The sequence below is a fragment of the Prionailurus viverrinus genome, chromosome B1 (genome assembly GCF_022837055.1).
Source record: "Prionailurus viverrinus isolate Anna chromosome B1, UM_Priviv_1.0, whole genome shotgun sequence".
NCBI lineage: Eukaryota > Metazoa > Chordata > Mammalia > Carnivora > Felidae > Prionailurus > Prionailurus viverrinus.
The window spans coordinates 90,220,596-90,292,684 of NC_062564.1; the positions used below are offsets into that span (position 1 = coordinate 90,220,596).

A 72,089-nucleotide genomic window follows, 5' to 3' on the forward strand; every position below is an offset into this window, starting at 1 on the left:
GCATGCACACACACTCACACACACACACACACACACACACACTCACACAGGTATGCACAAGCACTCACACACTTGATGTGCTCCATAGAAGGCTTAGGAGTCAGAGCATGAAAGACAAATGAAGAACTCTGTTTCTTGATTTCTGGGAGAACTTTAAAATCTATTAAACTACATTCACCCTTGAAGATGCTGTCCATTACATATTCTTCAAGATTTGAAAGAGAAGGTGACGGCATTTATTAAATCAGTTCACTGAGCAATGGCTTAAGGGAAGGTGAGCTTGACCTGAAAGACTATAATAAAGTTATGACCACTTTGTTTTCTGGATCAACCCTTCTTTGTGCTATGACTGGTTTGTGTTATTTCACAATGTGAAGGATTACTAAAAAGAGCCTTAATATCGAGAAATTTTCTATGTCCACACCTGATGCAAGAAATAGAGAATTCAGTATATATTTATGTCTTTTGTAGTAGAAAATCACAGTTACAACCTATGCATATGATGTAATGCAAAATCACTCATGTGTGTAGCGTGACTGAAAACATCTAGTGTGTGAAATTCAGTCATCACCTGCCATCCTATATATATGCCTAATCTATCTGGTGGCTAACCATTATTTTCAGACTCTAAACTTCTATCAGAGACACTATCTTCTGCCAAAAGGGTAAAACCACTTGCACGTAAGATGAATATGACACCTCTGGTTATTACATGGATATTTTACCTCACTGTTGCTACTACCAAATTGTCAATATGCTACTACAAATATTGTCAGTTATTGACTTTTACTGATTTTGGTTTAGGAGAAAAATATATGTTTTTTTTATTTATCTTTAGTTAAGAAATAACTTTGAACTTCTTATTTTTGTAAGCTTCATATTAAATCCAACCACATTTATTATGCACCGTTTTGTATTTGTGAAATGATTGTGTATAATCTCCATAATAAATTCCAACATAGATGTTATGTCAAAGACAAGACTACTATGAAGTCTAATGAGTCTTTAAGACCAGGCCATAGTATAAGGAGAAATTCTGGGACCAGGAAGACAAAACTAAAGTAGTAAATAGCTATCACCCACAAGAATTTCCCATTTTAATACGTATGGGTGTGGCATACTTAGGCCTGAGCCTACAACCCAATTTCCTAAACAAATACATTTCTTCTAGTGAATGAGACATGGCCATAACCTTCCTTAAACATGCAGGTATATGATGGGACACTTTTTAAAAAGTTTTTGCTTGTTTGTTTATTCCTTTATGTCTTTATTTTGGCACGGGGAGCACTTTTAATTTGGTTAGGATTAAGTAAAAAATACAAAGAGTTGATGAGGGCTCTAGACAGGACTTCCAGTTTGGGATGAAATCCAAGGGAAAGGACTGGAAACAAAATGACAAATAACTACATAAATTAGATAAGAAAAACAAGAGAGTAAGAGAAAAGTTACAGTTTTCTGAGCTGATAGATACACAGGACTCAACAGAGATGCCCTAACCACTAAATTTAATACAGAAAAAGAATTCCAAACACATAAATCCATGACTCTGAGCCTATCCATACACATCTTGCTTTTTTAAAAAAATAAGATTGTTTTAGAGTTAGGTAAACTAAATTGGAAATAGTTTCTGATTATGTCTGGGAAGGGGTAAAGATTCTCATTTAAAACAAATATTATTGAGTTGATGGAATTGAATTCATTCATTTATCATACCAAAACATATTTCTGGTAGATCCCCAATTTTAAAATTCTGATATATTACTTGATCGTACACTCCCTCTGGTTTTGTGTGTGTGTGTGTGTGTGTGTGTGTGTGTGTGAGATTTCAGTAAAATAGGACATTACTGATTTTTTGATGTCCCACCCCCTCTGCATTTTCTGAATTTTGTAATTTTAATTAACTATATATATATATATATAGTTTTTTTACCATATTGATGTCATTTCAAAGAACTATAAAAGCTATGGCCATTTTTTGGTAGCTTGTACAAATATCAAAAAGAGATTAAATTGATGAATGATTAGTCATCTTGTCACTTGATCCAGAGCACTCATTTTAAACTAAATTCTGCTAGAACAATGGAACTAGAACTTGATGAAAGGCAACCTCTGTATATTGGTACATGAGGCATGCTGGGAGTGGTAAATGGGCTCCCTAAATTTGGGTATCTGAATAAGCAAGCACTCATATGAGTAAAGTGTTCTGTAGTCAAAAATGCTTTAGAACTACCTCAAGACTACATGAAATGATAATTGGATGTCTTAATATAATATTCTCTTTTTTATCTGTATGTGACAGGATATCTATAATTTATGAGATAAGTCAGCCGTGTTATGCCAAATATATATATATATATATATATATATATATATATATATATAGTTTTTTGAGTGAAGGAAAAAGAATTCTAATTCACAGACAATTAGAACTAAAGAACATCAGATTACCAGAGTTTTGATATTTGTTTTGTTTTTGTTGTTTTATTTTATTTATAATTATTATTTTTTTGAGAGAGAGACAGAGCATAAGCAGGGGAGGAGCAGAGAAAGGGGGAGACAGAGAATCCCAAGCAGGCATAGCACAGTCAGCTCACAGAGGCCAATACAAGGCTTGAACTCATGAATCTGTGAGATATTGACCTGAACTGTAATCAAGAGTTGGACGTTTAACCAGCCACCCAGGCACCCGTTGCTTTTGTTGTTTTAATGGAGAGGAAAGCATTTCAGACATAGACATTAGGATCTGGTAGTTACCTGCAAAGTAGAAACTAGAATACAAATCCACAAAATCCCAACTCAGGGCACCACACTGCCCCTTCTATGCATATTGACTCATTGAGCCCTTCCAAATACCAATGAGGAAGTTGCTACTTCCTCATTTTAGAGATGAGGAAGCTGAGCCATAAAGAGTTGAAGTAATTTGTTCAAGGTCATGAAGCCAACTAATTATTGTAATTAGGACTCTAAGGTAGTGTGGCTACAGATTTTCTGATTTTATTGCAATGCTGTGTGTGATCTGAAATTAGAAATTTAAAAAAAATCATCAACATCAGTGACTGACTTAAAGATCCAAGGACATAGTGATAATTAAGGTCTCAAATATGTTATCTTGTGTAAAGCAATGAAATACTACACAGAAATAACTGAGGTTATCACGGGGACATTGATTTTACTATTAACATACACACATGAGTTTTGCATATATATGTATATAAACAAACATTAATGTTAGCTACACAAATACACATATAAGTGAAGAAATCGGAGTCTTAAAGTACAACTGATGTAGGACTTCTTAAACAGATGATGAGGGAGGTAGGTGGGAGATGGGCTAGATGGGTGATGGATATTAAGGACAGCATTTGTGATGAGCACTGGGCGTTGTATGTAAGTGATAAATCACCGAATTCTACTCCTGAAACCAATATTTCACTGTATGTTAAATAACGGAAATTTAAATAAAATAATAAAATAAAAATTTCTTTAGAAAAAAAAAACAGTTGTCCTATTTCTACATGTTTCATCAAAATCTAAACTTTTTAGTACATGATGAATTCAACTTTATTATGATACAGGAAGTTTATATCACAAAGGCCTCAACTTTTCAAAGTAATTTAGTTACAAATTTAAAAACAAGTAAATAATCACCTTAAAAATAGTGTGAATATCTATAATGTTTGGACTTAATATTTCAAGCTCAGGGCAACTCTCATTCTTCCTTTCTAGAAAATGAAGGAGGAGGCACTGAATTTCATTCATGAGTGCTGAATGCATATGCATACATACATACATAAACAAACTGCAAGGTGGCAAAAGAGATAATAGGGAAATGAAATCCTCTAGATAACATAATAGGCTAAAATATGGTCTTTAAGGAAGAGTCTCAGAGGAAAGCGTATGATTTAATGCGAAAAGAGCAGATTCCTTGTGATGCTTTCGTTTGCCTGTTGATATTGAATGTAAAATCACTGATACTGTTGATGCCTCCTCCTTGTCCCCATCACCCCATCAAGTTTTGAATAGTTGTTAGACTTACTAGCAGTTACTAATAACAAATAGTAATTAATAGCAAAAGTAAATTATGTATTGCTGAGAACAAAATCTAGCCTGTCAGAAATACGGTGTAACAATGAGCTTTTCACCAAATGGCATTATTTAATAGAAAAACGTGTTGAAAGCCCAACCCCTCTCTGCGTACATAACCCACACGAAGTGTAAAGGCAAATACAACTAAAAAACTAAAGGCTTAAATCTCACTGCTGAAAATACTGGAAGGGACTTCCCTTCTTCCTTTCCTTAGAGCGTTTACTTTAAAAAACTTGTAATTGTTTTCTTTCTGTTTGAAATGTAAGAATATATTTTTAAAAGCTAAATAGCCTCTTGCTAACTTTAACATTCAAGAATGTCTTCTCCAGGACCTGGGAACTATCTCTTTGAAATAGGACCTTCAGAAAAGATAGTGTACCGATCTCTCAGTCTCTTTGCGGTGGGAGAGGGTTGGGTGGGTAAGAGCCTAACTTCATTGGGTGCCTTGCTCCGAGATACAGAATTATCTCCTATGGTAGAGATGTGAGAAGTTTATCTCCCTTTGGATTAAGCCAATTAACAAACACAGATGGCCACGACAAAGGCCAGGCGAAATTAAGGTGATGATCTGCATGTGACAAATGTTGCTATCAAGTTCTCTTTCTTGAGTACTAGTTACTGTTTATTTTGAGAATGCATATGTAATGGGTCATGTCAGCTTGCCTAGACAAAAGAATGAGACTTCTGCCTATCATTGCAGTCTCTTATTGGATTGTCTCTGATGTATATAACATGCTGCTTTAATGCCTATTTAATAATAAAAAAATGTTTTATTTCTCTTCTACCTTTGTGGAGAGGTTTTCTGGTTTGGAAAGAGATTTTGTTTTTATTTTCTCAACAGGACCCACCCCCTACAAAGAGAAAATTCATTGCTCCTTATTTGATACAGAGATCTTCAGTGTAAATTCAGGGAAATATAGTAAATTTAAATGCAAAACTATAACTTATTCATATTTCATTTCTCAACTGTATTTTCAACCAAAGCATTTTGCTGAGGAACACCAACTTTTTATGGCACAAAATTCTGGGCCTGATGCTTTTTTAAATAATTAATTGGAAAAAATACTTGTTTTGCACTGAACGTATGGGTTGATATTGCTAAAATGTTTCTTCATTTACAAATATAGGAATTAGATTTCTGGAACAAAATGACAATAGCTTCCTTTCTTCCTCAACTTATTAGTGATATAACTTGTATTGTTTGAGAGGTTAGCTGTGATGTTAAAATGCTGTTATATCTTTCCTGGGTCAAGACAGGGAGCACTGAAGCAGAGAAAAGGGAGAGAAGTTTCCACAAGCCAGCTATGCTCTACTGCTCATTGCATTTGACATGCTTCATGATGAGTGAGGGACACAGTAAGTACTATGTGCAGCCTTACTGCAGCCAGTTATAATTATATCAGTGAGTATCTGAAAGTATGGCTATTTCCAAATGTGGAGTCTATGAAACTGGAGAATACAATTTTAAAAACCAAGATCAAAGTTTACTTTGCACTATAGTGCTATTTATAAATTTTCAATGAAAATATAGGGATTTTGAAGAAAACTACATCTTTAATCTGACCTAAAATTAACATTAAAACACAACTCTGACACTGTTATTTACTAAAATTATCAGAGTAAGTCTAGCTAGGTTTAATCTTTCTTCTGGGTTCAGACATAGGGAATTGGTAAAATAATTAGCAACTTAATTATGAAACTTGAGTGAGGCAATCTGAACTCTCACCTAGTACGGTGTCGTTAACTAACATCAAACTTATCTGACCTTCAAATTCCACAATGGTGAAATCAGAAAGCTGCTTTTCTTTCTTCCTAGTGGTTCTTTGCTTATTACTTCATTTTTATTATTATTCTCTTTTCCGTTAAAATCAAATGAGATGTTCCATGTAGAAGCAACTTGTAAAATTCCAAGTACTAAACAGATAACATTATTTATATTTCCCCCTTTCTCAAGCCGATTGTATACAAATGCTAGCACATATCCTTTGTTTCCTGAGCAAGTATTTGAAATTCCTGGTGCTCAGTAGTTCTAGGCTCTTTTCAGAATTCCATTGGCTCTAAGACTGTGACTGGATACTGACCTAAGAGACATATACTCAGTATACTCTGCTATTTTATTACTACTGTTAAAAGAACTTGCTTAAAAGTAGTTCACATGCCCCTTTTTTGGCTTTACAATCATATGCCTTTCCTAGCTTTCCTCATTTCTCTATTCCTTTTATGTTTTAAAATCCTTGGATGTATTTTCTGATTAAATCCAAGGGTGTGCTCATATACATTCATTTACACATTAATGAAAGATAGGACATCCTAGACATGAAACAGTACAATTATAATTAGAGACAGCCTTCTGATCCACTCCAGGAAATTGCTTAAGTCCCTTTTATGCAAGTAGAGTCATATGGAGATGAAAGTTGTATATGTCATGTAAATCCTCAATAAGCTTGAATGGCAATAGGTAGGTGGTGGTGTTGCCCCTGCATATGGAGTGATGAGAAACCCGAGCGGTGCAGCTGAACAATAACCTTTAACAAGTGCTTCAGTGAATCTTTAGAAGATGTATGATTTTTATTTGTACAGATAATTTTCTCATTTTTTCCCAAAAAAGCATTGAGAAAGGTAACAATAACAAAACTAAAAAAAAAAAAAGTGAAATAGATATCAAAACAAAGTATCAGTGGGAGATATTTATAAGCAAGAAAGTCATAAGGAAAGGAAGTCCACTCTTATGGGCCATAAAAGAGTTTCTAATTGTTTGCTCAACTTTGAAGCAGTCGAGAGAAAAGGGTGAAACATGGTTACTTACAGAGCTGTCATCATCTGAAAGGAAAGCACATTAGTCCCTTAGGGCAAGAAAGCTATGCCTTGCATACTTCTACCAAAATGAAACAAAACAAACTTAAAACTTCACCTACGGTTCTATCTAAGGACTACAAAATGATAGTTTTTGTTTGTTTGTTTATTTGTTTGCTTGTTTGTTTTTCTTTTTCATACAGTTTTCCTAAAGATAATAAAGTCATAGATTTCAAATAGCAAGATAGTGTTCCTTCTTTAGAGAACTGAGGGCTTAATATTAACATAAAGCTCAGTAAGCTTATGTCTGTGGAGTCTGGCTTTTAGGGATAGACAAAGTACCTCGAGGAGTAGCTAGGTTGGATACCATCCAAACCATTGACACAGATAAGTTCTCTAATCCAGTATATTTATTTGAACTGAAGAACAATACAGAATAATGTATTCTCAGATGAGAACCTAGGGCACTGACTTTCTGAAATGCTGATGGAAGGTTAATTTATATGCATTAAAAACCAGACAATGAATAAATATAATCAAGAATTGTTCAAGAATTGATGGCTCGTTCAATTTAGACTCATAGGTGGTACAGAGTAGTTGCTGAAGATTGTCAAGCTTTATTTTAAGTACACATGTCTTTTGTACATGCAAATTTAATCAGGTTAGCATCAAAAACTCCAGGGAAGTCATTTCAGTGTATCAGTATTTCTTCTTGATAACTCAGATTTCAAGATGCACATTGTTATAATTTCTGAACAAAAATAACCGTATCTCTATACAGAGCTTGTAATTCCCTTTTTATCGCCAAAAGTATAGTACTTATGTAGTTATCAGATAAGAAATATTTAAAATGGTGCTTTTTTAAAATAACAATATAAATTATAAGTATCAACGAAGAACAGCTCACATCTCAAAAAGCATACTACGCATCCTGCATATTCCCAAAATGAGGAAGATATCTCTGATATATGTAAGAGTGGCGTGACCCCAAAATTTAGAAATTTAGGAATGTGGCAGAGTCCTTAATCATAAAAAAAAGGAATAAAATCTTACCGTTTACAACAACATGGGTGGACCTAGAAGGTATTGGTTCTAAGTTAAATAAGTCATACAGGGAAAGCTAAAGTTACTCTTATTTCATTTATATGTGGAACCTAAAAAACAAAGCAAACAAAACAGAAAGAGACTCAGAGATACAGGAAATAAACTGCTACCGAAGGGGAGAGTGGGATGGGGGTTGGGTGAAATAGGTGAAGGGGATGAAGAGGAGTAAACTTCCAGTTGTAAAATAAACAAGTCATGGGGATGTAATGTACTACACAGGATATATAGTCACGAATACTGTAATAACTTTGCTTGCTGACAGATGGTAACTAGACTTATCGTGGGGATCATTTCGTAATGTATAGTAATATCAAATCACTATGATGTACACCTGAAACTAACAGAATATTGTATATCAATATAGACTTCAATAAAAAAATCATTATCTCCACTTCTTTCTGGATTATATTTCTCTTCCTCCCTTCATTTAGATGTGGTCAGGTGATTGACATCTCTCCCTCCCCAACCCATAAAAAAAACATATTCCCCTCATGGTCCTCCATGCACTTTGCCCTCTGCCAAGTAGCTAAGGGCCAACTTGGAAGATGCATGTTGAAGGTGCAGTGTCTCTGATGTGTTATTATTGAATTATTATGTAAGAAATTAGCACTTCTCCAACCTGTAACTGCCTTGCTTTCGATACCTGAATGAGGAACAAAAGTCTATGGTTTGGAAGCATGACACATTTAAGGGTATATTTATACTATTGTTAGCTTCTTCAAGTCATTCAATGTCCTTCACAAGAGAGATCTTACTTTTATTTGAGAGGCATTTCACTTCTTTATGTTTCTATGTATCTATGAAAGGTGGTCTTTACATTTGTGTTCACATTTGGATTAGTTTGGTGGCAACTTGTATTCTCTAGATTCTTTGAACTCATCTCTTATCCTTTCTTATGCTCCAGCCACTCTTGTCTTCTTTCTGTTTCTCCCAGATGACATGCTTATATCCTTTTAGGCCTCCTGCACTTAATTTCCCCTCTTCAATGTTCTTTCTTTCCTTTCCTCTTTGCATGGCCTACTTCTAATCTCTCATGTGTTAACTTACATGGCATCATATCTGAGAGATTTTTTGCTAACATTAAGGTAGAAGACCTATCACTTGACTTCCCATACCCCATTATTGTGCTTTACCATGATCAGAATTTAGCTTCTTTATTTTCTTTTTGAAAGTCATGTGTGTGCATGTGTGTGTTTGTCTCGCCTCTAAATTTGGCCTCCAAGATGACAAAGTCTTTGTCTTTTTTATTCCCCAACTTATCTTCAGTGCTTCAGATAGATAATTTTTGGTACATAATAGGAGTTTGAGAAATATATTTTTCAATGTAATGTGAACACTGCCTGTTCAAAGATAGACCAATAGATAAAGAGTCGGATTGTTAAAACCAGTAGATTTATTTTCTAATATTTGGCAGCTTATCTTCAAATATTACTAAGCAAACTAATTTATTTACCATAGAGCTGCATTATATGGGGTGATACGTAAATATTGACGCTGGTTGAAATTCCATAAAAGTTTTATGGGTACCTATTTAACATTACATAAAAATTGAAATGAATCTATATAGTGCTTTACATACACCATAACCTCACAGTTAATGAAGAGTTACTGCCTCTGAAGAAAGTAATTAAAAGGTGACTTATGCATTGATTTTCTCACAAGATTCAATGAACTTTTAAACATAGTATTATTGTAGTCTGAAATTAGTAGAAATATAAAACCATGTTTAACTTCTTTAAAAATCAAACTGATGTCTTTTATTTAAATACAGAGTTGCATTTAATGGATATTAGCTACTATTCATAAATGGCTTATGGAATAAGCACTGCAGTTGTTGAACATAAAGACATTTTATATCTGACTAAGTTATAATTAATGTCTTCACATTCACTACAGTTTGATTAAAGTTATATTATTTATAAGACATACATTTTTAATTAGAATATATGTATTTAGAAAATCAATTAATTTTCTTTTATTTAAGGAATATGTGTGTTAAGGATAAGAATATTTTTAATGTTTATTTATTTATTTTGAGAGAGAGAGAAAGGGAGAGAGAACGTGTGGGAGAGGGGCAGAGGAAGAGGGAAGAGAGATCCTCTTCAGAAGGCTCCCTGCTGGCAATGCAGATCCCAACATGGGGCTCTAACTCATGAACCTTGAGATCATGACCTGAGCCAAAATCAAGAGTTGGCGCTTAAACAACTGAGTCACCAAGATGCCCCAAATATAAACATATTTTAAAGGGATAAAAAAATTATGAAGATAATTTCTTTTAAGAAGTGGAGAAAGTCATTGAATGTTTTCATTTGAGATAGGTTTTATCCCTGTTGTTTGCAATAATGCAGAAATCAAGAGCTAAGTACTTCAATCACATGACGTTTGTGGGAAGATATGATTTACCAAGTTCCATAATTCTATTTACTCATAAATACATACTTCTCTTTATTGAAATTTAAAAAATAATATGCTACATATTTTATCTCTTCACAAATTCAAATAATACTGAAAAGTAAAAAAAAACAAAAGACCTTATTCTCTCCTAAAGGAAATTATAGTTTATTTAATAAAACCAACGAATAGGCAGATGACTCACAGAGCAACATACAGAATTAATGAATAATTTGGTATTTATATGTTATTGAAGATGGTAATAATATGGAACAATAGATTCACTTTGGGTAATTGAGGAATATTATGTAGAGGAACTGGCATGATCCTGTCAATAAAAACCTTTGAAGTCACAGTTTGAGAAAGGAAAATGTATTAGAGTTATGTCCCCCTTGTAGAAGAGACAATACTTTAATTAAGGAAAGCTACTATGAAGTACTCTTTTTGAACTTAGATCTTTGTATTCAAGAAAATTATTCAGCTTCCTTCTGTGAGCTGACAAAGGAATTTATTATGTCATAAAAAAAAAACAGATTGGGGCGCCTGGGTGGCTCAGTCGGTTGAACAGCCGACTTCGGCTCAGGTCATGATCTCGCGGTTGGTGGGTTCAAGCCCCCCGTTGGGCTCTGTGCTGACAGCTCCGAGCCTGGAGCCTGTTTTGGATTCTGTGTCTCCCTCTCTCTGACCCTCCCCCGTTCATGCTCTGTTTCTCTCTGTCTCAAAAATAAATAAACGTTAAAAAAAAATTAAAAAAAAAAAAGATTCACTAATCAGCTTAAGCAAATTTTGTCCATGAGATTGTTTTATTAAACTCTTTCCTCGGGGCGCTTGGGTGGCTCAGTTGGTTAAATGCTCAACTTCGGCTCAGGTTGTGATCTTACAGTTCGTGGGTTCAAGCCCCAAGTCAGGCTCTGTGCCAACAGCTCAGAGCCTGGAGCCTGCTTCAGGTTCTGTGTCTGCCTCTCCTCTGCTGGTGCTCTCTCTCGCTCTCTTGCTCTCTCGCTCTCTCAAAAATAAATAAATAAACATTAAAAAATTTAAGCTCTTTTAACCTAAAGGATATATTTGCTATTTCCATTACTGTCTTTACTTTCCATTCAATAGAAATGAATAAAAACTCCTGTTGTTCACTAGTTTCATTATAGAGATTGCCTTCTCTAGATTGTAAACATTTACATTTTTATGAATGTGAGAGCTTGTAAAATAATTTTTAATAGTTGTGGAATGTCATAAACCATGAAAAATGCAGTAAATACTGACAGTTTATAAATGTAAGCATTGTTACTCACTTCAAGTATAAATGAACTTGAAATGATTTTTTTTTAAATGTTAGCACCTTAAATGGAATTATTTTCTTACAGACACTATTAAAAACCCCTAAGTGATTTATGGCATTTAAAACAGCTGCCCTTTCCTATATTCCTCCTACACTGTTAAAAATAAATGGTGGTTGGGAAGGGTCAAAATCCAATTATGGATTTATGTTTAAGTGCTTACTCATTTTCCAATAACCTCTTTCTACAAAAATTTCATAGCATAGACTAAGGGGGAAATAGATATAAGATTAAGGATAATCCAATCTTAGGAGTTTTAAAAGTAGTATGTTTAGCATGCAATGGTTGTATATTAAGGAGGTATCTAATTCTGCCTTAATATTTTTTTTCTGAATTTATTGTCATATTCATCTATTTACTCATTAAAAACATCTTTAGTGAGGAGAGCTGGCTACTCTCTATAAGCTTGCAAATGGAGATATTAATGAATATGAAAAGAACTGTCACAGTTTAGCCCCTCAACTCCCTGTCTTTCCAGAGCTGAGTAACTCAACTGCATGAGTAGATATATATTGTCCCTAGTTTAGATAATGACCAAAAGAATTTAGCTTTAGCCTCATTTTTTAAAAAACTAATATTAGCTCATTTCTGTTTCATCTGGCCACGGCTGGGCAAAACGATATTCGTGACTCTTCTAGTTTTTCCTCTACCCCTGTCACCCATGATGTCTTTATTTTTATAATTGAAATTGATTTGCATTCACTCATTTACATGACTAAAATGTATAATAGCAACTAAGTCTCAGGATTGTGCCTTGTACATATTTTTTACTTTATACTTTAGCAACCTTCCTATTTTGCACAGTTCACTAGATATACTGCTTTAATATCATCTTGATTTATACCAAGAACCATCATCTTACACCCAAGGGTAGCACTCCTGTCTAGGTTTCCAAGGTCTTGAATGTGAGAACTATATACCTTCCTCAACGGAAGACTGCAGTACTTTTATAGAAGCTAGTGACTTATGGACCCTTTAGTTCATACTATCTACTTAGCTTGGGATCATATTCATACATTGTATGTCTAGGAAGCCTTATTATAATGTGCTGTTAACTCTTTGAGGTATCTTATTGCTTTATGTTCAACTTCCATCAGAGATGATGTGTGTGAAAATTAACTAGAGCTCATGACAACCATTAGACAATGTGCTTATCTACCACACTAAATATAAAAAATTATATATATATATATATATATATATATATATATATATAATTTAATATGGGACAAAATCAAACATAAAACCTAAAACATTTTTTTTTAAATATTTACTCTCAGTAGTGTTTGAATCTAATCTACCATTCCTATTATTAGGATTTGTGTAAAGTTCACATATCCCCAAAAGTAACATGTCCCTAAATAAGTAACTGGTTAACATGTCAAATCAGAAGACATAATGATAGGATTTGGACTGAAAACAAACAAACAGAAAAAACACATTGAAAATAAACATGTAATTTTTATATAAAAATTTTATTTCACACACACACACACACAAAATTTTATTTCATAAGTTGTTCTAGGCTCTAAACCTAACAAAGACTTTATTTATGTACCCTAATTATTCTCTTAAAATATATATAAAATTTTAAAGTGGAATTATTAAAACAAAAAAAAACAACCTGTCTCTGAGAGATACAATTAGTAAATGTTAATATAATGCACTAAGCTAGTAGCCCATAAAAGCAAGAATTATAATGATGTCATAAATTATTTTCAAGAGCCAAGTAAATTTTTATAGGTTATGTACAAGACACTGGCTATTGGGAAACAGATGGAAAATTTTTATGTGTTGAAATAGAATTGATTGTTCTTTTATGAATCTTATAGCTGGATACCATCCCAAACTTTCTTATTTTTTTCTAACAATGTGCCTTTTGAGTTTTCTACAATAGCTCATCATATTTTCTTGGAAAAAAATATATTCCTTTTGTGTCCTTTCCAGTCTTTATGCCATTAATTTATTTTGTTTGGATTATTAAGCTAATTAGTGATACCAGTGCAATGATGTAAGCTGTGATTGTGAGGATCTTTGTCTTATTTCTTATTTTAAAATAATTTTCCCCAAATTTCCCAATTTTCCAAAATTGATGTTATAACATGAGTTTAATCTTCAACATATTACAGAAATTCTTTGTTCTCTAGTTTTATATATATATATATATATATATATATATATATATAATTGTATTTTTAAATTATATTTAAATTTTTTAAATTAAAAATATATATATTTTTTAATTATGAAGATATCAGATTTTGATGATACTTAAAACTGATTCTCTCATGTGTGCTCTTTCTACTTTGTTGATGTATTGAATGGTAGTTATAGATTTGATTTGTGCACCTACTCTTGCCTATTCCTAGGATAAAATCAACTACTCATGTTGAATTAACTATGACTAATACTGCCAGAATTGAGAGCATGAATACCTTGTTAAAGATATTAAGGGCTTTGCTGAGGAAGAGATTGACTGTAATATTCCTATCTGATAATATGTCTGTCTCTTTTCTGTATGAAGGCGGTCTGGCTCTATTCAATGAGATGAAGAGTATTTCCTCTTTACATTATCTTAAAAACTTTGGATACCATTGGAATGATGTGTTCCAAAAAACATCTTGCAGCCTTAGACTTTAACAATCACCTGGGCCTTTTGTTTTCTTTGTGATTTCATAATGAGTGCTTCAATATTCCAATTTACTTAGAATTTATAGGAGTATTCAGGTGTTCTGTAATTCAGATATCTTGGTATTTCATCAAAATCTAGAACTTTTTCTAGAAATTTTGGTATTTCGGGGTGCCTGGGTGGCTCAGTCTGTTGAGTGACTTTGGCTCAGGTCATGATCTCAGTGTTGGTTTGAATCCCACGCTGGACTCTGTGCTGAGAGCTCAGAACCTGGAGTCTCCTTCGGATTCTGTGTCTCTCTCTCTCTTGGCTCCTCTCATACTCTCTCTCTCTCTCTCTCTCAAAACTAAATAAACATTAAAAAAATTAAATAAAAATAAAAAAAAGAAATTTGGTATCTCATCAAAATCTCTAAGATATTACTATAATAGTCACTTCCATATGCAACTGTCTCTGCTCTATGATTACTAATATTTACACATCTGTTCCTCTTTCTTTCTTTCTCAATTTAGTCAGATATTTTTCTCTTATTTTAATTTTTCAGAGAATGAGGATTGCATTTATTCTTTCTCTCTATATTGTGTTTGTTTTCTATGTCTTTGCTTTCTAATTATATCTGTACCATCTCCTTTGTTCTTTGTCTTTCTAGAAAAAAATCTTTTCAGTGTCTGCAAATACATCACCCAGGATATAAATTTGACAAAATAAATAGAATAAAATTAAAATACTTTCTGTTACTGGAAATTCTATTTTTAGCTTAAATTAGTCTTTTTATACCTAAGAATCAGTATCAGTTAGTGAAGTTTATGATTACATTACATATTTTGTTTACATTTGTTTAAATTAATTATATATTTTATTTAAATTATGGCTTTCCTGGATGTTTTTTGATCTTATCAATTAGCTTTCATTAGCAAGGGTATATATTTATTCCCTTTAAACATAACCATATCATATTAGGCATATGCTTCAGTCTATCAAGATCGCTAGGGATTATGGGTCTCTCATCCAGATTGCTAAAACCTTTGATATCTCGATTTTGATTAAATTGTCCTTTAATTTATTGATAGCTATTTGAGAAATATAAACGTGAAGGAAAGGCCTTTATCAATGTTAAAGACATCTGTGGAATAACATCAATTTTTTGTCTTATTTTTTTATATATGGCCACTCACCTCATAAACATTACATATAACTCATGTTTCTCTTCGTAAGTTACCTCAAAAACATTCAAAGTTGATACCAAAGCACTATTGTTCTAAGGAAAGTCAGCATGAGTTGAGTATTTATGCCTGCGTGGGGTAGGGAGAGAGTTAATACATTACCAGAGTTATTATGGAAAACTATAGGAACTATTAAGCACCCACTTTGCTTTTTACAGTTACATATTAAAAAATCAGTAATTCACAATTTTTAATTTCATCTGGTCATTTTACAATGTTTCGTAAAGAAAAAATAAATAGTATACTTCTTTACATTTATCATATTAATCCTAGTATTTCAATTCTATTTGATTATTTATGTACATCAGTTTACATTTCTTCAAATTCTGGTGTATACTGCTTATGAAGGTGAAGTTCATATCCCAGTGAAGAAATACAGAGAAAAATGAATTGTCCACCTGGCTCTGTGACTGTGAAGTTGTGACTTCCACCTACTAATTCGAATAGGCATTTGTGATATTCCTGCAACTAGAATGACTGGGTGAATTATCAAAAGGAACATATTACTTCAGGTCAAAGAGAGGAAGAAAAAAGATTCAAATGAAAGAGAAAGAATTAACTTTATTATACAGGCACAAACAGGTGAAGGCAAATGCAATTTATTCCAGTGAAATAACTGATTAATGATATACTACAATTATTTTCTTAGTAAACTGTTCATTAAAATATATACTTTTTCAAAACAAATTAATAAACTCTATTTGTCCATTTCTTGTTTAAACATAAATGTGGATAGTAATGAGAAATGTTAAAACTGTGTCTATCACGAACAGTAAATTTGAACTTTCTTGCTGATTAATTTCATTCTTTAATATTGTTAGCAAATTTCTCCAAGGTTGACTCTGTGTTTCTGCATTTCAAAATATAACTTTGACTAATTTAAATGGGGCAGAATAACAGTACACTCACCTACATTAAACTGACATTAAATAGCAATAGTGAGAGCAAGGCCTAATAGTGTGTGCCTCTAATCCACTGAAGGGGTTGACCCTAATGGCCAAGGGCATTTCAATTACTTTTCATTGTTCTTCATTACGTTTCTTCAATATATGTGCCTGATGTGCCTGTCTCTGCTCTCACAAGACAAGGAAACGTTTTATAGGGGTTAGGGGTAACTTTGGTTTTTATATCATTGAATTCTAATGGGAAATCTCTTCGGAGTTTTTAAAAATAACAATTCAGCAGTATTATTCCTTCTTTGAGTTATTATTGTTTCCTAGTCTTGCATAGAATACTCAATTAACTTAATTGTTCATTTTACTCTCTATGGTAGATGTGCTTCTATAACCCAAGAACGTACAATGATTGTTTTTGGTGACAAAAACAGAGGAAGAGAAATGGCTGCGACCCAGATTAATAAGGTTATATTCAAATGGTCTCTTATATCATATGAAGATCTTAGTGCTAAAGCTTTATAAGGTTCATTTAACAGAGAAATGTATTTATTTCATATATATCAGAGGTTGTGAGTCTCAGGTAAGATAGTACTCAGGGCAAATGCTATTGGTAAGCAAAGGTTTTACTTTATGTTTGATAGAGAGACCCCAGACGATGAAGATTTAAAAGATTTGTACATATTCCTGCCAAATAGTGATAAAAATGTCAGCAACAAGAATAGAGAATGAACAGCTAGTGTAAATGACATCAACATGCACACTCACATGCGTGCACACACACACACACACACACACACACACATCAAAACCAACAAAAGTAATGCACATTCATGGTAAATACAGCTCTTAGATGCTTTGAGACAATGTTAGATATCAGGAGACAGACAAGGAACAATATTAGTCCCTTCTGAGGAATCCAAAATAATGACAGTAGTTGGATAGGTTGCTCGTTGTTGCTAGGTCACAGAACCAAGTTCATATGACTTTATCTATTAGTGAGTATAAGCAAAGAGTAGAGTTTTTATTAAATAAAATATGATTTAATGTAGTAGAAACTAGAAAAGACATAACAAAATATAAAATGTTTATGTGTGGAAGTAAAACAGCAAAACTTCATATGATTACCATTTTATATGCTACATGTTTTTTCTCAACTAGCTTTTTAAATTATTTTATGCAAAAATTGTTTTTAAGACTCATTTATATTGATATGAATAGTTCTAGTTGCAGATGTATGTAATAAAATATAAAGAAATGCAGGGAATAATCAACACAAATTCAACATTTTATAACTTCTGTGTTGAAGAGGAGTATAATCAGTGAAGGTTTATAGGAAAAATTTAGCTCGACTTCAAGTTGTAATAGTGGAGGTAGCATTTTTTATATTCTCTTTTTAAGTTTATGTATGTATTTGGAGAGAGAGAGAGAAAGAGTGAAAGCATGAGTTGGGGAGGGGCAGAGAGAATGAGAGAGAGAATCCCAAGCAGGTTCCATCCTGTCAGTGCAGAGCTCCATATGGGAATTTTTGATCTTATGAACTGTGAGATCATGACCTGAGCTTAAATTAAGAGTCAGGTACTTAACCAACTGAGCCACGCAGGTGTCCCTGTGTCATATGTATATATATCATATATTATATTATTATATAATAATATAATATAATATAATATAATAACATATAATGTACATATATGTTATATATATACATATACATATATATATATCTTAAAAAATTTAAGCTTTCTCCATAATTTTTGACAACATGATCTATATACAGACTAATGGTTTATTTCACAGTTACTCGAGGATAGCAATGGAGCAGGAATAGCATAAGATACAATGTGAGAAGGAACTGATAGAACTGAGGGCCCTGAAACATGCCTGCATTACAGCTCGTCTTTTCCTTTAATCCTAGTCACAGCCAAAATCCTTCACGGTGAGAGAATTTCACAATGAAATGTTCTTTAACTTAGAAGGCTCAACATTAATGCATGCTAAATAAACTTTCATATTGTACATATCTTAGTAATTCTTATACCAAAGCTTCTTTCACAGCACTCTCATGATTGTTCAAGTGCAGTTGCATGTGTGTTTGTCTAGCGCTTGCAAATACAGAAGTAGATAGTGACTGTGTATGGGGGGGGGCGGATGTGAACATACATGCTTCTACATTGAGTTTTGCGCATGCTTGATTTATATCTCCTTCTGAATTATCTGCTGTTACTTTTTTAAACCGAATTACCTCTGATAAATAGAGGCCCAGAATAGAATGCCACTATGTCTAATTGTCTTTGTGAAGATAATAGATTATAAGTGGCTTTAATATTACGATATACTATAATTTTGTTCACACATTGGGCAGTCTATTAGGACTTGCCCTTGATCAGATCAAGGTTTAAATTCTTCCTCCATTATCTTTGTCATTTTGAAACTTCTTTTAATCTCTTTGGTCTTTACTTTTTGGACCTATAAAATAAAGACACTGAGTTTGAACCTATAGAAGAAAGTTATTGAACTAAATAACCTTGAAGCTCACTTATGGTTTGAATATTTTATCATCAATTCTTATCAGTAAAGATGATTGAAAAGAAAATGATAAAGCTTACTGGAAATATAAAGATTTGGTTAGCATGATATTGAGGCATCATTCTTAATTTTTCTTGTTATTCCTACTTATATAGTTACTGAATTGAAATTCACAGACTTTCTATACAAGATACAATTTTTGTTAAAATCAAATGAAATATTAACTTCCAAACACCAACCTCCAAAGTTAAAAGTACATATCCTTTGATTTTTAAATGTACCAATGAAGGAGACACAAATGTTCCTTTTGAAGTTTGAGATACATTATTTAAGTAAATTTTCCATTGGCCTATTTGCAGCTAATGTAACCAGAGTTAGATAAAAATTCCACTATAGATTATGGCTGCTGTTACTAAAACCTAACCTAAATGGAAGAAGCAATAAGAAACTTGAGTGTGAAAACCTTAACGAAAAAAGTCATCAGTCCAGGGACTACTTAATTAAACTTTAGTATAATTTATCAAAAGTCTATTTTTCTGCCTTCATTATATTACATGTGCAATTGTCCTCAATTTCTGGATGCTTAGTACTTTAAATGTTTCTGAAAAAAATACACTTCGTTGAAAATCAGCAAGGAATTTGCCATCTGTTTGCAGAACAGCAATGTCAAGGCAAAGTGCTAGCCTGTGGTACATGTCCAAAACCCTAACAGAAATGTACAAGGTGCATATGCTTGCAAATGTGGTTTTAAAATCAGAAGCCAATTAGTGTGCTCAATGTTTCCAAACCTGATCTGGGTTTGCATTACTTACAAAGAGGCTGCAAGCTCAAATAATTAAAAATGACTACTTTGAGGTACAACTTAGCACTTGTTGTTAATAATAATAATAAGAAGAAGAAGAATATTAACTAATATTTATAATTTTGGGGGATCAGATCTCTCTTTAAAGCATTAGCCATGGGTTAGGCTTTTGCTAATTGTAAGACTTTTTATTTATCCCTATCTAGACTTGTTCAAAGAATTACATTTGTATAATGTACTGAGATTTTATCAGCACATATTATAAACTTAAGAAAATATCACTATTATTTTATGTTATTGATATTATTACTTACCTGGTCTAGGATATATACATCATGCCGTTTAATAAAAGTAATAAATTAACTGTCAAAATCCAGTGAAATTGAAATCTCTGTCAGGCACTCAGATAAGTTCATATTTTTTAACTCATTTTAATCTAGAAATCAACTTATAAATACACATTATTAGTCTATCCATTTCAGAGATGAGGAAATTGAGGTTTAGAGATTGTAAGTAAATTCTTCAAGGTCTTACAGCTAATAAGCACTAATCCTGGGATTGAATCCTGAGTCTGGCGGACCCCAGGGGTTTTTCTCAAAAGTTTTAAATCTACTGTCATGCAAGTGGAACGTCACTTTAGAAACTCAGTAATAGAAAAGATCAGTGTTAAACCAATTTCAATTCTTTCCTTGGTGGGAATCAAAGGGTGTCTAGGTTTTAATATTTTTACTGGTGTTTTCTTCACTCTAGGAGATAGAAGAGATCTTATCTTCCTTTCCACTTCCCATTTTTTCCCAGGTGCTGGGTTTAGAACAGTACAAGTACATCTCCTATAATCTGAAGAACCCAAAACTAGTGCTAGATTTAGGTGAGCCCAGAACTCAACTTCCACTTATTGTTTAGAATTGACGGTCTTTTGCTTATGGCCCTTAGCCCTGAGTGTAACTGTGAATTAGAGATAGCTCTCAGCTTCTAGGTTTTCTTAAGAAAACAGAAAACTTATGGTTACCCAATGTTTACATCTGCGTGTAAAGATCAAATTGACTTTCAAGTGTGATGGAATGAGAGCAGTTATCACAGAGAGGTTTTTAGTATAAATATTTTGTGTATATATACATATATATATATGTATATATACACACGTGTATACATAGATACACATATATACAATACCTATGTATACATTTTACAATTTTTATCAAATTTGAATATAGAGAATAAAACTAACATCAATAGAAATAAAATTATATTCAAACGTGTGAACATCCTGTTAAGCATAGTCTATCTCAAAGCAGTAATAAAAAATTTTGGATCGTTGAAGATCAAAATCAGTCATATCATTATGTATTATATTTCTCTGAAAAAACTTTTTAGCATATAAACATTTGAAAGAAAGAAATTCATGTCATTTTCTTTGACATTATGCTTATGTTTTCAATTTATACATGAAAGTTTGAAAACAGAGAAATAAATTATGTGGCTGCCTCACATTAGTGTGAAAACTCTTCTGACACTGTAAAAATAACAACAGCATTAAGTTACTTAAATAATTTGTGGTGTTTGAAGAAAGCTCATTAGCACTTTGTAAATTTTCACATAGCCCGTGTTATAACTTCATTTCCAGAAGAGCTATCATGGCACAAAAACAAATCCCGTGTGCAATTAATAACTGCAAGATTCACTGAGTGATCTTGAATAGAAGACACTACATAATAAAGAATAAATTCTCAACTTGGTATGTAGGGTTGAAACATAAATAAGAGTTATACTGGAGATGTTACTCTTTTCTTTTTTTAATCTGCCTAGCCTCTTGTGAGGATTCATTCTACATTAGAGTTTCTGCAATTTGGTAGGTAATTCTATTGGAAGTAAAGTTAGATTATATATGGTTTGGGATCATTTTCCTTTAAAAGTTCAATGCATTATTTTTCTGCAAATACAGGTTTTTGTTTGTCTATTTTTTGACATAAACACTAAAAAGAATATTTCAAGATTCAATATGTGCCATCAATAGTCTTCTGATTTAAAATTCAACAGATATGGGGTGCCTGGGTGGCTCAGTCGGTTAGTTAAGCATCCAACTTCAGCTCAGGTCATGATCTTGCAGTTTGTGGGCTCTATGCTGATAACTCAGAGCCCGGAGCCTGCTTCAGATTCTGTGTCTCCCTCTGTCACTGCCCCTCCCCTGCTCGCGCTCTGTCTCTCTCTGTCTCTCAAAAATGAATAAACGTTATTATTTTTTTAATTCGACAGATAAATGAGTGTATGGAAGAAAGAATTTCTTTTACTTATGTAACTACATCTTTACTCATGTACACACAGGCTGAGCAGAACTTCTGCTGAGGAAATTAGGACCCACAGCTGATACCCAGAGATGATGTGTGCTGAGTTCTAAAGAAGACCCTTAGAGATTAGCAATGAGACAACAGAATTTACCCCTCTGACAACCACCACTTCTCTACAACTCTGGCTCTCCAGTGCTCACTGCCAAGCTTCACAAAAGATGACTGGGAGGGAGAGTGGGAGTCGGAGCTGCCAGTCACTGGCATTGGCATTGTAAGCTTTTTGAGGGGACGCACTTGGAAAGCAACTCCCATGCAGAAAAACCAAGGGACCTCAAAAGTGTAATTCATAAGGAAGAGAGGCATTGGGATCTTACTGCCTCCCAGAAGCTTGCCTCGCTGCAGACTCTTCAGGGCTACTCTCCCACCAGTCTTGCTGCTGCGAATAGCTTGGCAAGAGAGTCCTTGGAAGGGTAGGGCAGGTGTCTGTCTATGTGGTTTGAGTATATATGTGAAAAAAAGACACTGATGATCTCTCATCCACTTCAGGGGGATTTTAGATCCAAAAGTGATTTTGAACCCAATAAATCTCTCTCTAGAAGATTATATGGGAGAATATCAACGTGACCTCTAATCAAAGATTCTTAAATAGAACTTAAAAAGTGGTAACAAGGGGCGCCTGGGTGGCGCAGTCGGTTAAGCGTCCGACTTCAGCCAGGTCACGATCTCGCGGTCCGTGAGTTCGAGCCCCCCGTCGGGCTCTGGGCTGATGGCTCGGAGCCTGGAGCCTGTTTCCGATTCTGTGTCTCCCTCTCTCTCTGCCCCTCCCCCGTTCATGCTCTGTCTCTCTCTGTCCCAAAAATAAATAAACGTTGAAAAAAAAATTTAAAAAAAATTATAAAAAAAAAGTGGTAACAAGGAAGACTGATACATTAAACCGCCATTACTTATATACACATGCACATAATTACATATGTAGCAGTCTCTATATAATAGATAAATATTATATATATGTGCATATATATATATATATATATGATTAAAAAGGCAAGCCAAAGCCATGTAGTGAAATAAGATGCTTGTAACGTGTAATCTAATAGGAGGCTTGTAATCATAATATATAAAAAAAGCTGCCACAAATCTATAAAAGATGATTTAATATAAATTAAAAAAAATGTTTTTAAGTTTATTTTGAGAGAAAGAGCACAAATAGGGGAGAGGCAGAGAGAGAGAGAGAGAGAGAGAAAGAGAGAGAATCCCAAGCTGGCTCCATGCTGTCAGCACAGTGTCTGACACAAGGCTTGATTTTACGGTTCATGAGATCATGACCTGAGCTGATATTAAGAGTCAGATGCTTAACTGTCTGAGCTACCCAGGTGACCCCAACATGAACACGTTTTTAAGAGAACTGTACTATAAAGAATTGTGCCAGCTTTGACTGAAAGAGACGGTTAAACTGAAAAGAGGTCCTTGGAAATCTAACCTTTACAGTGAGAAGGTAGGTTGAAGAAATGACTCAGGTGCAAACAGACTATGCTACAAAAATAGGATGGGTGGTTCAGGGTGAAATCATGAATTCTGAAATCTAGAGAGGAAAGCCAAGAATCATGGAGAATTAGTCCATGATGAGTATATGACTGAGTCCTGAACGAGGACATTTCAACATTTGCTTGGTAGGATTTCAGAAATACTAAGAAACTGCAATTCCTGTGTACCTCCCACCACTCACACTCCTTTGAAAGGAAATGTCTATAGTAGTCTCCTAGGATCGTTTCACGAGATTGTATCGTATGTGTACCAGGAGAGGCAGAGAGGTTGTCTCTTTAATTCACAGGCCTTCGTATCAAGAGGAATTCTGCTTGAAGAGCTACACCTAAAATTAATTTGGATGATAAGATCCTAGAATTTTATTTTATTTTCATTTTTAACATCGATTTTTGAGGGAGAGAGAGAGTGAGCAGGGGAGGGGCAGAGAGAGAGGGAGACATGGAATCTGAAGCAGGCTCCAGGCTCTGAGCTATCAGCACAGAGCCTGATGCAGGGCTCAAATTCATAAACTGCAAGATAGTGACCTGAGCCAAAGTTGTATGCTTAACCAACTGAGCCACCCAGGCACCCAAGGTGTTAGAATTTTAGTGGGATAAGGTCTTTCAAAGCTTGAGAAAGGGTGAGTATGTTTTGCATATGGAGAGTGTTTTGCCCATAAATCATTGGCGGTCGGAGGAACACTGCAGAAGCTGGCTTCTGAGATGGCTCCCAATGGCTGCCCCTTCCTGGGATGCAGGCATTTGGTATTCCCCTCTGACAATGGATAGGGTTGATTTATGTGGCCAATGGGCGATTGCAAGAATTACAAAGTGTGGTTACTTTTATTTATTTGAAAATGCTGAATCAGGGGCGCCTGGGTGGCGCAGTGGGTTAAGCGTCCGACTTCAGCCAGGTCACGATCTCACGGTCTGGGAGTTCGAGCCCCCGTCGGGCTCTGGGCTGATGGCTCAGAGCCTGGAGCTTGTTTCCGATTCTGTGTCTCCCTCTCTCTCTGCCCCTCCCCCGTTCATGCTCTGTCTCTCTCTGTCCCAAAAATAAATAAACGTTGAAAAAAAAATTAAAAAAAAAAGAAAAGAAAATGCTGAATCATTTCTATAATACAAAGGAATGAAGGTATAGAAAGAGGATTTTTGAAGATTTCTTTAATAGAGTGGTGCTATGAAACCTTATCCTTCCTGACTGGCAAGATTCATCTTCACACAAAAGAGAAGCTTCTTAACGAGATCACTTGAAGAGCTCAATAAAATACAATGAGATTTAGAGGACAAAGTGAATTGGAATCTAATTCATGAATAACAATCAAAATGGTAAGAGATGTCCAAAATAGTATAGCTTAGGACTGCCCGGATGTTCAGTCAGAGCAAAAATGCATGAAGTTTTCCCATGGCTGTAATACACACACACATAATTTACTGTGTCATTGTTTTCAGATCTCTCCAACAGAGCCATGCTAAGTGTGAACAAATCATCATAAAAAGAAGCAGATGTATGCCTGGATTCCTGGGGGCTGAGGAAGTAATGAATGGGCAGCCAGGATAGAAATGCTCTTATTTCACTTAAGGTAACTATAAGTTAAATATTACCAGTGATGTGGAAGGGCGTCTGGGTGGCTCAGTGGGTTGATCATCTGACTCTTGATTTTGGCTCAGGTGATGATCTCAGGATCATGGGATTGAACCCCATGTCAGGCTCTGCATGAAGTCTGCCTGAGAGTTTTCTCTCTCTCTCTCTACTTCTGCCCCATTCCCCCATGCACATGGAATAGTGAATGAAGCAAGAATGTTCAAACATTCCAAGTGCAGTGAGTACTGAGGCTAAAACTCTGCCAGGTAATATATTCATGATAGTATCAACCAGATAAGACATTTATTGGCTCAACTTGCCATATTAAAAAGTAAAGTAGGTCTTGATTTCATGAGAATGTAAAGACTTAAAATTTTCAGAAAGATAATATAACCTCTATAAAAATTGGTTATTTTTTTAAAATTTTCTTTATCATGTACTGTGTATAATGCAGAAGATAAAAATGGAGGTGTTGATCAGGTTACTGTACCTTGGGGTCACCAGAATTGAGACTCCTCAAAAAATTAGAAATATAATTATCATAAGATCGAATCATTCCAATTTGAGAATATACCCAAAGGGAATAAAAACACTAACTTGAAAAGATATCTGTACCCCCATAGCACGCTCACACACACACACACACACACACACACACACAGACACACACACACACACTGGAATATTATTCAACAATAAAAAATGAGGAAATCCTACCGTTTGTGACAAGATGGATGGATCTTGAAGGCATGGTGCTAAGTGAAATAAGTCAGACAAAGAAACACAAGTACTGTATGATCTAATTTATTCATGGAATAAAAAAAAATCATAGAAAAAGGGATCAGACACGTGGTTACGAGAGGCAGAAAGAGGGAAGAGAGAAAATTGGAGGAAGACAGACTAGTGTACAGATTTCAGTTAAAGATAAATAAATGCTGGCAATGTAATGTACAATAGCATGACTGTAGTTAACACTGCCTTATTATATACACACAATTGTTAAGAGAATAAATCTTATTTTTTCTTTTTTTCCTTATTTCCTCCTTTTATTTTGATTCTATCAATATTAGATAATGAATGCTAGCTGAACCTATTGAAATAATCATTTCATAATATTAATTAATAAAACCATCATGCTGTATGCCTTAAACTGATGCATGTCAATTAGTTCTCCATGTAAATGGAAAACAATCGTTTTGTAATATAAAAACATTAAGTAGTGAAACAAGTTTGCTTTAAAGTGTTTCCAGAAGTAATTATTATGAAACAAGACATTCAAGAAATATAAAGCATACCAAACACCTTTGTACTTCTCACCCAGTTTAATAAAGAAATGAAACTTGTTTTTAAACGAAAATATATACATATATTTATAAACACACCAGACAATTTAGAGAAAGAAGATCCATTATAAAGAGTTCACTAACTTCATGGCCTCTGTGACTCACATGATACCCTCAGAACAAATTCAGAAAAAGAGAGACCCAAGGATAAAAATGAAATACATCAATTTACCCCACTTTTGAGCCCTAACTGTAAGTTACAAGGCTACGCCAAACCAAAGACAGGCATCCCAATGTTCACTTTCATTGAAGCCGACAGAATGAGACTTCGATCACTTTCTGTGGTATTTGGTCACCCAAGGAAAAGAATTGTAAGTAAGGCTGACTGCGCACGCAGAGACTGTCTTGTATAGCTGGGTAGTACTCTTGTATAAGAGTATGCAAAGAAATGACAATCTGACAAAATCAGTGGCAAGCGGGAAGAATTAGACCATTTTGCTTGAAAAGAGTACTGCAAGAGAAAATTTCATGAAACCTGAAATTGAGCTTTAATAAGTCTTCTACAGACTTAGAAATTAGTCCTTAAGGGGCGTCTGGGTGGCTCAGTGGGTTAAGCATCTGACTTTGGCTTAGGTCATGATCTCACAGTCCATGAGTTTGAACCCCGCGTCAGGCTCTGTGTCTCCCTCTCTCTCTGCCCCTCCCCTGCTTGAGCTCTGTCTCTCCCTCTCTCTCTTTCTCTCTCTCAAAAATAAACATTAAAGTTTTTTTTTTAAGAACTTAGTCCTTAAGATTGTGAGAGAAGTAATTGTGTGTATTCATATCACACGGTTCCAGTGTCTTTGTGTTGAAGCCTCTCTACTTTGTGTGGTGTGAGAGAACAATCTGCTAGACTTTGAGGACAACATCCAACATTAATCGCAACCTCTCAATAGAACTTCTGTCATCATCAGTGTTCAGTGTTTCTTTGGTTGGGGGAAATATGTACAAGTTCCCTTTCAGAGAATGACAAATTGAAGTGTTCCACTTTTCCCCAAGCATTGATCTGTGGAGTGCTCTTGGAGAAGGGCTATCTTCACATCTGTACCCCACTGGAAATGTTTTAAGGCTTACCCCTTTTCCCATCACTCACTAGAGGCTTGTCTGTTAGGGACTTGGTACGGGTAAAATACACAAAACTTTTAAGAGATCTGGAAGTAATATTTGAAGCATATGAAAAGGACTTTAGTCTTAATTGAGAGCTATATGTGCATTTCTTTTTGGGGACTCCACTGGTGCCTCTCAGAAGCTTAAATGAGCATGGCTTGAATCTAGTTAGAGAAGACACTGCACACTGACCTGCACATTACCTCTGACAGCAGCTTGAGAGAATTTTGTTGGTATATGGATTTCATGCAATATATTGAGTAAAAGGGAAAATAAAGGAACTTCTTGGAAAAGTCTGTATTATTACAAACCAAAGGACATCTGGATTTTCATTCTATTTTTAATGTTTATTTCTCCACTTTTATTTTTTAATGTTTATTTATTTGAGAGAGAGAGAGAGAGAGAAAGCAAGCCAGGGAGGGGCAGAGAGTGAGGGAGAAACAGAATCTGAAGCAGGCTCCAGGCTCTGAGTTGTCATTACAGAGCCTGACGTGGACTCGAATCCACAAGCAGTGAGATCATGACCTGAGCCGAAGTCGGATGCTTAACTGATTGAGCCACCTAGGGGCCCCTTATTTATTTATTTTTAGAGAGAGAGAGGCAGTGGCGGGGGGAGAGTCCCAAGCAGGCTTCACACTCAGTGCAGAGACACACAGTGTTCCATCTCACCAACTGTGAGATCATGACCTGAGCCCAAATCAAGAGTGAGATGCTGAACCGACTGAGCCACTCAGGCACCCCTAACTCCACTTTTCAGGAACATAGGCCAAACATCCATGAGTTGTGAGGCTCTCCCCATGCCAACCTACCCACATGCAGCCCTGTCTTCATACCGAGCAGACATCCACACCTGACCCGTAGGATCATGGACATCACCTCTTTACAGTACCCTGCAGACAGAGGATTACATCCAGAATGATTAAGATAAACATTACCATATTTCTGGAAAGTAAGGGGACTTAAAAAAGAAAATTTTGTTTTAATAAAAAAAAAATAAGGAAGTTCCAAACTTGAGCACTGGGATTCTTTTCTCATTTCAAACTTTTATCAAAACGTATGAAGTGAAAATCATCATATCCTTGGCGAGAGCAAGTTGTGCTTAGTAGACAATTAACTACAATCTGAATGTACACCCGCACTTGCACAAAATCAGAGATAGAAGACAATTGCGGCAGGAGACCCCATGGACTTGGACCAAGAAAATTCTCATTGTGCCAAAAGTAGAAAACACTCATAAATGTGTGAGCGTATGCATTAAAGAAACATGCATTAATCTTTCGTACTACGTGTATCTGAATGTGTGTGTGTGTGTGTGTGTGTAAAATTTTTGGCTACGACATGCCTTTGAAGTCTTGCCATTGATTAAGTTTATCCCTGATTTTCTCATGATCACATAATCATCTGAGACATGTTCATAAACCTATTTGTTCGCATAGCCTACTCCTTTTTACCTGCTCGTTTTCATTCATCAGGTTGCAGATTCAATGGCACCTTTTTTATGAATTTTATAAAATTGTCTTTCATCCACCAAGCAGACCTAAATGCAGCTTTTAAACTTCCTCAGCATATTGTATGTGCCTTTGTTAATGAGAGGGACACAGTATTGTAGTCATTGTTAAAACATTACATTATCCATTAAATTATGAAAGCCATAAGGATGGGAGTTTGGTCTTCTCATCTTGTACCCCTAGTTCCCCAAAATGCATTTAAAAAGTAGCTATATGATATGTGAATATTTCTGTGAGTGATGAGGCATTTCAAGTCATTGAGCTAACCACTTGGTACACTTGTTGCAATATTCTTCCGAGGAACATGTGTTGAACTGTCTTTATTACACAGAAACAGAGACTCGGAGAGATCGTGACCTGTTTATAATCACCAAGCTAGTAATATCATGCTCAGTGTATCCAATCCACCACCCCCCCATTTTTATTGAAAAAGAGAGGACAGAGCAGCATAACAGCACCATTAACACTCTATATCGTTGCTGTTATTAACAGTTATTGAGTGTTTAACATCTACCGTCCATTGTCTCACGCTTTTTAAAGTTTCATGTTATCCAATTCTTGAGAGAAGTTTTGAAGTAAATTCCACCCTATCCACAAAAGAACTGAAGAACAGAGATTTCAGAAACATGCTCATACCATTAAATTCATTAGGTCTAGAAAGTACCTAAGACGAAGATAAATTAAAATGTCATTTTCTGGTATACCTCACTTATTTTATTTAATGCCTGTAGAAACAAATAGAGTAATGCAAATATATAGGTCTTGCTGTTTATGTCATTTAAATAAAATGTCATACTGATATTTTTATAATGTACTAAAATATATTAGTCAGGGTTCATTAATTATTTTTTTTCCTAACACCTGAAAAAGTAATGAAAGAAAAAATTTCACCTTCATTTTCTGTATAAGTAAATTTAAGTAAGAGTAAATTTAAGCTATGAACTGAAATGCATAAAAAATATAAGTGCTTTCCAACTGGAAATAATTTTCTCCTTCTATTCATCAACTGAAAATAAGAATATCAAATTCAAGTATGAATGGTAAGTGTAATTAAGCATGAGGGAAAGTATAACTAGTCTATGATTTTAATTTTTGAGTCACTGATTTTTCTTAGGAAAACAAATATTTCATTACAAATATGTTTTTCAAAACCCATTTTTATAATGCCATATTATTATTCTAATATTATCAATTCAATATGGCTTTTGGAATATGTGAATCTATGTGAGAAAATGAAAGTTACCCATTTTAAGTCAAACCTTAAGATTTAAGAAGGAAAAACAATCTCAGTATTCCTTTGAAATAAAATAGGTTTTTAAATTTAATTCAGATATAAAACTGCAATGACTTAAGCTAAGGAACTTTTTTTTTGTTATTGTTGTTATTTACTGAGAGATTATCTGGGAAAATAACATAGAACTCTGTTCTTTTTTTTTTTTAACATTTTTTTGTTATTTTTGAGAGAGAGAGAGAGAGAGAGAGAGAGCACTAGCAGGAGAGGGGCAGAGAGAGAGAGAGAGTGAGACAGAATCCAAAGCAGGCTCCGGGCTCTGAACTGTCAGCACAGAGTCCAATGTGGGGCTCGAACCCACTCACCATGAGATCTTGACCTAAGAAGATACTCAACCAACTGAGACACCCAGGTGCTGCTACATAGAACCCACTTCTAAGGACTGCAATGAAGTCCTAGGCTTTCCTGTAAGAAGAATTTTTACATGCAAAAGCACACAGACAGACATATGCATATATTTCCCAGAGAAAATAACATAAGTGTTGAGTTTTAAAACTTATTTAATTAGGAAATAGAAAATATGTTATTCATATTGGAAAAATAACTTTGCTGTGTTATGTCGAAGGCAGAATTTAGGTGCTTACAAATATCTTTTCTATATATAGATGTGTGTGGTGACTACGGAATGACATTTTTTTTTCCTTCTGAGAAAGAGATGCCACAGAAGAGAGATATTTTCTCCACAGAAATTATCAAGAAGACTCTGTTGCTGGGTTCAACTACCAAACCAATAATTTGGTTTACTAACAAAACTGAGAGAAAAATGAAGGAGGTCGTTTTGTTTTTGGTTTTGGTTTTGTTTTTTGTCTTTTTTCTCTGTCTCTCCAAATCTAGAAGGGTCTGATCCGAGTGTCCTTCTGGACTGTGAAGAAAGAACAGAATGAATCATTGAAACATGTATAACTATTGAAAATAAAATGCTATGTGTTCTCTCAACGCAACACAACTGTTATATGAAATTCTGACAACAACCATTCCCATGCAACCAATTGCTAATTTCTTTCCTTATTCCACCAGCAATTCTTTCTGCACAGACATCGTGGAAAAAACAATTCTATTCGTAATGTAAACAAGCACTTTTTTTTATTCCTAACAATTGCTCACTTCAAGAGGGATAAATGCTTAAGGGAAAAAAAAAAGTTAGTGAAGCAGCTCTCAGTGAAAGAAACAGACACATTTATAGAAGTAGATCACAATTATATTTATGCAGATTTAGGAGGACACTAAATTGGGAGAGGATCTTCCTATTTGGTCTAGTTTTCATCATGGTCTGCCTGGTTTTAGAAGTCCTAAAAGTTCCAGAGCCTGTCACAATTTATTTTTATAATACATCATCAAATTATTGTGTTTAATCTTAGCTGTATATAGGTACTTTTAACTATTGTTCAAAATATTAAAAAAGAAAAAAATATAATGTAAAAAATGTCATATGATGTAGAATGTAAATAAAAATCACATCTATCTATAATTCTATATCTAGATCTTCTAAATAACATCTTCAGAAGCTTTCTGATTATAACAAATATTGTCAGGAAACATTATTTTAATGGCTTAGGAAAAATTATAATGATGATATTAATAACTAACATTGAATAATGATAATAACAACAGTAATTGTTGTCAGTTTGGAGCTAAGTGTTTTACATACACTATTTTTTAAGTTTATTCATTTACTTTGAGAGAGGGAGAAAGAGAGAGAGGATGCGTGGGGTTGGGTCAGAGAGAGAGGGTGAGAGAGAGAGATTCAGAGCAGGCTCTGAGGGCTCAAACTCACGAACCGTGAGATCATGATCTGAGCTAAAACCAAAAGCCAGAACTTAACCGACTGATCCACCCAGGTGCCCCTATACACTTTTATTATATAGAAGTGTTTTTTTTTTTAATTGAGGTACCATTGACATATTACCTTATATTAGTTTCAAGTTTACACTATAACGATTCAATGGTTGTATACATTGCAAAATGATCACCACAATAAATCTAGTTAGTCTCTGTTATCATACATAGTTACACAATACTTCCTTTTGTGATGAGAACTCTTAGCCACTTCTAAATATACAATGCAATATTATTAACTATAGTCACCGTGCTGTACATTACATCCCTAACATAAAAGTTTTTGTGTGGGGGGCCGGGCCCCGGTGCCAGGCTGAGACCGGGTCGAGCAACGTTCCCAGTTGACTCAAGCCAACCCGGTGGTTCCCTCTCCCATTCCCCCATTTTCAAGGGCATACGAAAGCCTTGTCAAGGCTGAGAAAGTTAATTCCTGAAGCCTGTGGTCTGCAGGTGTTGGCAGTAATGCTACCTCCCTTTTTCTACCCCGAGTCAGATAGAAACAAACATGGGAATTGTGTTTTGCTAGCAATCTTATCAACAAGGTCTTGTGACCTGTCTAAAAATGCACAAGAAACACAGAACTAAATGTTTTGGTGGGCAGCAATTATGTGAACCCTGTTTATTCTTAGAATGACCTAACCCATAAGAGTCTGGTTATAAAAGATTGTGTATAGCAACAATAAAGCCGTCACTTGGGCCGTCAGCCCAGGGGACCCTCCTGTTCCTAAACTTTCTCTTCTCTCTTTTTTTCTTGCATTCCCCTACCCTCAGGACCCTGACCTCGGTGTTTGTCGCGCCGGCCGCGACATTTTTGTATCTTGTTATAATATCTGCTAGTTGAGAGGCAAGACTGCATAACTGTAGGGAGTTTTGATCCCTTGAGCCAGACAGCTAGATTTTATGTCCTACAAATTCTAACTCAGTGTAATTAACCTGTCTGGAATTTCATTTTCTCATATCTGAAATAGAGAAGTGTTTCTGTGTGTAATAAATGAGTTAACATAATTAAATCACTTAGAAGAATACCAAGGACAGAGTAATTATTCAATAAAAGTTATTATGATTCTTTGTTTTTGCCATAATAAATATACATGCCAGTGTTCAATGAAATATTTTAGTGCACACTTTGTGAATACTTTATATAAAATACTCAAAATGAAATCCCTGGGGCATATATTTTGAATATTTGCATGGATTTTGATTTATACTGCTAAATTTCTTCCCCAAATTTCTGCTCTGATAATTTCCATTCAGTGCAGAGAAACATATTGGAGTGTTCTTTCGTCAGAGTCATTAGATTCTATGTAATTTCAAATTGAAAAACAACAGTTTAAAAATATTTAATTTATTCTACTTATTTTTCATGTGAAGTCCTAGTGAATTGCTCATCAATTTGAATACATATTTCCATCTTAAGGCTATTATATTCTGTTGGTTTATCGTAGCTTTTTTCATTTTGTATTTTGACTTCAGTAATGCTTTGTGTGTAGAAAGATTTGTTGTTTTCTATCTTCAAATTTATTAACATTAAAATTGTGATTTCATTATACTTTTATTTTTGGAAATTAAACTATAATGCATGTCATATAAATACAGTAAAGATTACACCTATAATATAAAATATATTACATATACTAAATGAATGTAATATGTTTATGTATAATTTTATCTGGGTATGACTCCATCCCAATAATCTCACTAAGAGTGCTATGTTCTCTTCAATATTCTTCTATGCTCAGTATTAAGATATTATAGATAAAAATAAGCTCCAAAATTATATAATCTCTCATATAAAACACTGAAATGTGAAAATCACTTTAACGTATTTTAATGTGTATAGGAGCCTATAAAACATTCTTGTACAAAAAAAGTTATTTATTCCCAAAAGCATTATAATTTTTTAGGTTTTTTTTTTTTATATTTAGATTAATCCAGTGGGAAGTGCTGTTTTGATAAACTATAGGATTTCTTGTGTGACTAAATCATAGCCTTTGTGTTGGTCAAATTCTGTAGATCATTTGCTCTGAATTAAAGAGACGTGCTGACATGAGGGAATTAGTACTTGGATTTAAAAAATCATTGCATGATTATAAAAAAAAACGTATAGTGTATGCTGTACAGTTTATTTAAATTTTGCCTTGTAACCATAAGAAGGAAAACAAGAAAATAAAACCTTGTTTCTGTTGGGGCACAAGTAAATTTTAGCTGGGTCCATACACTAAGTTTCTCTGCCTCTGTAAATCTATCAAATGTTTCATTCAAATGCATAATCATTATTTACTAAGACTTAGGCTTTAAGAATAGTTCTACTTTGAGGTGCCTGGTTGGCTAAGTCAGTTAAGCGTCTGACTTCTGCTAGGTCATGATCTCACAGTTCATGAGTTCGAGCCCCACGTCAGGCTCTGTGCTGACAGCTCAGAGCCTGGAGGCTGCTTCAGACTCTGTGTCTCCCTCTCTCTGCAACTCCCCTGCTCACACTCTGTCCCTCTCTCTCTTTCTAAAATAAATAAACATTAACTTTTTTAAAGGAATAGTTCTACTTAGTTTAGTTGACCAATTTAAGTGTTTTTGTTTTTTTTGCTTCTTTTTTATTGATGTACACTTGATATAAAATATTATATTAGTTCGAAGTGTACAACACAGTGATTCAACAATTCTATACCTTATGTTATCTTGCTACGAACATGGATGGACCTAGATGGTATTATGCCAAGTAAAATAAGTCAGATAGAGAAAGACAAGTGTCACATGATTTTACTTTTACATGGAATCTAAATTTTTTTTTAAAAAAAGAGAGAATCATACACACAGGAAACAAGCTGGTGGGATTTGCTCTTGTTTTTGATGTGTTTTGTTTTTTTACCACTGAAGAATTAAGTCCTTTCCCTTGAATTAACTGAAATAAATGTCTGCTATAAGGTAGAAATGTCTCATATACATAAGAGACATAGAATCTAAGTGCTTTAGATTACACAGCTGCTACAGGACCTACGCTAGAATTCAGTACCAGCCTTATTCAACAGTCTTTGAACTCTTAAAACTTTCCTTCCCTTTTTTCTTTCAATAACTCTGCAAAACCAGAAGATACTGGGCTGGTTTCTTAGTAACATGTTAGTGAGGAATTCTGTCAAGCTTATCGATGACATATTTGCTACTCCAAAAGGATGCTAATATTGGAAAGTTAAGGCACTATAAACAGTTCCCAGTGAACCGTCATATCACCCAGTGAAGAGATATTTGGCATTGGCAACATTTCCTTGGCTCCTTAACTTACATCAAGAGCCTGCTAACCCTCCTGCATATGAAGGAACAGAAGATTTTGAAAAAGCTACTATTTTATGGCAGCTCTATACTGTGCTGTAAAGCAAGAATACAGTCCATGGATAGAGGAGAAACAAACAAACAAACAAACAAACACACACACACACACACACAAAATATATATCACAAGTCTTGGGAAAATCTGCATTTAAAAAGTCAATATTTAACACTACATGAAAAATAAGAACCTGAGGCCATTGAGCAGTTTAGGTGTCTGATATTTAACTTTAAATACTAAATGAAATATTTGTTTAAAATATTTGTTATTTTTCTGAATAAATAGTGAGCATGGATACACCATTACTTGGTTATATACATCATTCACATTTGATTTTATAATATTACATGCTTGTAAATGCCAAAGGAATATTTTGACTCTTAAAAAATACCCACATTTTATTACAAGCATTATTTTCTCATATTCATGAATCATGCCTTAATTTGTTATGAATATTTTAAAAAAGAAAGAAAAGAAAATGATAGCTCAGTAGGAAATAAAAACTCTCCCTTAGGTATGTTTCCTAGTAATTCCTTCATTTTCCTTGTATCAGTGATAAATAGAAAGACTGTTAGGGTGACAAAACTTCTTTGTCAGGAGATATTATAATTTTAATACACATAAAAGCATGTCTTAAAGTTTACTGTGCCACGTCATTTTTATTTGAGTAATAAAGTATTTCCTTTTTAACAAAAGAACACACGGCCAAATTAAAAATGCTTGGAAGTGAAGTTATCGATAATATTTTTTAAAGTCAGTATGTCATAATGAATTCATGTATTCTTTGTTCAGATTCTGCACATTCTAGAAATGAGATTTTTTGAAAAAAGGAGAAAATGTAGGTCAACTCCTATACAAGCCTTCTGCAAATTCTCAGGCTTGATTATAATCACCTATTTATACATTTGGTTGATAATATTTGAAAACCCCTACTAGGTACCAGGCACCGTTCTAAAGCATTTGGAATATATTAGCGAAGCACAACAAAGATTCATATTCTTTTGGAACTTATATTTTAGCAAGAAGAGAAAAAATAGTATTAGACCGCAGCAGACAAAGCTCTTGCTTAGTTGTGTGGTACAATGTATACAGATGGGCATGTACTACGAAACTTCAAATATCTTTAATACTGCTTAGATATTGTGACACATTCAGAAGGCAGGTGGGCTTTTATCCTCATGACTTTGTAATAACACAATGGGATGAAAGAGTAACTTCTAAATGAATTAACAAACTGTTGGATAAAACAGTATCTGAGAGTTATTTGTAAATGTTCCTGTGTGATTTGGTGGAAAGTGTGGCTTTTCTCTCAGTTTTTAATAATTTGGTTTTAATATAGTGATGAACACACTTTAGAACTCTATCCATATATTATTAGGCAACAAATTAGCAATATATTTCTTCTCAGCAGATTCAAAACATTGATCAAACTTTTGAGAGAACAACACATAGGTATTGCTGCTAAAAATACATTTATGAAGGTTCTGTCAAAATTCTTTCTTTGTGACCGATTGGTTTCGGAGAAAAGGCAAAACAGAATGTATGCTACAGATTTTTTAATGTAATAGACATATTTTCATTATACTTAATAAAACATTTTATATATAATTCACATACTTATTCAACAGTGATCATACTTTATCAAATTTCCTGCCTTAAACTTTTATGCTTTATTTGCATGGGATACTTCTGTGTTATTACTCCAAAACATTCTCTACCTTGCTTGATCGTTAGAGATTCTCGGGAGTTAATTTTTAATTGTTCGAAGGAAGCCTCTTCCACAGAGATTCTCCTTCGTGGACCTGAATAAAGCCTGGCTACAGGTACATTAACAAACCTCCCAGGTGATTAAAATGTGTAGCTAGGTCTGAACACCATAAGATTACTCAGACAGTAAGCCAGCCTGCTCATGTTCTTTTTTGTTTGTTTGTTTGTTTTGATGTTTATTTATTTTGAGAGTAGAGAGACAGCATGACAGCATGAGCGGGGAGGGGAAGAGTGAGAGTGAGAGAGAGAATCTCAAGCAGGCTCCACGCTAAAGCATGGAACCCAATGTGGAGCTCGATCTCGATCTCGCAACCATGCGATCATGACCAGGAGATCATGGTCTGAGTTGAAATCAAGAGCCTGATGTTTAACCAACTGAGCCACCCAGGTGCCCCAGCCTGTTCGTTTTCTACTGTTCATTTTTTCCTTTAATTTTCTCCATCAGTTTTTAGTCATCATACCAATTCTCTTCTGTTCTATTTCATTTGATTCCCCCTACAATGCTACATTAGTATTTATTTTGAAATTTCCAAGAGGTTTTAAATGTAATTTGGTAGTCATGTAATTGATAAAATGTTTAAACTTGTGATGAGGTAAATAAACTCTGAAGCATGGCTGTAACTATACTGTAGTTATCAGTATGTTTTCTCGGTTTCTTAGGGGTCCTTCAGACCCTTAAGGGGGGGAGTGGGGCATCAAAGTCAAAACTATTTTCATCCTAATAGCAAGATAGAAATATCTGTTTTTTTTTATTCTGACTTACAATTACTAACATAAATGTAAGTGGAACTTTCTAAAACCTATATGACATTTTCTTTAAATTTTAAAATACAGTTTAAATTTATTTCAAATATTAATAGTACATTGTCAAGTTAAAACAATACTAGCATAACTCCTTTCATATTCCAGAAATATATCCTGAGAAAAGTGACTGTTATATGACATTTTCTATCTCAACAGTGTGAATGCAGACCAGATGTGAGATGCAGTGGTCTCCATAAGACATTAGAGGAATCCACAAAAAGTTACATTGATATCTCTCCTCTCACTAAATGAATTTTGTTTGGAAAAATATATCTAATTTTCATAAATATGCTGTTATTTATATTAACTCATATAATGAGCTTATCATTGTTATTATAAAATGAAATAATATGCCTTTACATGTGGCAGCGGTAATATATCTTTATTGGTGGTTCTGATCTTTTTTGGTAATACATAGATATCACTCTTCCCCAAACTCTTACTACTCAAATCATAAGCATTCATTGCCTACTTTGCAAAGCAATTTTACTAACTTCAACTTTTCTGTCATTACTATGCACAATTGAGCAGTTAACCTAAAATAAGAAAAAAATAAAATAATAGAAAACATTGAACACATTAAAATACATTAAGTATATACTTTTAAGAAGGAATCTCATTCACATCTACAGCACTAACAGTTTGAACTTAAGTGTAATAAAGTTTGAACCTTAAGTGCACTAAAAAGAATGGATTATGATATAAGTCACTTTTGGGATAGGAAATAATGAGAGATGAGGCAATGGTGTATGCAGTTTTACTCTTTGCTTTTAAGAATTCATATTCAGTCCGTTTCAGGACTTGGAAATGTATGCGGGCTCTGTAGCAGACTTTAAGTTGCACACTGAACTTACCATAAAGTAAAACTTGTACAAAACGATAAAATTGTTGACAATGTGTCTGTGTCACAGACACTAACACGGACTTTAATATTATTAAGGACTATTGTGAACATTGCCGACCTCTTCATCCTTACATTATAAAAGTCAGAATTAGGACAGGAATATATAAAATATAGCAGCAAAAGCTTACTAGAATTTGCAAAGTAGTGTGGCTCCAAAAATGCGTAAGTGATGCACAACTCCAAGAGTGAACCCTTAGGTAAACTGTCCACTTTGGTGATTATGATGTGACAATGAAGGTTTATCAGTTGTGACAAATGTACTACTCTGGTGAGTGATGTTAACAAGGGGAGAGGCTATTCAGGTGTGGGAGTAGCAGGTATATTGGAAATATCTGTACCTTCCTCTCAATTCTCCTGTGAACCTAAAACTGCTCTAAAAATTGTATATTCTCAAATGGATAAATATACTCAAATAATAGCTTTGATGAAAATGAAATTATCTTATTTTCTCTTCTCATTAAGATTTCTATTTACATTCAGTGCAAAAATTATTTTATCAAAATTTCCACAAAGTTTGTTAATATCTCGGGATTATTGCCATAGGTAATGATATATGTTTAACAAAATCAACCAAAGAAAATGCAGATTTCATAACCTCACTGATGTTCTTTATTCATGAAATACTAAAATATGTAAATACAAACTGATACCCAGCACAGTAATAGTTTGTGATTTTTGTCATTGAATAGAATACCGTTTCCACCTTAAAATAAAAATAATGTGAAAGATTACAAGAAAGCACATATATGGCATGGAACTTCAGTCCTTTTACATTGAAATATGACATTGTTGAATAAGCCAAAGAATCTGTCAGTTACCTTTCTTTGAAATGTGTATTGCATAAGGGAATAAAGGCATTACTAACACTGAATAAGATTTCCACCCAAAACTACGTGAGGCAGAGAGACATCATTCTACACAGTCAATGAGTTATGATACAGGTGAGGGCAAGGAAATGATGGGGAATCTGAGATCAATCATTAGGAAGATGCAATTGAACAGAATCTGTTAATAAATAAAATTAACTGTTCTGCTCCCCAGTATGCACTCCCAATCACGTCATTGTAGAATTGCATTTTATCTTTGCTCCATGGGACTTTTGAAAGTAGTTGGGTGTTTCTCTGCACTCCACTATGATATGATAACATTGAAAGTGTCACAAAAATTTTATTTGAATTTTCATTAGATGAATGTGAGACAAGCAGGGTAGATTCCATTAGTCTTATTTTACCAATAATGAAATCAAGAAATAAGAAGCTTAAATACCTTGGTGTAAGCCACATGGCTAGGAAGTGAGGCCCTAAGGTTAGACCCTCAGCGTTTATTCTATGTTCACTTTAATTATAAATTTTATAAAGGCAACTGACATGTACAGACTACTTAATGACAATCCTCAAAGTGCATTAAGTTGCTTGAATCTGCTACGCCCTTTCTATTTCACAAATGTCTTATGTGTTAATGAGCAGACTGAGGGCGGAGGCACACAGCTACTAAGTGCTAGTTGGTGCTAAATTTAACGTGCTGGTAGTATCTCATGGGCAGTTAGGAGGGCAAATATTCTTAACAACAAGGTCAAAGCATTCCAAAAAGAGCAGAAATTCCAAGAAGATAAAACATTAAAAGGATGCAAATAATCTTAATGTGAAAATATACAATAATACAAAGTTAAGCCAATAGAGTACAGATTCTAAAGAAATATATTTTTTTCTTTCATGTTGTGAGTTGTAAGCACATTTGGCTTTCGTTTCTCTTTTCTCTCTATCCTACCCACCTTTCCCTGCTTTTCTCTTCACTATGTACTAGCGTACAAATACTGAACACACAAATTGTTACCCCAAATTAGTTGCTTGCTCCAAATAGGAATTTCATAATAAATGGTTAAAATGAGGTTTTGAGAATATTTATTAGGCACTACTTAACTCAAAACTTCATGGATGAATTTATTAAATAGTTTTTTTTTAATTCAAGCCATTATACTAGACAATATCAGTAAATAGAAGTGCATAGTATGTAGGCTTTTCCTCTAGCAGTCTATTAAATATAAGTGCAATTGTTAGTTTCAGTTCTAAATTAATTTAACTTTGTGATTATTTCCCTATCCCATTCTGATTCCCTATTTCTTTCTTATTTCCTTCCATGAACTTTTAGTGACGTCTTTTTATGATGTTTTATCAAGGATAATGGATCAAGGCATGCATCAAGGCAGGTGCTGAGATCCACTTGTCTTACTGCCACTCAAGACAAACTTCACACCTAAGTTCCCTTCACTTATTAAAATTGCTACCTACTAACCTGGAGCAGTCAGCCTCTTTTTCTGGCAGCTTCTCTCTGCCCTCTGAGTACAGGGGCCAATTTCATGTTGTACCTGGGAAGCTCCTGAGATGCGTGTAAGCCAACATTTGGTGTGCCAGTCAGGAGACCAAAGAAAAGGGCCTTAGGAAAAGGGTATCTGTGGTGGAAATCATGCATTGGTCATCAACTTCTATAGGGGAGGGGTGGCCTATATGTTGGATGCTTGTGGGCCACCGTGTGAGTACAGGGATGCTCCCAAAATGCCAGTCCTTGTAACATGCTTGTTGGAGGAATTGCACATGGCACATTGCAGCAGAGAAGGAAAGCATATGGATGCTCCCATGGGCTGGCCTCTATTGGGGGCACTTCTACTGGCCACCAATGCCCAGGTAGAAGCTGAAGCTCGGGTAATAAGTTAAAAAAAGAGCTGACATAAGACAAGGACTTGTGAATGTCCATTATCCCTCTGGCTTCGGGGGTGGCAGAAAATGTGGGAGAGCAAGGTAATAAATTAGAGACCTTAGCGTGCTGTTTTGCAAAGCTAGGAAGGCATAAACCATGGCAGATTAAGGTCTGAACATTTGTGACTCAGTCTAATTGGGACCCTAAGACTTGAAATCCCTGGAAAAGTGATAAGAATGAAAAGGAGGATGTCATGCGGATTGATAGTGACATGGAAAAAATGCCCGATACTATCTTGCTCCTAATGCAAAAGAAAGCAAAAGTATAGCAACAACAACACTAGCTACCAGGACAGCCCCCAATTCTGGAAATAATGAGAGAATACACTCCCAGTGAGCTTATTGAGGTAGGTGCTAAATACCAGCAAAAGACCAGGGAAAGTATCCCGGTTAGTACAGCTATGGGATACAGCAGGTAATGGCATTTCTCTGACTAGTTGGGAGGCAAAACAAAAATAAACATCACCACACACCCTGCCATTCAGCAGTGCCTGCATGATGCTCAAGGGGTTCAAGGTACTCACTCACCCCCTTATAAATTAAAACAGTCTATCCTGCAGGGAGACTTTAGCCAATGAGGAGTTCTCTCTGGGGTGTGAGACCCTGGCATTCTCTAGAGGAGGTGCATCAAGTTCTTAGGGACCTGGGAATGACACAAGCCATCTACACTCCTGCCTTTGAAGGCCCTGATCAGGCCACATTCACTGCAGGAATGAAAGCTAAGATAATCCAGTCCACCCGAAGTACCTGGTATGAAACACTGATATCTTTGTTGAGCCCAGTTGTGAGACAGAATATTTATGATATCAGGAAATCCATTGCTGATCTGAAGGAAATTGACAAATCCCAGGAACAGTTAAGAGCTGTGGGAAAGCCCAGACATAAAAGGGAAGCTCGGAAAGCCAGAAGGCAGTCTCAATAGGCTTTGAAGGGTCCAATAGAAATAAACTGGAAGCAAATATGGTATGACTCCAATGCTGTAGGATCCAGCCTGAAGGAGAAATAGATAGACTATTCAATACTGGGTTGGTTTGTAGAAAGCCTTGACGTAGAATGAGTTGGTTAATGCAATAGCAATAGCATGCTGTGTGTATTCTAAACAATGCTGAAGGCAGTGCCAAAGGAGTTTGAGTCCATCCACCAGAATTCCCAAGTAGTGAGGATTAGCCTATTGGTTATATTGACCCCTTCCCTCTAAATAGGGTTCTAAATATCTCTTGATTTAAATGGACACTGTATCTGACCTAATCCAAGCTTTCTCTGGACATTATGCGAATCAGACTGCTACCATTAGGAGATTAGAACAGCTAAGTACCATGTCCTGATACTCTCTTTGATGAGACTGTTATTGGGGGTACATTGCAAAAGTCAAGAAATGTAAGACTGAGGGGTGACTTACTTAAGTGTCTGACTTCGGCACATGTCATGATCTCACAGTTTGTGGGTTCGAGCCGCATGTGCGGCTCTGGGCTGACAGCTCAAAGCCTGGAGCCTGCTTCAGATTCTGTGTCTCCCTCTCTCTCTCTGCCCCTCCCCCATCTGTCTCTCTCAAAAATAAATAAATATTAAAAAAAAACGACATTCAAGACTGAGTGATAGAACATGACAATGAATGAAGGCTCTATCTCCCCTATAACTGACAAGCAGCAGGATTGGCAGAAAAGAAAAATGGAATCTTAAAACAGCAGATGAAATTAGTAACAGGTAAAACCACCTTGGATGGATAGACTAAAGTAGTGTCCCAGCTTTTAATATATTTGAATGCTAAACCACTGGGCCTGTTGCCCATATGCCAGACTGAGGACACTGCCAAGGCATCCAATACCATAAAGGTAGGGGTGTCATGGGACACAGCCATTGTCCTGATGCTGTGTCCAACACACTATGCTGTTGAACTACCAATCCCATCACAACTGGGAAAGAAATGATCTACTGGAATCTGCAATGGGACTTCTCCCAGGATGGGTGAGGTATTTTACACCCCTGGATGAAAGGGGACTCCTCAGTGTCCACTGTGATCCATTTATGCTGCTGCAGCCTGGACCGCTCAAAATGTACTGTATCCAGAATGGAACATGTACCATCAAAAGAGAAGAGAAGATGAGGGTCTTGTTCTGGCATACTTTTCCCCCAGTCCTTCTCCTCCTGCCTGACAGTGCTGCCTACTCTGGCCAAAATGCATGGAATATAGAACCAGGTCAAGTTTCTATAAGTGCCAAGTCCAGGTGGGCATGTCCTGTTTTTCCACTCATATGATCACTTGGCTGTTATCTTGTTTCCTCTATTGGCCTGAAGGATGGGATAACACACATGAAAGCCCTTACTCACTCTTTAAGCCCTGAATGATAGCCAACAAGGCTGGTCCTTACTGAACACTAAAATGTCTCTGATGAGAAAACTTGTCTTCTAAAATAGAATGGCCTTAGACATTATTACTACCTAAAAAGGAAGCACTTCGGCCATTATCCAAACAGAATGTTGTGTGTTCATATCTGATGAATCTGCAAATGTATCACGTTTATTAAATCATATGAGGACACAAGTGAACACCCTGAGTGACCCAACCCCCAGCTTCGAGGACTTGATAAATCAGTGGTATGGATCATGGGGTCTTATGGAAAAAGTTGTCACTGATTTTGGAATCATCGTCTTAATCTGTGTTTCTGCATACATATACCTGTGTCATAGCTAAAGTATAGCCAGATATTTTCATAAGGACCCACGTGCATACTAGTGAAACCCCTTGCTGACAAGTCAGGACACTGTGGAAGAAGAGGATGCATGTGATATTATATGAGCTGGTCATGACGGGTGGAGTGTTGGAGGGTTCATCAACCAGGAGCTGGCCCTGGACAATCAGAGACTCCTCACCCCCTCCCCTGACCTTAGAATGTAGGTTCTGCTTGGCTTTTCCACTCATAGAGACTGCTCAGTGATATAGCTTTGAGGTAATGATATGGTTTGAGAGCACTTGCATGGTAAACGTAACTGAACCTAGTTAAGGCTTCTATATAAACTTTTATTTGGCAAATGGATGCAGGGATCCACTGTTTTGCTGCCACCCAAGACAAGTCTCATATGTAAGTTGATTTTGCCTATTAAAACTGCCACCTGCCAACCTGGAGTGGCCTGCCTCTTTTTTTGGTCCCTTCTATGCCCTCTGAGTACAGGGACCAATTTCAGTTTATATCTGGGAAGCTTCTGAGGAGCTTGGAAATCAACAAAAGGTTCAAATAAAATTATTTTTTAATTCTTTTTTTTAACATTTTTAACATCTTTTTAACATTCATTTATTTCTGAGAGAGAGAGAGAGAGAGAGAGAGAGAATAAGGGAAAGGCAGAGAGAAAGGGATACACAGAATCCAAAGCAGACTCCAGGCTCTGAGCTGTCAGCACAGAGCCTGAAGCGGGGCTTGAACCCACAAACTGGGAGATCATAACCCGAGCTGAAGTCAGACACTTAACCAACTGAACCACCCAGGCACCCTTCAAATAAAATTCTTTATAAATAAAGTTGCAGGGTTTTTGTTTCTAATTGTTTCTCAATCGTTAATAACTTTTTCAAAAATGTTGTTAAAAATATGGATTATTCTTTGATATGAACTAAAATATTAAAGAATATGTTTTATAATTGAGATAACAATTTCAATAAATAAAATAAAGCATGATTATTTAAACTTAGCTATAAGAAATTTAAGATGCTATGTTAAAATAGGTAACAAGTGGGGTGCCTGGGTGGCCCAGTTGGTTAAGTGCTCGACTTCAGCTAAGTCATGGTCTCAGGGTTTGTGGGTTTGAGCCCCGCATTGGGCTTTGTGCTGACGGCTCAGAGCCTAGAGCCTGCTTTGGATTCTGCGTCTCCCTCTCTCTCTGCCCTTCCACCACTCTTCCTGTGTCTGTCTTTTTCAAAAACAAAATAAACAAACTTCAAAAAAATTAAAAAAAATCATTAAAAAATATGTTTTAATATAATGTAAAAAGTAAGAGTTTTGAGAATACATGTATGAATAAGAAAATTTTAAAAATATAGGCATTATTAGACATCAGTAAAAAATAAACAATATTTCCTACAGTATCATTGAAGAGCCCTATAGGTACCCAAGTCTTGTTTTGTTTTGTTTGAATACCAAAGTGTCCGTTTTGTTTGTTTTCTTAATATCCACCTGGGCCACATTTCTCAGAGGTGTATTGCCAAGTCGGTACTTCTGGCTACTGAGATAGGGAAACTGAAGCCATAAAAATCTGATTTGTGCAAAAATAAATAAATAAATGAATAAATGAATGAATAAAATAAAATAAAATAAAATAAAATTGGCTGTTTGCTCCTTTTTCTACTTAGAGTCTTGCTGGGACCTGCAGCCTTACCTTCCACATGCATTGTAATGTGTCTTCCCTGTAAACGTCAAGGAGTTAATGGTTTCTTTAGAGGCTTTCAGCACAATAGATAACATTTGAGGAAGGACTGGCCAAGAATGATCAGACAAAGCTATCATATGTGTATTCCAGACCACTGACACTAGACATCCTGATGGCAAGTTCCAAGGCATAAGTGACTTATAAGGGACAACTGGAATGTTCTATGGCTTATGGATGCCTGAGAGAATACATACATCAGACGACAACCTTCAATAAAAACCCCAGACCCCGAGAAAAGTTGAGACTCTCTTTTTCTTTCTGAGTCTCCCAGATGCTCCATTTAGACCTGCATTCTCTCTATACCCTCAACAAACTCTGCTTTCACTTCCTGCTGGCTTGTATATGATTCATATGCTGCTTGTAGCCAAGGACCCTCTTGGCTGCTCCTGAGGGACCCCCTCTGGGTCCTAGATGCAACCTACCTGCATGACTACTAAATCCTCTTTCTGGAGGCATTCCATGCTTTCACAAAATCTACTTTACTACATGATCATGTGATCCAGCAGTTTCAAAATTGCTTCACAGAATGAGGGATGCTATGCATCAGGAGTTTTTGTCTACTTATAACAGAAAAATCTCAAGAAGAAATCCTTAGGATTTTGGAGCAAAGCCAAGATTTTTAAGTACTGTATATATTCAAAAAGTATTGATGATTAAAATTTCTTTTTCTTCTTAATTTTGTTCTTGAGGGAGAGAGAAACAGAGAGACAGAGGTTAAGTAGGGGAGAGTCAGAGAGAGAGAATCCAAGCAGATTCCAGGCTCTGAGCTGTCAGCACAGAGCCCAACGTGGGGCTCGAACTCACGAACCATGAGATCATGACCTGAACCCACGTCGGACGCTTCACAGACTGAGCCACTCAAGCACCCTGATGATTACAATTTCTTAAACTGAAGAGTGTATGACATATAGTTCTTTCACAGGTTAATTAACAACTCTCCAACTAAAACCAGATATAAAGCAAGACATATGGAGGCCTTAGCCACAAACCTGTCAGATAAAACATCTTCAGAGACAAATACAGAATAGGTGACCTGATCACAGAAGGTTATCGCTAAGATCCTTTGTTGTCCCCTGAGTTTACAAACTACATTTTCACAGAGAGCAGAGAATTTCAGTAGCTGCAGCTCAGGCCACTGGTGCAGTCCTTTCATGTTGACTTATCCAACTTTTGCTTTTGAAGAAATAGTTGAATTTCATAGCCATACCTAAAAGGGATATGCAGCCAATAATGCAAAATCCAAAGCCAGTTCAGTAAGTTCCAGAACTCCAGGGAAGGAAGCTATTCTGATTTTGTGAGAGGTAGCTCAGCTGGCACCTGGTTCTCTCTGAAGACAGAACTGAGGCCAGGGATTAGAATGGAGCTTTGGAAAACATGAAGCAGATTATGTTCTGGTGCCAGCATTTGATTCTCACAGTGGACTATCTGCCTGTCTGAGTCTACTACTCACTCACTCAGGGATTAGTTTTGCTCCAAGAATTCTTTGCCCCTTTATTTCACTAGATATAGTAACATCCAGTGATAGGAATTAAAACTTTCACCTGTCAGGTGAAGCTGTAACTGAACTAGCATGAGTTCACTGCTTGGTGAGTCACGGGTAGAAACTACACCACACGGAGTCATACACTCAAAGTAAACTTTATTTGCAGCAAAGATCACGGGGAATAACTTCCAAAGCTGTGACTCCCTGAGCAAGGGTGATTCCAGTATTTAGATGCATAAGGGAGCCTTGTCATTGTATGCAGAGGCAGACATAAGGTCACACATGCATCTCAAGGAAACATGGCTGTACATACATCATATGTTTGTAAATGAGGCTGTGCTTCTCCTTGGGTGAAGATTTTCGTGTGTTATAATGAACTAAAGGTAACTATAGGTCACTCACTCTGTGGGTCACTCCATTGTCCATCTAGGCAGAAGTTAGTGGGAGGTTAAGCTGAGACTGGAGGCCATTTCAGGTGGTCTGTGCCAGCTGGAACTCTTTGTCAAGGCAGTTATTAGTACTTTAGAGGTACTTTGGTTTCCATGATGGGATGCCATGCCCATAGGGTCTTTTTCCTGAGTTAAGAGATAGGCTGGAAAGAAGGGCTTAAGGAAAAATGTGGGACAAAGGTTGGTGGGTATAAGAGGGTGACCAGTAAAGGTCAGGTCTTGGGGTATAGCTGGTGACAAAACTATGTAAAACATCTACCTATTAAAACTGTTTTACTTGACACACATAAGACAGCATGAGTAATAGAGAACTATGTTAAAGAAAAACACTGAAATTTTGTTTTCTTGAGGAGAGGTGGCAATCTGTCTAGACCTCACTACACGCGGCATTAACTCAGTTCTGGCTTGTCCCACTGCTCTCATTGGGGTTTATTTCATTTTTTCCACAGTTCCCCTCACCAGTACCTGATACAAAAATGATTCTAGCCTTGCCACAAAAATTAATACGTCTTATTTTCTCTGCTAGAAACACATAAAGTAGCAAACCTACCTCAATTAGTTTCTGTCCTGTAGATCTGCTTTATAATTACTGGGTACACCTTCATTAGCAAAAGCATCAAGATCCAGTCTCCATTAAAGCATCATTGTTCGAATTATGAGTTGCTGTTGTTGAGGAGGAAGAAATTTCCCCATAGAAGGTTCTTCTAGCTGGACTAAGAATTAAATTTGTGTGAGAGAAATTAACAGAAGAAAATCAAATTTAGTTTCGTATTTATGGAAAATCCATCCAACCATGGAATTCCAAAGACAGTCAGGCAACAGGAGGCTTATATGACATATAAGGGGAATGGGTCTGGGGATAAAAAGACGAGGAAGGCTATCAGCAGCAAGGTGAGAGATGTTTAGAAAACAAAGCTTTCACCATTAGGCAGATAAATTTTTTAGCAAAAATAAATCTCTGTTAATAGCTATTCCCGGTACATTCTCTCTTTTCCAATGTAAATTTAGGCGGTTGAGGGGAGGTAAAGATATTTTCCCCATGATTGCCTTCAACTTAAAAAAAATCTTTATACCAAAGTGGTCCATCTTGGGGTAGCCTACCCGTGGCTCCTACACCATCCACAGGATGTGAAATCAATTTAGTTGGTCACTATATAGATTTGAATTGAATAGAAAAGGGAATATAAGGTTGCAACACAGAGTTAGTTTAAGTACTTTTTCCTTTGCTGTTTTTATAAGTGTGTGTCTGTATTCTGGGTTGTGGTGTGAAATCCTTTTCTTGTTGTTAATATAAGTCAAAAAGTAGCTTAAAATCACTACTCTTGAATCTAAAAAAATCTGTCTGCTTTTTTTATTCTCTATAACATTTGTGATCAATTTTCAGTGAAAATCCCTCATTCTATCACCCACTCTAATCTCTGCAAAATTCCTCAATCAGTCACTGTAGTGTGCAGTACAAACTGCAATGCTCTATATTATTTTTCTCCATAAGCCCAGGCTTCCACTGTGGAAAGACACAAAAACATCCCTTGGCCCCTCCTACTACTTAATCATAGAGAATTGTTAAGGAGGAAGAATTTCCTCTGCTCTTCAAGGACCTTCTAGCTGGACTAAGAATCAAGTTGACATAAGACAGATTTACAGGAGAAAATCATATTTAATTTTGTAAATACAAGGAATCCACACAGACAAGAAGTTACAAGAAGAGAGAGGTGATATGATGCTTAGATGGGTGAAGGAGAGGGATACAATCCAAGAACATGAAGGGGAAGAAGAGCATTAGCAGAAAGGTGAGAGGAGATGTTTGGAAAACAAAGTTTGCCTTGCTATGCAGATAAATTTCTTATGTAAAGAGGAGTCTCTGATAACAGCTCTCTTCCTGGTACAGGGAGATATTTGAGGGCATGGTAAAGGACTTTTCCTGAATCTGCCGGGTTTTGGTTGTTTTTAACATAAAATAATATTTATATCAGATCAGCTTATCTTGGTGCTGCCTGCCCCTTTTCCCTACAGAATAAATGTCTCACTTCCTTCTCTGAATCCTACTTCCTTTCACTATTTATTTTCTTCTTTTAAGAGGAAGTAAGATGGGATGGGCTAAACACTACTCTCTATAAGCAATATTTCCTGTGTTCATTTTCTTAAGAAATCCCTACAAATAAGCATAGTAATAGCTTTTGCTTAAAGCATTTTTTCACACTTTATATGCACCTATCAGTTCTAGATAAGTAAGAGTTATGGTATAAAATATTCCACCTACCCCACCCTATGCACCCCAAGCAGAAATTGTGAGTGGGGGGAAAAGAATAACAGAAAGGTCTTTGAAGGACCATAAAACACCATTTGGTTTTGGAGGTGTGGAAAAGAAGGCAAATGGAAATACAAGGCAAGATTATAGTAAGAAATTGAAGTGTCCCTGATGAAGATGAAAGGAAAAATTCTCAATAAAATACTAGCCAGGCAAATCCAACAATGCATTGAAGGAATAATTCACCACAATCAAATGTGATTTTTTCCCTGGATTGCAAAGGTGATTCAATATTCACAAATCAATCAACATGATACACCACATTAAAAAAAGAAAGGGTAAGAATCATCTGATCATTTCAATAAATGTAGAAAAAGCATTTGATAAAGTACACCATCTGTTCATGATAAAGACTCTCAACAAAGTAGGTTTTGAGGGAACTTACCTCAACATAACAAAGGCCATTTATGAAAAATTCACAGCTAATATCATTCTCAATGGGGAAAAACTGAGAGTTTTTTCCTCTACTCTCAGAAACAAGATAGGGAGGCCCACTCTCACCACTGTTATTTAATATAATACTGGAAGTCCTAGCCTCAGCAATAAGACAAAAAGAAATAAAAGACATCCAAGTTGGCAAGAAGAAAGTCAAACTTTCACTCTTTGCCAAAGATGTGATACTATATATAGAAAGTTCTAAAAACTCCACCAGAAAAATGCTAAAACTGATACACAATTTCAGGAAAGTTGTAGGATAGAAAAGCAGCAGAATAATATTGATCAAGGAATCAATCCCGTTTACAATTGCACCCAAAACAATAAACCTAAAGAAAGAGGTAAAAGACCTGTACTCTGACAACTATAAAACAGTGATGAAAGAAATTAAAGAGGACACAAAGAAATAGAAAGACATTCCAAGAATATGATTGGAGGAAAAATATTGTAAAAATGTCTATCTTACCAAAGCATCCTATCCATTTAGTTCAATCTCTATAAAAAATACCACCAGTATTTTTCACAGAGCTAGAACAAACAATCCTAAAATTTGTATGGATACACAAAAGATTCCAAATAGCCAAAAAGCAACCTTGAAAAGGAAAAGCAAAGCTGGAGTCATCACATTTCCAGATTTCAGCTTATATCACAAAGTTGTAGTGATCAAAATTGTGTGGTGCAAGCACACAAATAGACACATAGATCAATAGAACAGAATAGAAAAGTCAGAAATGAATGCACAACTATATGGTCAAGTAATCTTCAACAAAGCAGGAAAGAATGTCCAACGACAAAAATACAGTCTCTTCAACAAATGGTGCTGGGAAAACTGGATAGCAACACGCTAAGAATGAAACGGATCACTTTGTTACATCATACACTATAAATTCAAAGTGGATGATAAACCTAAATGTGAGACAGGAAACCATCAGAATCTTAGAGGAGAACATAGGCAGTAAGCAACCTCTTTGACATTGGCCATAGCAACTTCTTTCTAGATATGTCCCCTGGGGCAAGAGAAACAAAAGCAAAAATCCACTATTGGGACGTCATCAAAACGAAAACGCTTCTGCACAGCAAAGGAAACAATAAACAAACCTAAAAGGCAACCTATGGAATGGGAGAAGATATTTTCAAATGATATATCTGATAAAGGGTTAGTATTCAAAACATGAAATAACTTTATAAAACTCACCACCCAAAAAAGGAATAATCCAGATAAGAAATGGGCAGAAGACATGAATAGATATTTTTTTTTCAAAGAAGACATACAGATGGCTAATAGACATATGAAAAGATGCTCAACATCACTCATCATCAAGGAAATCAAAACCACCTGTCAGAATGGCTAAAACCAACCGTATAACAAACAACAGGAGCTTGCAAGGATGTCGAGAAAGCAGAACTTTCTTACATTGTCAGTGGGAATGAAAACTGGTACAGCCACTCTGGAAAATAGTATGGATGTTCCTCAAAAAGTTAAAAATAGAACTATTCCACAATCCAGCAATGGCACTACTAGGTATTTGCTCCAGGAAGACAAAAACACTAATTAAAAGGGATACATACACCCTAATGTTTATAGTAACATTATCTACAACAGCCAAATTATGGAAACAGCCCAAGTGTCCATGAACTGATAAATAGATAAATAAAATGTGGCATTTGTATATACAATGGAATATTACCCTCCCATTAAAAGAATGAGATCTTGCCATTTGCAAAGACGTGGTTGGATCTAGAGAATATTATGCTTTGGGGAATAAATCAGTCAGAGAAAGACAAGTATCATATGATTTCACTCAGATGTGGAATTTAAGCAACAAAACAAATGATCATAAGGAGAAAAAAAGAGAGCAAAGGAAACCAAGAAACAAATCCTTAACTATAAAGAACAAGCTAATGGTTCCCAGAGGGTAGGTGAGCAGGGATATGGGTTAAATAAATAATAGAGATTAAGGAGTGCGCTTGTCACGATGAGCAGAGGGTGATGTATGGAAGTATTGAATCACTATATTATACACCTCAAACTAATATTACACTGTAAGTTAACTAACTGGAATTTAAATAAAAACTGGAAAACAATAAATTTATGTGTGCTTGAAAGAAAAAAAAAGAAATTGAAGTGGAAAAATTTAGTCTTGACTATAATTGAAAGATGGATGATATTCTTTCAAGAAAATGAAGAATCCATATATGAGATGAGTTTAATACAAGTCTCTTTCTCTCATTGAACGCCATGCCCTGAGAACATTCTATAGATAGATTCCAATAAGTGCAAAGCTTAACTTTCAGTTGGTAACTTCATGTTTACTTGAGAATAAGGAATTTAATGTGATGTTTTATATCAGAAAAAGAAGAAGAAGAACAACAACAACAACAAAACTAAAGGAAATGTGATATTTGCCCATTATTATCTCCAGTATACATTTTCTATTTAGATTTCACCTGCTTACTCTAATAGTACCATTAGTTTAAAATAAACTTACGGAGCTACATGCTGTATATCAGTTTCAAATCACATTTTTTCTGCTGAGTTAAAAAAAGAGGGGACAAAAGTGAAAGAAGACTATGGAAAAAAAAAACAGTGAAATTCTCCCTGGTATTTTGTCAGCTTGGCATTCAGTAATCCTTAGGGGAAACTTGACTTCTGAATTCAACTTAATAGAAAAGCCCCTATGAACCCTGTCATGGGAATAACTATTACAGAATTTGACATAAGTGTAGACAAGCGGGATCATTGCAGCAGAAAAAACCTATAGCAATAAACCAAAATTTTCCTTGACATGAGAAATCTAAGTTTGGTGATTATCAATTAGGCAGCTAGAGAAAGCTGACGGGACAGTAAGCTTGAAGCATAATTCTCCCTAGGGTGGAGGGAATGGAAAACTATTTCCATTCTTGGTATTTGGATCATATATAAGAACAATTATTATTAGATATCTCAAATTATTATTTCAGCTTACTGGAATAATCATTTGTGTGATTAAAATAGATAATAATTTGGGAAAATAATCTATATATTCCTTTGAAATATTTAAAAGCATGACATTATCTGGATAATGTATTTTAAAACAATAAACAATGAAATAATGATTTTGATAGTTTTAAGCAATGTTAAAAGCACAGATAACTCATACAGAATCTATAGACTACTTCTTTTAAATAAGGATATTAAAATATTGAATATATTGTTCTGTGATAGCAATAGGCAATGATCAGACTATGAATCCCCCTAATACCTAAAACAGTAGAAATTAACATCAGGCTGAAATCTATTTTGACACAGTAAGTGGTTTACTTGTAAGAAAAAATTTTACTTACAAAAATTTGTAAGTAAATTTTTCTTAATTTTTCATGCTATAGGCAACTCAAAACAAAGTTCTAGAATTAGAGACTTATACTTGTTAAAAACTAAAATGTCTGAGATTTTACTCTACATGTAAGCTGGCGAGTGTCTCAGCCCCAGATTCATGGAGGCTGGCAGAAGACATGAGACACTAAGGTCAAAGAAAAAGGGTTTTATTACTCACAGCAATAGCAGTAGCTATAGAATCAGCAATTTCTTAAATGGCACCAATTTCTTGAGTCCCAATATGCACAGAATGAAACCAAAATGACCAGGTGGCACCTGCACATGCAGTGGACTGCAGTACAGGAGAGGGACTCTGAGCCAGTATGCCTGCTGCTTCGAATGGTGACACTCTGTATTCCGAGGCTGCTCACTATCTATACATTACTGAAAAGTAAGAAAAAAGAGAGTCCACTTCTGCTCACAAGGTGTGCAAAAGTGTAGAGACCCACGGAGAATTGTCTACCTACCACACTTGCATGTTATTCGCTAGTGTATTGTTTGTACTGAATAAATAATAAAAACAGAAGTTTTGTCTTTTATAGGTCCATTTCTAGAAATTTCCTATTTCTTTACTTTGTTTTACACCATTGGCCTCAATTATTATTTTTTTTTTTCATTATCACTCTACCCCCTAGGTGCTATTTAGGATGCTTTTATTAACATAGTATCATCAGGGGCGCCTGGGTGGTGCAGTCGGTTAAGCGTCCGACTTCAGCCAGGTCACGATCTCGCCGTCCGTGAGTTCGAGCCCCGCGTCAGGCTCTGGGCTGATGGCTCAGAGCCTGGAGCCTGTTTCTGATTCTGTGTCTCCCTCTCTCTCTGCCCCTCCCCCGTTCATGCTCTGTCTCTCTCTGTCCCAAAAAAAATAAATAAACGTTGAAACATAGTATCATCAAATTTTAATACGATGGATGTACTCTATATCTGTTTATATGTTAAGTGTATATTTGTGCTTTCTACATAAAGAGAGTGGATTTTTTACACCTCCAGAACCAATTTTTGCCTCCTTGTGGGTGATGTAGACCTTGAGAATGCATGCGTTACACTAGTAAAAATTACTGAAACAATAATTTTGCACTGATAAAAATTAATAATGAGCACTTCAGGGAATTTCCATTTAATTCTATGTAAATTCTAATTCTTAGCCATAAAATTATGTTAGTCACGAGGAATCTCTGTAAAATTAATAAATAAAATATATTATTTCAGTGACTCCTTCCTGACAATGACTACTTCAGTTAGAAAATATTATTGTTATTGTTTCACAGATGAAGAAACTGAGGTAGAGACGGATTTTATATATTCCATTTTCCCACCCCCTAATAAGTAAAGAACTAAGACATAAGATACAACTGTAAGTCTGGTCCAGATCCCATAATTACTAAATCGTGTTATTAATCACCCAAATATAACCTTTAATTAGATTTTTTTCATATTCATGATAAATCTCAATGTGATACAACTGCAAACAAAGATATTTCACTCATATAACAATTATTTTAGGGTAATTAAAATGGCAAATAAAAACCTACAGAGTAAAAGAGCAAAAAGTCAAAAGAAAAGCAAGAATCATGACTTACTGTGTTTACTTTCATATTATTTTTTCAAATCATTTACCTTGCTATGTCATACTGTATTCCTTATCTCCCTTAGAAGGAAACCTTTCTGATAAAATTTTCTCTAGCTCACTTCCTGCTATTGTTCCATCCTTCTCGAAAGAATTCAACTCTCTTTGGAAATAGCAGCATTATTTCTTGAACAGTATTTACCGTGTACAATTATTAACCTCAAACTATTAGCAAAAATAAAATTCTGAATAAATAATACTACATACCATGAAAAAGAGAGATATCTTTTTAAAATCTTTGATAGTTTTTAAGCTCAATTCAATATTTCAAAATTTTTATAAAATTTCCTATACACTCCTATATCTTTGTTTAGAGAGATTAACACATAAGAAATGAATATAGCCAACATGAATGTTTAGAGATTGGCAATAATTTTCCTACCCACAATTATGTGAACACTAAAATAATTAGAAATTCGTATAATTGAGACATTATTATATGGGGGAAAAACGCCCATGAAAGCTTTTCCTCTCCCCTATCTCCCCTATTTCCTTTCCCCTATTTCAGATGTATGCAGAAGTTTTTCACACACCTCTAATAATGGCTGTTTATTCTTTTCCTCCAGCTTGATTTTCAGGAGTTTTTCTTTTTCTTTTTCTTTTCTTTTTTTTTTTTAAAGAAGTAAGAGAAGAGGCATAAAAGAAACAGTTTAAACAAAGAATCAGCATAGGAAAAGATGAAAAAGCCATGGAGAAAAATCTGACAGGAACTACTGTTAAAAAGTGTCTAAGCTGTCAGAGTTGACAGTGTTGAGAATCCCTACAGAGTACTGTATCCTCAGGAATGTCTAATAAAGGTGATGGTGTTGGGCTTACCATGATTGTTGTGCTTTTTCCCATGGCTATAAGCCTAGTTAATGCACCTTTTTAAAGTGTGCATTCACTTTATTTGATTCAATTGTAAAAGGTATTATACATGTAAAACAACACATACAGTGCATATGTAGAAGCAGAGAATGTAAGTAAGTACTCATTTACTCATCATCGAGCTGAGGAAATAGAATATTGTCAATTTATTTAAAGACCTTTATGTTTACCAGACCCTCATAAAGTAATACATCAGGCAGGTTACTATAGAAATAGAGTCATGACGTTTGCTAATCCAACTTTATCTCATTCCATTATTTACCAAAAAATCCCAGGGTCACAGGTTTGGAAATGAAGTAAGCTTCATTTAAATACATAAGTCTTTAAAATGTAAGGCAAACACTTTGATAGATGGAAGGTAATAATTCCATAAACCATGAGGTGGAATCTAAAACAGCACGGAGTTAGTGTGTCATTGCACCAGACTTTGTACATAAAATATAGACTCAGGTAAGCAAGAAAGATACTAATGTTATATGCTACAGGCAGAGCTCTCCTGACACCATATTTAGTCAAAGAAGGGGTTGCAGATAATGGGTCATGTCCTTCAAAGTGAAGAATAGGGAAAACAGCCTAGTGTCAATTTTTGAGGCTGCACCCAAGCAATCTTAGATTACAGAAACTCTAAACCAGCTATCATGTAGAGATAATAGATGTTTTCAATTGCAGAGATTGCTTTAGAGATACCAACAGAAGAAGGGAAAGTTCGGAAACAAAGGTTATAGGAGTATATGCTTACTCTGTAAGTGGAGAAAAATCTTGCTGTATAAAAAGAAGACATTATGCCCAATCCATTAAGTATAATGTAGAAGAGTGTAGTGTTCTAGAATATAGTTAGAGACATGCACGCAAACCAAAGAAGAGAAGATGATGTGAAGGTGGAGGCACTGCATCGCTGGAGGGATGCAGCCAGGAGCCAAGGAATGCCAGCAGTGGGAAGGAACTAGAACAGATTCTCTTCTAGAGCCTGCAGATTGAGTGTGGTCCTGCAACACCTTGATTTTGGCCCATTGATACTGATATCTAACTTCTGGACTCCAGAACTGTGACAGAATATGCTTCTATTGTTTTTAGACCACCCAGTTGGTGGTCATTTTTTAGAGCAGCCACAAGAAATAAATGCACACTTGGCATTGGGACTATGTGAGGAATAAGCTTAGGGATTTCCTGAGCTTGCACTGATGGGTTACTAAGGCATAAAGAATTAGAAAGCCACAGAATGAACACACCCAAGTTTGGGTAAACAAGATTAGGTAAACAACATTAGGTAAATAAGATTAGGTAAACAGAGCAAAGGGTCCCAGTATAGGACAAATATATAGGAATAGGAAATCTCAGGATGAAAACATCCAAGATGAGGTAAATACGATTAGGTATTCAGGGCAGAAAAGTCCTCCAGTTTAGTACAATAGTAGAAAGCTGCTTTCACAGGAAGGAAGGACAAAAACGGGAAAACAGGACTTTAGATTGCTGCAGGGTGAAGTTGCCCAGAATGGAGCTAACTAGCAAAAGAAAAGTGCCTCTTTGACCCTGAGGTCATACATCACTCCAGTCTCTGCCTCTGCTCCTGAAGTTGCATGCTCTTTCTAGTCCCCTAAGCCAGTTTAGGTAAACAAAGGTGGGGCCTCATGTTTGCTGTAAACAACCTTCTGCCCAGCCAAGATTTTGCTTTGTATTGACCCAAACCCCTAACACTGCATATCTTCAAAACCCCCTTTCCCTCATGCTCATGTGGTAATGTTCACAGTTTCATTGTCTCTTTGTGCATACCCACTATGCTTTTAAGTCTTCTAATCTTAATAAAAATGGAGTAAAGGAGTCTTACTCTGGGCTCTTGTCTCCTCCTGGACATTAGCCTCTTTTGCATTTTAATCCTGCATTCACTCTCTTGCTGAATAAGAGAGAACTCCAGACCATGAAGTGAAGTCAATGACAGGAATGCATGCAGAAGAATGACCAAATGTGGGCTGCTTCTATTTGAAACATCAGGATACAGAACCATGCTGACTGAGACAACTGGTTAGAAACATTTGTTTTCTTTTTCCCCCTTTTTTTGTTTATTTATTTATTTTGAGACAGAGTGCAGGAGGAGAGGCAGAGAGAGATGGAGAGAGACAGCATCCCAAGCTGGCCGACACAGGGCTCAAACTCATGAAATGTGAGATCATGACCTGAGCTGAAATGAAAGGCTGGCTGCTTAACTGACGGAGCCACCCAGGCACCCCAGAAATATTTGTTTGCTAATAAAATATATATTATTTTGTCTTTTGGAAACCAAGGGTCCAAATCTAGTAACACATTTGATGATAACTAAACACTTCAGTCATTATGATAGGTACATTCTATCAGAAATCAGAAAGAATCCACAGAGGTAGTGGGTCTACAGATAAAGTTTCAGTTTGATACCCCATTCTCACATACATTGTGACAAGAGAGAGATTTTGAGGCTTCATTTCCATGAAAGTATCTCATGAACAGGTATAAAAAAAGAAAGCATTCTTATCATTGCCAATGATACTTCAAAGAGATAATTCAACCCAGTGAAAACTTAGGGCAGAGCAGGAATAATTTAGCTGGAAAGCAACTAACATTATTAGGAAAAAGGTTGCTTGTCTTTGATTTACCCAGATTGAATAATATGAGAATCCAAAACAGACATGTTAATACCTGGACATAAGAGGTCAAGCTTGAAAACAATATATGCTGGAAAACTAGTATCTTTAGAGTAATTAAGCTGAGACACTGAATGAAGCGGATCAGAAAGGGAATAGGCAAGGAGACTTCAGAAGTAATTTCTGCAATTGAAAGGCCACCTATCAAGAACTGTAAGTTACTGCTTGCTCCTTCCCTCCCACACAAAGTATTTTCTTGAACAACTATGAGGGAGAATATGTTTTGACTTTTGATAAGGTACCTATTTGCCCTTCCTGACAATCTGGGCATAAAGGAAAGTTTACATGAATATTTGACTTTAGCACATCTTGTTGTAGAGTCTGGTTTATATCCTTAATTTTTAAAAGCACCACGTTCATACATTACATTTTGCTTTATATTTGTTTTTTTAATAAGAACATTTCTACACTTCTTAAAATGGCAAACTTATTTCAAAGAGAGTGATACATATTTATTCATTTTTTTTTGTTTATTTATTTTTGAGAGAGAGACAGAGAGAGAGAGACGAAGTGTGGGAGGAGGAGGGGCAGAGAGACAAAGAGATGCAGAATCCGAAGCAGGTTCCAGGCTCTGAGTTGTCAGCACAGAACCCGACATGGTGCTCCAACTCATGAGCCGTGAGATCATGACCTGAGCTGAAGTCGGACACTTAACTGACTGAGCCACTTGTGCCCCAATATATATTCATTCAGTTAGTGATTCACTCAACAAACATTTAATGGGTGATTACTGGACAAGCAGTCCTGGAGCTGACATTCTACTATATCTTTGGATATATATTATATTATGTTATATTATATTATATTTATATTATATTATATTATTATATTATATTATATTATATTATATTATATTATATTATATTTTCCAGTTCAAAGGACCCTTTGAGAAAAAGCATTGAGTCTGGAAGGATAGCAGGGAGGCCCAGATGGATGGATTAGAGGGAGCAAGTGAAAAGAGGCAACAGATTAAGTCAGAGACGCAAGAGTCAGAGCCTGTGAACAACTAGGACTTTGGCTTTGATTCTGAATGAGATTTCCTCGTGGAGTATTTGACCAAGGAATGATGTGATATCATCACAGTAACTAAAGGCGTTTTTGTTTTGTTTTGTTTTGTTTTTTAATTAGGTCAGATCTAGAACTACAATATAAATGGAAAATGTGCTACCTACATCACCCACTTGTTCCCCCTGGAAACCATTTCCTTAAAACAATCGTTTTTTGTTTTACATGTTTTTGTTTTTGCTCTTGCAATTTATTTACTTGTTATTTGACCTTACTTTTACTTTATGGAATATTTAGTCCATGCTTCTTATGCTAATACCCTTCATCGCCTGAATATAGTACAACAAAGTTATGCTGTGTAGGTACTATCATTTCAATACACAAACAGTGAGCATTTTAATACCATTTTACAGTAATTCATTCCAAAAACCGAGGTGAAACTCTGTCAATACATGCACCTGTCATTAGTTAATACTTAAACACTAAAACTATCTAAATGGTTTTGTGAATTCATAAAACATCCAAAACTTTGTTTATTGAAGATATGGTTATTACATAATAAAAATAAAGAGGAAAAAAAAGGTACATTTCCTTATTGATAAATACTCACATGGAACTCAATAGTTTTTACTGCTTTGGCACGGGATCATGTGCTGCTATAAAGTCTGTGCTAACTAAGGAATTAAGCACACAGGAATCTCAAACTAATTTGAATGATGAATGATCATGTTTTTGTTCAAGGAGAGAAATCATAAAGAACAATGAGGCCATTGGTGTATTTTGCATAGAAATTAACCTTGTTTGAAGTTCTGATTCATTTCCATAGTTTATAAGATGTATTTGGAGTAAATAAAGTTTTCTATCAAAACAAATCCCCAGGCCAAAATAAAACCCAGTGTTCACTTGTCAGGAAGACATCCATTCCTATGAGAAAAACTGCTGAATTTTCAATGTGCTTGATTGTACTATTTTCAGATCACACATTGACAAGCATTTTGCCCTGAAGATGGTATGGTCAAGCCTGTTTAAAATTCATAGATATTTTTCTCCTTACCAAGATGAATAGCTCAGCATCGAACATTTTATGTAGGTTAAAGCACCCCTCCCCACATTTTAAATGTTCCTGGCACCCTTCTTATCATGCAACCTGAACAACTTTGACAACATTTCTCTACTTACCAGAATCTCATTACTACTAAGGTACACCATTTAATTTAAGATTTGCAGACAGTGTTGTTCTCTTGCACGTGAACTTTTCCTTTCCCTGTAAACTTGTAGACTGAGATTCATTGATTTGAAGTTAATCTTTTATACTTCCCTGTAAATATATCCAACATTATAAAATATTGATCTAGAATATTGATCTTTAAGTATTCAAATTGAATTTTTATAAAGTTTAAGCCTTTCATAAAATAGATAACGTTATTTTCCAAACTCGTTAGGGTAAATTCTTACTTTAAAACTTCGTACGGAAAACGCTGTGTGAGTATTGTTTAGCTGGTTTTGCAGACCCTTCAAAAAGGAACACCCTTTTTTATTTGCAATGAAATGAGGGTCTATCAGTTAATTATGACAAACCTTGAGACTTTTAAAGATTACTAAAGCTCACGATTAAAACCTTTGGGAATAGGATAGTCTGGAAACAGGACTTTGTGGACCACATAGATTTAAATATTTATTAGTACGCATACATACTTACATCTACTAAAAGGATATACAATGGATTACTACAGTGAATATTTTTCTCCATCTGTAAAGAAAAAGAGAAGAATCCCTGGTCACTATGGTTTAAAGAAAAGACTGAAAAGCAAACATTTGCGTGTGTTTAAACTAAATGAATGGAGTGTCCAGCGTGGAAGTGTGACAATTATGATCATGTTTCTGTTAAAGTGAACATCCTAATATGCCATGCAGAAAAGTGTCCAAGTTCTCCAGATTTTTAAATTCTTCAAGTAAAGCCAAAACTCTTTTTTTAATTAAATAAAACCATTACATTGGTTTTGTATTGCTGTATGAAAAATCACCTCAAAACTCAGTGCCTTAAACAACATTCATTTGATAGTTCACGTTTCTGTAGGTCAGAAGTCAGTGGCATTAAAATTTTCTGCCTATTGTCTCCTACATGTGAAATCAAGGTGTTGATTAGATTGGACTCTTATTTGGAGGTTCTGGGGAAGAATTTGCTGCAGGGTGCATTTAGATTTTTGTTAGAATTCATTTCCTTGTGGCTATAGTATGTGGTTGCTGTTTCCTTGCTGGCTGTCAGCTGGGGATTATACTTAGAACCCAGAGGTCACTCACATTCCTCATTTTGTAAGTGAGACCTCTCCATCTGTACATGAGCAATTTCAGGTCAAATCCTTCTCACACTTAAAATCTCTCTGAATTTCTCTTCTGCTACCAGATGGAGAAAATTACAATGTGGGACATTCCTCTTAGAAGGTTCCTGTGATTAGACTGTGCTCACCCAGACAATCTCATTATTGATTAATTAAAAATTAACCAGCTAAGCCAACTTGCTTATATCTGAAAAATTTCTCCCACCAGAAAAATCTCTTTTGCCATGTAAGGTAACTTATGATCATGATTGTGATATCCATCATATTTTAGTCTTAGAATTAAGAAGGGAGTCTTGGTAGAATTCTGCCTACCACAGTTTCCTAAGACACTTGTGGGTCAGTTTTTATTTTTATTTATTTTACTTATTTATTGCTGGGGAATATAGAGCTATGATTTAGACCTCTGACAGCAGAATTTTTGCCCTTGTCCAACCTGTGTCTTATTCATTCTAGGGATGCCCTGATATCTGCTACCATTTCTCTGGGATATGGCATGGGTCTTGCCCAACATCATTCTCGTTTTTAAAATGTTACCTATTTGCTTTAATGTTTTCATTTTACAGTTGGTGATCTTTAAATCTTCAAATATTAATGAGCACTTATGTTTCTTAAGGATAACATTTCTTTTACATCAATTATTACCCTGTGATATACTCTGCAAAAAGCTGGCTGCCTGGATCTTTGGAAATTCTGGAAAAGGCTGTGGCCTGTTCTTTGGTTCTCCAGTGTTCTTTCTGATAAAGAAACAATTAAGAAAACTTGTGTTTTCTGCACTGCTGGTTCTTTCCTTTTCTGGAGCAACTAGGAGTTTTACATTACACTTGCATTTTGACGTGATGGGCCATTTCTGATTTAAGACTTAAGTGAAAATGGATTCCTTTCTTCTCCAACCTCCTACAGGCTCCAACCCTTCACCATCTGTAGATGCCTTTGTGTATTACTTCACAGAAAAAGAAAGAAAAGTAAGATTCCATTAGTTGGAAAAGCCATCAACTTGTTATCAATGAGTCTGTCTCTTCCTGCATTCCCCACTTACACTGAATGACTCTTGTGTGTCAGGTACTGTTCTAGTCCATGGATACAAAGCTCTGGGCAAAAATATAATTCTCTTTCACTGCTTCAATGGTTGCTGAACACAGCCGAAAATAAACAAAGAGACTGTGTATAATGTCAGGGTCGATAAGTATATGGAGAAAAAAGATAATAAAGGTGGAAGAGGAAGAGAAAGTAGTATCCTGGTGGGATGGAGAGAGTTGTTCTCTTAAATTCCAAGTTCAGGCAAAGACTTGGGAGAAGACTTGAAGGGGATGAGGAAAAGAACAGTCAGGATTTCTGTGGGAGAAACTGCAGTCAGAAAACAGCGAACCCAAAGCTATGACATTGAAGTGAGCCTCATGTATTTAAAGAAAAGTTTGGAGATCCATGTGGCTACAATGAAGTACGGAGACAGAAAATGTAACAGAAACCTGGATTATTTAGGGACCCGTCTCACACACTCTTTCTGTCTCTCTGAAAAATAAAAAGTAAAGTTAAAAAAAAAACTGAACGATTACTGGGAGTACTCTATCGAAACACATTGTAGAATGCAAATGGCAGAAGCAGGGAGATCAGTTGGACACTTTATCCAGGCTATGTGCTAGTCTATATTGCTATCATATGCTCGTTTTGTTTTGTTTTGTTTTGTTTTAAATTTTAATTTCAATCTAGTCAACATTCAGTCTTATATCAGTTTCAGGTGTACCATCTACTGATTTGTCAATTCTTTGCATTACTCAGTGCTCATCATGGTAAGTGTACTCTTAATCCTTCTAAGCCCTGAACTATTGCTCTACTTAAAATTATTAAGAACCTACCATGTCCTCTCCATGTAAAGTTTGAACCCCTTAAAATGATATACATAATCATTCATGATCTGATCACTTTGCTTCTCCATGGATAATTTTATAATCCTTTATACCTTCTTTGATAGCACGTATGATAATAAAATCAATCATTTTCTATGTTTTTATTTCTGGTCACATACATAAGTTCATGACTGAATTATATTAGGCATATTATACTGATTTTGGCCATACAAAAATCATTGGTCCATATTGGTATATGTATATAATTAAATATATATTTATAATTACATATACTTATCCTTATTCAGTAGATACGTAATTATTATTGTTTACATCAACTAGAATCACTTATAGCTCTTTACATTATAAAAATACATTTTTGTTTCAAGCTGAATACTAAATGTGTTAAAGAAAATATAAAATTAACAGTATGTGCTTTCTTGTATGCTGGGTTGAAAAATATGTACACTGCTGATTCTCATATTGTTCACTATAAAATGAGCAATATGAATTTGATCCCTTTTAAATCACATTTAGGAAGATAGGTTACTGAGATAACAAATTGCCATCATTATGGTTTGGCTTCATCTATAAGGGAGTTCCATACTGGGATTTGGAAGACAGCTCTAAAATCTGGTGTACTTTCTAATGCATTGAAAGCCACGGTGGGATTTATTTCTTCAGAGACATTGCTCATGTCCACGAAGCTTCATGTCATGAAGCAAGCGCAGCTGAGTTTACTGTATTACAGAGCCTTGAAATAAATTGTTGTGACCCACATAACTTGCATTCTCTTTCAGAAATGTATATAATTTCTCAAGGGATCTTGTGAAATGCTGCAGAATGCCAAAGAGTTTATATGTCTAGGCGATAAGACCTATAGATTCATACAGAAAAAAAAATGATACAGATATTATGGGAAGGGGAAATTGGGCATTTGAGGTCTCTTTGGTGTGATAAGAATGCTGAGCTGAGTAGCCACGTGAGTCACATCTAATGTGCCATATATTTTTTCTCTTCATCTGAAATGAAACAGTTGACCTGATTATCTGGTATTTAACAGAACATCATAAAGCCAGAGATCCAGTATTAAAACTTTGAAATCAGAAAAAATTATTAGTGCATTATTTGGTTTTTATATAGTATGAGGAAAATATTTTTCCTCAAACCTATAGGCTGATTTTGAGAGAAATAGATGCATGAAAGTATAACCATGTGGATATTTTGATTTGCAACTTTGTACCAAGTTACATATCATTTTTTTCTCTTTACCTAAAACATGTTTTTAAATGTAACACCAAGAAATAGGTCTTTTCCTTCTTACCCTTATCAATTATATTGAATTTGTTTAATTAAACACAGTTTGCATTATGTGTCATCATAGGTTGGCTAGTCATCCATCCATCCATCCATCCATCCATTTAAATAAGTAGATACATAGTCTACATAGATTGTCTATGTACATAGATAGATGCATAAATATTCCACCGACATAGATAGATGCATAGTTAGATGATAGATTGGATAACGGGTAACAACAAAACTACAGTATGTTCACTTTGAATTCTCTCCATGCTCCAAGATGGCTCACCACTTGTGTGAGGGGGTGGGAAAGAGGAAAAAGAGAATGTGAAAAGCATTCTTACTCTGTTTAAGTAAAGATTTTCCAAAGTCTGATTACCAGTTACCATTTTTCAGGAGACAGTTCTGTGGCAAGAAAGTCTAGGAAGTATAATCTTTACTTTATTAACATGTGAACAGCTAAATTTCAGGGTTTTGCTGCTAAATATGAAAGAATGGATGGATTTGGGGACTATCTGGCAATCTATGCAAAAACTATGTGCATAGATTGATGAAGATAGTATGCCAAAGAATAATAATTATGGCAAAATACCAAATGTGGAACTGAAGGAATTTAAACAGTGATCTAGAATCATTAAACTATTTACTTTAATAATCAATAGCGTCTGTTATTTCTCTTCTCTTCTTAAGCATGTCTTTGGAAATATATTCAGATCGCGGTATAAGTCATTAGTGCCATTTTATATTTCACTCATATCTTTCCTCTTTTTTTCCCCTTTGTTCTGTGTTTTGGAGAAATTCTTAAATTAGCTCTTCCAGTGAATAATTCTCAGCCTGTGTCTGTTTTGTTGTTCAATACGTTGAGGAGTGCAATTTAAAAATGAGCATCATATGGTTGAACTAAAACTTTTATCGAGCCTTATTGTCTTCGTTTATTTTAATGAACACAATACTTTTCATAATCTTCTTATTAATCATATTTAGTTTAGAGCTTTAATTTTGTTCTCCATATTAACTATCTTAGCTAATATAATAAATTAATTCTCAAGGATTAATTTTGTTGATTTCAGTGTTCTCAAACTACTGACTTCCCTAAAATAATTGCTCACCACATTTTTTAAAAGGGCAGTTTAACCAGATTAGGAAATTCGAGTCTGATTTCTCAGTCCAGGTAAGTATCCCTGTTTGCATGATAACCCATGCTGAATCTGATTACAGGCGCTTTACTTCCAGAGTATGTATGTTCAGTACTAAAGTGTCTATAGTAGACGATCAAGTCTGGAAACAGGATCAAAGGATGACACTTTGGGCCTTGTCAAACACCTCTAGTGTCAGCATTATCTCTGCATTTGTGGGGACTCTCTTGACAGACAGCTTGACCTAGGGCCTGACTCTGGTCTGGGTTTCATGGTGAATTCAGCTACTTTAAAATGTGAGAAAATGCTTGGTGGTTTTTATTGCCTATGAGTAATTTCTTAGGAGAATTTCTTAGGAGAAACCCAGCACTGAGTTTCTTTCCTTGGGGCAGAGTTTCTCAAGTTCGGTAATATTTGGGGTCAAATAATTCTTTGTTGTGAAGGGCAATTTTGGAAATTGTATGCTATTTAGTAGTGTCAAAATGCCAGGAGCACCCAGCATCCCTGTTTCTATGTCAAATGTCCTTAGGAGGAAAAAAAAACAAAACAAAAACACAACAATCCAATTGAAAATCACTGCCTAAGGATTCTATGGGGGGAAGTTTGTGGCAAGATATGTTGTTGTCTCTCTGGGCTACTAGGCACCTCACTTCTAATTTTGTGTCTGTTATTTTGTTTTCAGGAAATTCTAATATATCTTCCCACTGGAAACCACTGTTCCAGAGTTTTCCAATTACATGCTTTTACTTGATTAACTACACTCTGCCATTTTATAATACTATGTTCTTTTCTTAGAATTCTTTTCCCCTTGAATTCTACAGACCATTCTCTCTTTGTTTTACTTCTACCTCATGTGTTCTTTTCTCCCAGCGTTTTCCCTGTTCCAATACTCTAGAACCTTTTCTCAATCACCAGTTGGCCTTTTGATATTTCTGCTCTGCTGTCATAGCACCTGGTGTCTAAATACTTAGAGTGTGGTTTATGGAGTATAACAGCCTGAATGGAAAATGTCTGGCTTTCAGCAAGTCTTAAAACTGTCTAAGACTCGCTTTTTCTTCTATAAGGTACAGGTTAGTAACAGACACCTCATTATGGTAATTTTTTAAAAAATGATACACACAATTCAGTTAATACTTTTAACACAGATCCTGATACATAATAAGCACTCCATAAATGAATTGTGTTTGTGTAGTGAATACTATTTTCCATTGGAATTGAAGATTTGCTTGCTAAATTCTCGGTTTTTTTGAGGGTCAAGATTTTGATTTTTTTTTAGATACGTTATTCCAAATTGGTAACATAGTGTCGGGTCCATAAGAAGATGTTGAATAATATATATGTATATACGTGATCCATATACATGTATACATAGATATATCTGTGTGTACATATTTGTATATGTATATATATATATGTATATACATATATATGTATATATGTATATATAATAGAATTACCTAAGCCTGAATTTAACAATAATTAAAATAATTAAAAATAAAAATTTCTCACATTTGAAAAAAATCGTACTATTTTCACTATCTACTAGAAAAATATTTACACATTTAACAAAAAATTGGAAATTTTCCAAACACCCACTTAAGAAGGCCCTTAAATGTAAACCAACAATATAATAATAATGATATTAGAAGTATAGTAAATGTATTTTCAGTTCTGTGCAACAGTAATTAATTGTAAAAGATTTTCCAAGAGTATGGAGCATTCAAAAAAATGTTTTAATTTTTTTTTAATTTTTTACTTATTTTTGAGAGAGAAACAGAGAGACAGAGATCATGAGTGGGGGAGGGGCAGAGAGCGAGGAAGACCGAATCTGAGCAGGTTCCAGGCTCTGACCTGTCAGCACAGAGTCCAATGTGGGGCTTGAACTCAAGAACCGTGAGATCATGACCTGAGTGGAAGCCTGGCGCTCAACTGACTGAGCTACCCAGACGCCCCAATGTTGATTTTTGAGAGAGAGATAGAGTTTGAGTGGGGGGAGAGGCAGGAAAAGGGGGAGGCAGAATCCAAGGCAGGCTCTAGCCTCTGAGCTGTCAGCACAGAGCCTGATGCGGGGCTCGAATTCATGGACTGAGAGATCATGACCTGAGCCAATGTCGGATGCTTAAGGGACTGAGCCACCCAGGTGCCCCTATGGGTATGGAGCATTCAAATATAAGCCAGACATATCCCCTATTGTAAGTAGTTCAAAATATAGAGAAACAAATCATTTATTGAAAAAAATTACCTCTATTACCAGGTAGATGGATTGGAAGAGAATATCCTTGGAATACAAAGACAAGAGAGATTAATTTACCCATAGAAAATTGGAGGTCTCTTTTTTTTTTCCTTTCCCTCCCCCATGGGTTTCTGTTAAGTTTCTCAGGATCCACATAAGAGTGAAAACATATGGTATCTGTCTTTCTCTGTATGGCTTATTTCACTTAGTATCACACTCTCCAGTTCCATCCACATTGCTACAAAGGTTAGAGTGGGAGAGAGCCAAAGCATAAGAGATTCTTAAAAACTGAGAACAAACTGAGGGCTGATGGGGGGTGGGTGATGGGTATTGAGGAGGGCACCTGCTGGGAGGAACACTGGGTGTTGTATGGAAACCAATTTGACAATAAATTTCATATATTTAAAAAAAAGGAAAAGAAAAGAAAATTGGAGGTCTCAGGGAAACTCAATCTTGTCAATTTGACTCAAGTTTGACAAATGTTTTATTTTTAAAATAAAAAGCACATCAACTGTAGGAAATAACTTGAGTAAATTCATTGAGTTGTGGAAATGCAGTTCATATCCATAAAAATAGTTCAGGGTGGATGAGTGTAAACTTAGTGAAAAGAAGCAGTGTAAAGAGAAGGCCAGAGCAATTATAACAGGTTTCTAGTGGACATTGAATTTAGCATACAGACTAGTTTAATCATTCTTACTTAGGTATTGCTGGGGTAGTGACAGAACCACGAACAAGGGAATTATGAGATATGAATTATCTGGATTTATACTGCTAAGTGTCAGATGGTGTGATATCTGTATTCATTGATATAAAAACTGGAGGTGAGGAAGCAAGATGGAGACTTTCGCCAAACTGTGTTCTGGAATGAAAGAATGATAAGGTAAGTTGAGAGACACTTATTAATTTATATATTGCACGCACATACTGCAAGATTACTGGCCATTATAAAAGGCTACAAAGTTAATAGTATTGGAAAAAGAAAAATGTTATTATTAGGAGTAATTCTATACAAATACCTTTAAGGAAATATTTTGATAGATTTTGCTCACCTAGAAGAGAAAGGGACAAAGACACAGATGATTATGGTTAAATGAAAAAGATCTTTTCAAAACATCATAAACTTTTAATTATAACTTGTTATAGTAGAAGCTGATGGAAAAGTTATATGCTTTAAAAGTCTATCAATAATGTTTTCCTAATGTTTCATAATGTTCGTATGTTTACCAGCAATGTCTAGCAATCTGTATCGGTGAAGAATAAATATGAAAATAACACAATCATCCTATAAAGGTTGGAATAACTTTCCCTGATTGTTGTTTTATTTGACACTATGTCATGAAGTTTATATTAACATTAGTAATGCCAAACTTTTTTGCAGACAGATGAGATACCATAATGTATTTAATGATATCTTGACAGTATGTTGATGATTGCATTGCAACATTTATATGGGAAGATAAGCATTTTTAATCTGCTGTCAGATTAAACCAGTTGGAGAAAAATGCGCTTGAATGTTCCACTATTACTTTCTATGCCTTTGACATCAAGCTTTAGAACAGCAAAATTCAGTGAATGATAGCCTGTTATATCTTTCAGATGTTTGTAAAGAAATATGTGATTCAATTAAATTTTCCAAAGCTTATTTCTGTAGGCAAAATACATTATCAGTTGCTGGATGTCTGTTGACACAAATATAAAGTCATAGTTATGGTTACATACTTATTTGCACACACTATCTCTTTTAACAAATGGACTTTAGTTTTAGAACTGTTTTAAGTGCACCTCAGAATTGAGCTGAAAGTACAGATATTTCCATATATTCTTGCCCCCACACATTTATAGCTTCTTCCACTATTCACGCACCCCCAACAGAGTGGGAAATTTGGTATAATCAATAAACCTACACTGACACATCATTATCACCAAGAATCCATAGTTTACATTACACACTTTTAATGCATATTCTGTAAGTTTGGACAAATACATAATGACATGTATCCACTATCATAGCGACATACAGAGAAGCTTCACTCCCTAAAAATCCTTGGTGCTCCACTTATTCATCCCTCATTCCCTTCTCTCAGCTCTTTTTAAATGGTGTGAAAAATAAGATGATGATCATTCAGACAGCAATGGTACAAAAATAAGAAAGGTAGAATGGATAAAATGAAGTAAATGACAGTCACTCTTATTGAAGTGATGAATTAATGTAATTTTAGTTAAAAAAATTGTTGATTAACTGTATTATATAGATCAGCATATCTTTGTGGTGATTTCATGCTTTTATTAAATGGAGGTTTTCAAATTATAACTCATTGTAACCATTATTTTTTTTAAAGGAGATAGAAGTTTATTGGATACCCTGCAAGGAAGCAGTGGCAAAGACAGCAGAGGAGAGGCTGTCTGCCTTATTGAGACCATTCATATTCCAGAACGATAAAGATGAAAAGTACAATCTGAAAAAGGATAGCATATCTACAGTGATATATGCCTTTGTCGTTTTAACAATATGCCAGGTATTTTTATATTTTGTGAGTAAATGAACAAATCATTTGGAACATCAAAGGAGTTCATTCAATTGCAAGTAGTGTTGCCATTTATTTTAGTTGGAAAATGAATATTTATTTTAATGTAGATTAGAATTAATTTTCATTTCTGTTTTAGTCATCCATAAAACCATGTATGAAATATAGCAAAAAGAGAAAACAGAGTAACTCAATGTCATATAATCTGTCTCAGACAGATGCTATTTGTTTAAGTGTATTTTCTTTAATGTTGCCTTTGGAACATGAGTCTGCCAAGACATAATTTTCCTCAAAACTTAATCATA

The 72,089-nt window shown here is 35.2% G+C and overlaps 1 long non-coding RNA gene across 1 annotated transcript; it reads left to right on the forward strand.

The window, feature by feature from the left end:
- Positions 1–5,373: 5,373 nt before the first annotated feature.
- Positions 5,374–41,261, forward strand: LOC125163338 (uncharacterized). The gene is made up of 3 exons (XR_007151412.1): positions 5,374–5,442; positions 25,045–25,175; positions 41,184–41,261. It is a non-coding gene; the product is annotated as an uncharacterized LOC125163338 (long non-coding RNA).
- Positions 41,262–72,089: the final 30,828 nt, after the last annotated feature.